We start from the raw sequence: 71,918 nt of genomic DNA, 5'->3' as shown, positions 1-71,918 counted from the left end.
AGGACATCGAGTTCAAGTTTGTTGACACCTGCACTCGTGAGGTAACATGAGCAGCTCGGCCTGAGGATGAAGTGGGACTGACAAACAGCCCCGGTTTAGTTCCTTAAAAGAAAAGAAATCCTATCAAAACACACACACTTAAAGCATATTATGACATTATTTACATTGCACGGTCAAATATGTGTGACAGTCTCTTAATCGAGGACGTCAACAATCTGAAAAGGAAGCACGGTTTTAGGCAGCGAGCCGACCAGCCGTCTTTTGAACGGTACATTTTCGGAAACGATGGCCAAAAAAAATAGCGGACGAGTTGCTCAAAGCGTCTAAAATATGTGTATAATGGCCATCACTACTTGTCACCGTCTAATTTTTCTTGAATACATATTATTTTCGCTAAAATATAGCGAATTATCAGCTTGAGTACACAACTCGCAACTGACTTCCAGTTTGTATTAAGACCAGGAAGGAGCAACGTGATTGGTCAATTGATAACATGTCGTATATACATTTTGAAAGGTGGCATCTGATTGGTTCATAGTTCTGTTATTCATCCTGATGTGTTCAACTGCAGGGGCAGAGGTAGAATTTGGTAGAATTGTCTTTCCAAAATGCTGAGTAACTGTATCTGCAGAATCCACACAGGTGGGACTAAAACAATGGACCTGTGATCGATCTAGTTTTTCATTTGCAAAATGTTGACAATTTTGCATAACTGCACATCATTCATGCTTTTCATTGAAGAATAAAATTTTCTTTGCTGTGAAAATGCTGATTTTGGTTTAAGTATTGGCAATCATGCTTGCTCCATCATCAGTTTATGTTTGACTGTGACATTCTAAAGCTTTAGGACTGAGCTATAGGAGGCCTGCAGATAACAAATAAGCATATAATATTCAATTTAAAACTAATGAGAGGACAATAGGCCCCCGGCCAGCTCAGTTGGTAAAGCATGAGACTCACAATCTCAAGGTAATGGGTTTGTGTCCCACGCCGGGCGCCACCTTCCCGTTGGGCTCACCACCCGGAGGAAAGGTTCTTAATCGGTGCAATGTGATCTGGGTGACGGTGCTCAGACTGCCATCCCCGCCACCCGCAAACGGATAAGCAGGAGAAAATGGATGGATGGATGGAAGAGGACAATATAAACTATTTCAGAGTCAGAGACTACAGGTGCTCAGTTTAGGGGTGCAGATAGAAGCAACATGTCAACTACAGGGAGCCTAAACAAGTACATGTCGTGAGGTGAGTCAGGTACAGGTACAGCTAAAAGTACAAGTGAAAACCATCACCAATGAAACTTTTTAACAAAGCAGGAAAGTATATTAGATGCATCAGCAAAAATGAAGAAAAGAAAATATATTACTGTTAAGAAGCAAAATCTGCATGTCACATTGTAGTATTTAATAGTTCAGAGCAGTGCTGCCACAGTTACCTTTAAAAAGTAGTCCAATTATTGATTACTAGTTAATTCTTTATAAGTAACTTAGTTACTTTACTGATTACTTGTTTTTAAAAGTAACTATGTTAGAGCACAAGTAACTTTTTAGTTACTTTCAGCAGCTGCCACAACACAACACCTCCCCCACGGTCTCAACATAAAAATGACAACTGAGTTTTACCAAAAAACTCGGTGCTGATCACTGCGTGGCCTCGTGCTTATACATATTTTAACCTTTGACCTTCATTCTTTGTTGTATTTTCATATCTGAATTATGGTTTTATTATCAGATTTTTACAATTACTGGTATTTATTTACCCGATGCCGTAGTCGTAGTCTCTTGTTTCACTATATATCTATGTATTTATTTGCACTGCCGGCTCTTTGCGACCTTTTAATTGCCGTGTGGAGGAGAACGAAAGCACGCCCGATTATGTTTAATCATAACAAATTCTTTGTTACTGAAAAAAGTGGTTATATGGGAGTAACAAAAATAAAAATGTTGTGAGTCCAAAATGGTGTAAACCAAAGTTATACCTGTTAGCACGTGAGTGTAGAAAATGAAAAAAAAAAAAAAAGATCAAAGTGTGGAATTGTTGCCATAACTTTTAAATTGAGTAAAATATGGAGTGAAAAAAGAGCGACACAGCTGGCTGATGATTAATGGTACTGCTACTAGAAGTTACATCAGCATATACGAACAAAACTTCTTTCAGACTACATTAGGAATAATGTGAGTACCTGATTTCAACAAATTGCTGCTTCATGCAGTGATAAGGAAGTGCAACGATAAACCAGGACTCTTTGACAGAACATAAATGAGAGACATTCTTTTGGGCATCACTGGTCCAGAATCCATTAGAATGCACCAGGTATGGTCTAGCTCTATTTGTTTGTTTTTTTAAATAGCGACCCCCACCCAACACCATTTTTTTTTTTTTGTCAATCCTAAAGATTTTGGACACCCATATTTTTTGGATGGACACCCAAAACACCGATTTCTGCATCAAACCATGACAGGAAGACACCAAGAAGGTACTGTACACTGAGCCACACATAATGTTTGCGTATGTCCTGACTTTATGCTAAGCTAAGCAGTACAGCTGCTGGCCGTAACTTCATATTCAACGAAAAGATGTTAATATCAATCTTCCCATCAAGAGAGCAGAAGAAGGAGCTTCATGCAAAGCTGTTCAGCAGATGAGCTCTTTGAGCAGATATTAAAGATGTTTCAAAAACAACCATGAAAGACTCCTGTTGTATGGTACTGAGACACGGGGGACATCCCTTCCCTCTTCAAACAACTTCAGTGGCGTGGATTGAGAGACAGGACGCCACTCCTCGTTACCTCTAATTATTTGCTCATCTGCACAGTCAATACGACCTTGGAATGTATTTGCTGAATAGGTAATAGGATTTCAAACTTTTTAGATTTGCAGTAATGCTTGGGGGAATATCGCCTGGCATAAACACAATTATGTGCACGCTTTCTCCCTCCCCAGGGCCATCCCCACCCCCACCCCTCCAAAATGCCTTAAATTGAATTAGAGCTCTAATGAAGAAGTTACTTTCAGTTGGTGGAGCTCTGAAGAAGAAAGAAAACAAAGTCCAGGCATGAGAGAAACATAATTCTCCACTGTCCTCAGCTTCAACTCTTCATTCTCACTTGTTGATTTCCGTGGTCGTTTAGGTATGTGAAAGTTTAAACAGGTGATGATGATGATGATTATAATCAAACAGGAGCTGTGCCTCTTCGTCTGAGAGATGTGCTTACAGTCTGTTTCCTGTGTTGTGGTTCCAATGCCAGCAGCTGTGGGGGAAGTCAGAAGGTGCTTGTGGGTAAGACATTTGTTTGTGTATAGACCATATATATTGAACGTGTGTGCGTGAATGTGGCCTGTTCGTCCACCTCCCAGCTGGATCTACTCTATTTCCTGGTTGCAGGTGCTGCAGTGAGATCACTCCGTCCCCCCGCTGTGTGTGTATCCGTGGGCTCCAGCCATTTCCTGTCCACGGGGAAGAGGAAACTACAGGAAACAGGATGAGCATCCCGGGCTGGGAAGGGTCACAGGGAGCTGGGAGAGGTGGAAGGAGGGGGTGATGACCCTGGAAATAGTGGGAAATAGTGGCGACTGTGCAAACTATCGGGATTTGTTGAGGGTAAATAGTCATGCCCTTTAGAATATTAGGTAATCAATTACCATATTGTATTGTCAGATGACAGTTGAGGGGATATCCAAAAGTGACAATTAAAATTCTGTTATTCCCCTTGATATTGGAGCCAAACAGGGTAGCATTAACGTGCCTAATCATGAGGCAGTTCAAATGCTTGATAAGAAAGCAAGAAATAAAGACGATATTAATATCACGTATTGAAAAAAAAAATCTTCTTTTACAAAAAGTATTGGATTACATTACCAATAACTTCAATGTGCACGTTGCTGTATTATTGTAGTGCTGCTTTGACACATTGGCTGAGCTGTCATCACTGTATGTTTTAGCCTGAGTGGGTCGAGATTACTTCTGCTGTTCAACTGTCATTGCTGAGTGACTTTAGTCTTACTAGTTTTACACTCCAAGGAAAAATGTCAAATAGTTGAAACATTTTAATTTATGTTTGAATTGCAGGCAATAACATTTTCTTTCATTTCTACACTACACAAGGTAATACCTCAGGCTGAAGGTCAGTTTTGTTTGACATTAAAATCTGGTATGTTGAAATGTAAGTGCTGTAGTGTGCAGGCTCACCCAAGGGTGCTATAACTTTGAGCAATTATGCAGAATTTGGCTTAACAACCTGTTCATGAAATGAATGACTCAATGAAATAAGAAAAAGAATAAGAAGCACCTTAATAACAACTGAAATAAAAGTGGGTTTTTAATAGAACTATCAAACAAGTACAATAAATACAGTATATGTTGATGAGCCATAAAAACAGGTTCTAAAAGTTTAGTGTTAGGCTTAAAGCGAAAGCTCAGCATCCCCTTGACTAATAGAATAAAACAAATGTGTTTTTTTTTTTTTGTTTTTTTTAATAAAACTCCAGGTTGGAAGGTTTAAGTTGCTTTCTTGTGTTGTCAGAATGACTAAAGATTGACAAATCCATGTTTCACTTGGTGCAGTTGCATCTTGCTACATTATAGTTCCATTTTAAAGCTTCATATCTCAAAAGTTAGGTATTTTATTCTGAATGAAATCACTTGATCCTGTGTCAAACACTTTAATTAAGACATGATAGATGATGGTGTAATAAAGGCTAAAATATTTGAAGACTTGCCATACGCTATAAAATGTAGTGTATTTTACTTTCCGAAAAACAACTTGCATGCACGATGTTTGGATATAAACAAATTACAATCTGTTTCCAGTTTTGATGCTGGACTAAGCTTACGATGTCTTTAGGTGTACAAACTATAGCCTCAGAGTCCATTTTTCATGGGCCTGCTGCAATTTCTTAAATCACGATATAAAATGGCACAGATAATTAACAGACTACATTAGGAATAATGTGAGTACCTGGTTTTAACAAATTAGACAAGTACCTGGAAAATGCTGTCTAATGCAGTGATAAGGAAGTGCAACGATAAACCAGGACTCTTTGACAGAACATAAATGAGAGACATTCTTTTGGGGCACAGCCCACAGATAACCCCATCAAGATGACTGAAGGTCAAAAGTCATGATGATGATGCAGTGAACCCTCCTGTCTGTTTCCTGTCGAAAACATGCTGTTATATCTTCTCCGACTGACAAGAAATTTCCCTTCCCACCTTGAAACTCACGTGTCATCACACAGAAAGCAAATTCGCAAGACAGATGTATACTCACATGTAGTCACACATACTGTACACTCTGACACACACCAGCCCATTCATTACACAGGTCCGCGGGCCATGCGAAGGGCAAGCCCGGGCAAATAAGTCTCCTTTCTGACATTTCCGCTACACTGCTCACTGTCTGTCTTACTGTTTTTACCTTCTGGAGGAAAAAAAGTTGGGCTTCTGTGGAAAATATTTTATGACATCACCTTTAAAACGGTCTGTTTGTTGGTGTACAAGGTAGCAGGATCACAAGTTTTAGGATCATGCTCCTTCACTACGAGTGGAAGATATTTTTTCCCCTCCCTTTGTGATCTGAACAGCTCTTCAATTATGTTTAAAAGGCCTTTGTGATAGAAATGTTTTATATTGATGATCAACTGGCTCGCTGTTCACTGAAAATACTACTTCACCTCAATGGTCACTTCAAACATTCTGTGAGAAAGTCTGTAAGAGTGGAAGAAGTGAGAGGAATCTGAAGCGCCGCACCGTAGACACATATGATCTGCATCTTTCCAGGAAATGCCTCTGTACTTTACAGCTTCTTCTGAAGATGAAGTGGATCTATCTAAAGTCACAGAATCATCCAATTCCCATTCTAGTAAACCCCTAATACCGCCCACACAGATCCCGAATTAAAGCCAGCTCTCTGGTGAACTCTGACCTTCACATATCCTGTCAGAAGTTGTTGCATTTCAGCTGCTGACACACACAGCTTCTTCTGCTCTGCTCTGGTATGTCAAGATTTATGAATGAACCACTGGGCCAAAGCCTGGCAAAGCTTCCTGACTCGCTGGCGAGTGAGTGTCTATGAAACTTCCTGTCAAAAGATGTGTGATTTCCTGTGCTGAGGCAGCTGGGCTGTGAGGTGCTCTGGGAAAAAAAACCCTGTGCTGAGGGAGAGCTTGGAGAAAATGCTGGAGGCTAAGTATCCCACGCGAGGTTTGAAGGCTTACATTCATGTTCTGAGACATATTGTTTGTGGAACAGAAAAGACCTCCATGTCAATTTTTTTAGAATTATCTAGTTCCTCCCTTCGAATGTTGAGACCCCTGTTTGGATTTTCCACTTTCCTGTCACAGGCCTGGAGGTACGTGAGGAGAGAGAGAGACACGTAGCGTTCTTACAGGCACGTGTCATCGGTCTACTCAAGCATGCCAGGAATGTGAAAGAAGACAGAAAGGGAGAGACACGAGTTGAGGGATGGAGATAGTTTAAACACGTCAGTCCTCGAAACAGCTCAGTCCAAAGCCACAAATGCTTTGTTACACCTTTGTTGAGCCAATATCAATTCCTCAAAAAATGTGTCTGGATTGTTGCCACATGGAAAGGTATGTTGCTTTGGGCTGACGTTAATCTAAGCACTCCTGTGACCTCTCACCTCGTCTTCAAAGTCTTGTCCTCAGGAAATAGTGTGCAGCGCCCACCGGGAGGACCTCACCAGAAACGGACAAAAGAGACTAAACATTCACCTCAGCTGAAAAAATCCAAACCATTCATTTGACGGTGACAAATAGCTGAAGGTGGCGAATGAATTTGAGTTGTTTTTCAATTGCTTACTGACATTCTACAAGTATAGATTATTTTGACTCTAAGGGGCCGTCCGCACGAGAATTTTTGGCCGATCATCCACACAAGGCGGCGTTTCAGGAGCCCGAAAATTATTATTATTTTTTTTTTAAACACGGGTCCCAGAGTGGGGAAATTCTCAAACCCTGGCTCGGCTTTGAGGTGTGGGTGGCAACAACAATCAATAATCAAAAGATGATGTAATCAACTGATAGAACTGTACAATTTCACCTGTGAAATTTCAATAAATAAAATTGGGGGGAAAATAATGGATCTAAAACTTAACATTTAGCAGCTGAAAAAGCTCCAGACAATCGGATAATCGTTTTATATAGTTAAATTGAATCTATGTTAACTATTTCAATTAGTTGTTGGGATCAAACAATTTCTTGTTTTCTGTTTTTCTTTGTAATTTATGATAGCATTTAGCCCCCCGGCTAGCTCAGTTGGTAGAGCATGAGACTCACAATCTCTAGATAGAGGGTTCATGTCCCACGCCGAGCGCCACCTTCCCGTGGGCTCATCACCCACAGAAAAGGTTCTTAATCAGTGCAATGTGATCTGGGTGACAGTGCTCAGACTGCGACCCAGAAACGGATAAGCAGGAGAAAATGGACGGATGGATGGATGGATGGATGATAGCATTTAGTGTTGTGGGGTTTATTTGGAAAAAAAAAATATTTTCATATTTTCTCCCCTCCAGCGGTCACCGGGTTGTATGGGATTTGCTTCCCAAGCAACCAGAGCAGTCACTGAGTTTCCATGTCCTGTGTGGCCACCGCTGGATATCTACCACCCAACTTTCGTACCAGAAAAATAAACTTTAGAAATCACATTCACCCAGTTCTCATTCATGCAAGTGTTACCCAACACTTAAAATCTTTAACATCCGGGACAAAGTCTTTTTATTCCTGTAGTCTTCTTTTATCTTTTGGAGTAAATCGCAATGACTTTTGTGTTCCAGACATCAACAAGGCTGGACTTTTTTTTTGCTTCATTGTTGATGTCATGTTGGACTGAAAAGAACAAGTCAGCTGCCTTTGTCTCGGAAAGAAATAAAGATTTTGCCCCTTTTTGACCTCTCAATAATTCCAAAAAGACAGAAATAGTAGACAGATATCATCAATGAAAAAAATAAATCCTGCAGTTGCCATGGTACCCATTACTGTGACATCATCAGACCATGCAGGTTCACTCATGACATCATCAAATCATCAAATCCCTGCACTTTTTGTGCGGTGGAAACGGGGGTAAAGAGCCATTTGGACTCCGTTTTCCACTGAACAGAAGATCCTTAAATATTATATACTAAAATATTTCATCGGCCATTAACCCTCCCATTATAGTTTACATACGCCGCTTTGCACACGCTGGTTGTTTTGTTGAATGGGTGTATTGAAATGTGGGTGCTCCACAGCACCGCAGTCTTCCGAAGAGGTTCAGACGTTCCTCTCCGCAACAGAGAACGGAAGCTCTGGCTCACCGAGCTCACGGCTTTGGACGGCTGCGGAGCTGCAGGCGCAACTTCCGCTTTCTTTGTGCCACTATCATTGCGTAATGACATTACATACCTGCGTCACTACGTGGCGTTCACAACCCCACCTACATTTTACCACACTCTCTGTGATGGGACCACGCAACACAGTTGGGTCTGGGTGTACCTACTGGGCCGCCCAAGCTCATCCCAGCCCGCCCAGCTCCGGGATGTACTGCAGTGGGACCGAGGCTCAAGGAGCCACAGCAGAGAGAAGAAAGAGCCGCATGTGGTTCCGGAGCTGCGGGTTGCCGACCCCTGATTTAGCAGGACACATTCCCCAAAACCTCCATTCACTATCTTGGGGTATATAAGGTTCGAATTTGTAGGGGTGTATCTTTAGGGGATAGCTAGGATGGGGGCACAGCCATGAAATGGACTCCTTTGATCTCCACTGGGGGCCCGGTTAATGGGGTGGATAACACAAACAGAATTGGACTGGTCAGCCAGTTAACCCTGACAAAGAAATTGCCAGTATATATGAGGTGTCAAACCTGATTGGACGACACAGCCCAGCACTGTAAACACACACACACACACACACACACACACACACACACACACACACACACACACACACACACACACACACACACACACACACACACACACACACACACACACACACACACACACACACAAAATGCAGTTTATCTGTTTGCTTGATGAATCAGCAAAGTCATAAACTGATGAAGAGGGGTGATTCAGGTATTCAATTGTGTTGTTATTTTAAACTGGTCCTCATTGGTCATAAAATAATTTCCTTATTCCTCCCTGGAGCCACTGTTAGAAGCACTGTCCCTCTCAACTCCATATTCTCATCTGTCATATCTACTACTTCAATAACTCCCCTTACCTGGGCGCTCCATTTCTTTTGTCACCCTAAATAAAAGCCCTGTTATAAGTGTTTGGTCTACGGAGTCTCATTTGTTTGTGACTCAACTCCAGTGCCGTCACGATTACCCAGTATCATCCAGTCCAGGCTCTGGCAGATGTTGTAAATTCTTCAAAATTTTATCAGCCTAACACTATCTGTTCATTTCTCTGTCTGTCTCATTCTGACAATCCTTCACCTGTGTGTCATCCCAGCTCGAAAACATGTCAGGGCTCCTCCTTTTCCTGTGGGGATGTGTGGTCCAGCATCCTGCCTGCGGGGTACTGTCAACTTCCTGTACAACCTGAGGGCAGAAGAAGTGGACTAAATTTGGAGGCTCTAAACATTCAAATCTTCATAATGACAATGATGAAGGGATCATTTTGAAAACCCCAAAGAGACTCGGACTGGAATTAATGAGTGTGCAGTGGCTCATTCTTCACATATATGCAAGTCATTAGTGAGTTTCTTTTCTTTCAGGAATGGATCCAAATATTTGTCTCCCATGCTATGGCTGCTATAAAAAACTATTTTAAAACAGAAGGTAAAATGAAAACGCTTCCAGCTGAAGAAAGTACACAGTGAGAAGCAATCAAGTAACGGTGCTATAAAACACCCCATCAAAATGAAAACATTTATGTGGGTTGATATGTAAGATGAAGATGAGTTAATGATTCACAAAGCTAACATTTACAATGGAGGTTCCCAGTATCTATTGCTTCATTTGAACTTGTTGTACTTACTAGATAAGTATGTATGTATAAGTAAGTAAGGGGCTGTGGTCATTCACTGGCCCCGATAAATAGAGCTGTGTGTCATCTGCATATTAATGATTGGCGATGTTGTTATGTTCCATCATCTGAGGCAGAGAGAGCATGTATCTGTTAAATAAAAGAGGCCCAAGGATGGAGCCTTGAGGAACCCCATGAGGAAGTTGTGTTTTCTACTCATTTTGAATGGTGTCGTTCTAGAGTCCACGTGATATCTGTCTCTCAACAGCAACCAGCAACAGAGTTACAGCTTATAATGGTGGCACAGCACATCATTTGAATCAATTAAATATTTCCCTTTGATTGTGAGTGACGTTACACAGAAATATGAGTAGAAGTGAGAATTTATAGGCTGGAAATTGTTTCAGAAGAAACACAGGCCAGACAATAGCTTACCTTTCTATATGGTGAATAAAAGTTACGCTGAGCTGTTATTCAGCTTTATAAGGCTATTGAAGGGTAGCGCTATTGCAACTACTATCTCTGTTTACCCGTGGTCTAAAAAAATTGTTTTTAATTATTTCTATGTTTTGTTTGGTTAATGTTCAAAAAAGCAATAAAAAGTGAATTACAAATACATTGCTGTGTAAACGGGGCCTGGGTTGCATTTGCATGTGTCCCCTGTGTATCTCTCAGTGTTTTCGAAGCACTCCAGTTTCCTCCCCCAGTCCACAATCAAAGGGTGAGGCTAGTGAGTCTAAACTCTCTGCAGTCATGAATGTGTGTGTGGTTGTCCGTCTTTCTGTCTTTGCCATGTGATTAAAAAAAAGTGACCTGTCTACCTGTATCCCGCTTTCACAAAGCATTAGCAAGGAACAGCTCCAGTGCCCTGTGGCTGCAATTCGGATGAAGCAACATAACATATAGATGGACGGCAATGAAAAACCACAGTTCAAACATTATCATGCCTTAAGTGGTGGTTTTTCTTATACAATTCACACCTTTTACAAGCTATGAGGGCTGTTTCTGTTGTTCACTTGGGCCTATTCGAGTGCAAATCCAAAACAAAGAAACAATGCACTTACAGCAGCGCGGTATAATTACTACACAGAGTCAACAAGCATCTTCTCCTCTCTGCTGTGAAAGGAAATCTCCACCTAGCAAGTCAAGATTACAGATTTCCATTCTCAGCGAGGAAGTGCTACAAAAATGACACTTATTCTGACACAAACATGAAAAAGAATGCGGTCAAGCATGCACATGCCCACTGCAAAAATTGGCATCCCAAAAGTCCTGGATTGTTTTTGCTACATTGTTATCTGCGTGTGTATGCGCTGTGGTGTGTTTTTGTGGGTTTTTGCATGCCTGTATAAACAGTACCTAACCCATAGCTTTCATAGCTCAGATTCCTCTGTCCATGTTTGCAAATAGCAGATAGATGTTCCCCTCTATTTGTCTTCCTCCATATTGAGATAAAGCTGAAAGAATGTCTAAGTTTGAGCAGTGGAGTGACTTAACCTGAAGTTCATGTTAGTGGCTTCTGAAGAAAGAAAAAAGCATCAACAACCTTTTTGGTCCAAACAAGTCAGAATCCCCTCCAGGAGTTGCTTTCTTTCTCTTTTGGTTTCATCTCGAACACACTTTCTGATCCCTCTTTATCCTTCACCTCTCCCCAGCTTTGTAGCTGTTTCTTCGTGATTTTTTTCCTCTGTGCACAATGGAGGATGATGATATTTGAGCTGGGGCTCAGGGGAACGCGGATGAAAAACAAGAGAATTCCACAGAAAGCCCATGTATGTGCACATTCCAAGAAATACAGGAGCATTAAATGTGGGAAAAACTGTTCCTTTTAACCATTTGATCTACTCATGTAAGTCTGAGTGAAATGCATAAACATTTTCATATCTAGTACTGAATAGGTCCGAATTTCCAGAACTGATTTATGAAATTTTGATAAATATTCAATTTCTGATTACAATTTCTTACAATGGGAACAGGGAAGGGTGCAACATCAATGAGGGCAAACACAGAAGCCAACATAGCCACTCAGCCATTCACACTGACAATCAATTTGTAGACTGCGATTCACATCATGGACTGTGGGAAGGATGAAAAAAACAGATGCACAGGTAATACATCTAAATTCCTACTCTTCCATGCAGCCTACTAAACCTTTATATTCGTACATAAATAAAGCTCCACTATTAAATTCGCGTGACTCTGCCTGCCCTATCTGTATGCTACGCATGGTAGATGATCCGGAGTTACAGTTGTCAAGTAAATATCAACAAACATGTGACATTTTGAAATGCATTAAGTGGCTCTAATCTCTCACCTTTCTACATAATGACACCTTGTGCTTGCTGTAGTTCTTCAATTCTCTACCCTGAGTAATGTCACACTTGTAGTTCCCATAAGCAGTATTCAGTTTCATCATCTTGAGGATTGCACACTATCCTCCAAACATCTGTCCTACCAGATCTGGTCCCAAGGAATTTGGATGCAGTTGAGTTTGTTCACGTCCCACTGAGTTACATGCAAAGCTTTAAAGTAAATAATAACTGGTTCCATTTTATTTGGAAGTTTTTCTGCAGAGTTGGATTGAACAGCTAATATAAAATTAATGCTCAGTGGTTCCCCTCATGCAGTCACGGTGGATATCTGCGCTATTCTGCAACATTTTGAGTATTAACCTGCAGGATGGCACCAGGAGGTTGCTGGTGTTGGGCTGATAGAGTGCATGTGAAATTCAGAAAGGTTAACATCTGTTTCAGCAGCAGTATCAGCACATCAAGAGCCTTAACCTCAACATGTCTCTTAGTTATTAGCCTCCTATGTTGCAAGCAGTTTGGTTTAAAGCATGCCATGACTGTTTTGCAGCTTTGGAAGGACTGCCATGAGTCATGTTGTGTGTACATTTTGTTGTCAAATTGAAAGTGTTAAAAGCAGGAACATTTCCAGGAGGAAAGAATTGAGTGGGTTTGATATAGGATCATTCGTAATGGCTCTACCACTGAGTCAGAACATCTCCAAACCAACAAATCTTGTGAGTTCAGGGAAAAGTGATCAACAGGCTATAGGGTCATGTTTGTGGTTAAAGGAGTTCTCACTTTGAAACGTAAGGGGACGTAAAAAGTGAGCCGCAATCATCTTGGTGGTTCCAGACACAACATTGCAGCGTCAGAGGTCTCGTGGAGACGTCGTTTTCAGCATTTCTGCCATTTCCGATTAAACGGACATCATTTTCAAAACATTTCAAAACTTCTCTGAAACGAAAATGCAGAAACGATGCATTCTCATTTGCAGCGTTGTCGTGTAAACAAGGCCTATTATGCATGTGGTTATACTGCTGGTTGGTATAAATCCTGAACCCTTTATTTGGCCAGTGACCATATTTGATAACGACCACAATTCTTCTTTTTTCTTCGAAACCAAAAATTGATAAGTTGAATAAACATATGCGTAATATTTGAAATGAGACATAGTTAAGACAAATTATATGGTGAGACAGTGGCTCTTATAATCAATCTTTTACAGAAATCCACTAGAGATGTATCCAATTTGGATGATTTCATGGTGAAATATGGCTAATCATTATTTCTAATGGATTTTTTTCATACTAAAGCAGCACTTTGGATGTCCTCAAATCACACTCTGTGGTTGACATTTTCAATTTCCAAGAATTTATTAAATTTTTTAATGCCCTACAACCACCCTGAGACTGCATGTTGGATACGATTTTAACATACACATTCAATCACAGTCTAAAAAACTTCCCAGTCTTTAAAAAACAATCACGCATTTTTCACAGTTTGAGAAAAATAATTGAGGCCGGGTTTTGTGTCCCTGGTGATCCCAGTGCGAGGTTGAGAAATGAGCCTCCTCCAAGAACAGCGAGGCCAAAACAAGGAAAAGCCTGAAGGGATTTCTTTTGGAGAAAATGGTGGTGGAGCTCCGTGTCACGGATTTTTACCAGCATCATATTCCCTTCTGACAACTACCTCTTCTGGTGGCCATGTGGCCATCAAACACATGGACTAGTTTGAGTCAAGGGAGTTGAGTATTTCCTTCTGAAATGTAAGCTCTTCTGTTCCAGTGCCCTGATATATATCTCCTATCAATGTTTCTCTTCTTGATTCTTACACACATTTCTGTTTCGTTTTGCACTCTTGCTTTACGAGGGTCGTAGATTTTGCACATCGCACATATCCAACTCGCTCTGTCTTTCGTTTTCCATCCACCTCAACTCTATTTTTCTTTCAGACTCACTCCTCATTTGCTTTGAACACGCTCCAAGTTCCTCTCCCACGTCTGCCCGCTCTCTGCTGAGATACAGCATTCCCTCACAGCTCTGACATGACGTAGCCCTGTGCATACTCTTTGCGCTCCAAGACGAGACAGTTGTGGGACAGAGGTGTCAGATCCCTTGACTGTGAACATCTGGAGTATGGTAATGTAATCAACGCAAATCAGATTCCTCCGACGGTTGCTGGCAGGTGTTCGGGACGCGGGAGGGAGCAGATGAGGCCTGGAGAGATGGGACAAGTGAAGAGAGGCGGAGTGCCAGGCAATGAGGTTGCTGGTTTCTGTCCTTGAGAGTCAAGCTTATGTGCTGGTCAAGAGGTTGCATACACCGATCTCTTCTTCACTCATGGTTGTAGCGTGTTGCTCATGCCAGAGCTGAAGCGATTAGAGAGGAAATGGTGTAAAAAAAAGAGGCCCACAAATGAAATTCCAACACGTGAGATGTATGATCCTGTAGCAGGGAAGGCCAGTGGGGTTCAGGGTCACGTATGGCTGTTTGCAAAAGCGAAAGAGGGTGTGTGATTAGTTTGCTTGTTGAATGGTTGAACGTGAGAGTGAGCCATTTGTAATGGTAACCTCTGACCCCCCTGGTTCAAGGCTGTTGTAACTACGTTTCCTCTCCTCTGGGGATGTATGTGTGTGTACCCTTGTGATGAAGGGGCGGAGGGGTTGAACGTACGTCCCTGTTGACAGTAACCTCGAGTTTCAGCACAGTGACTGGCTGGGAAAGTAACGATAATGCGGGAGCAATGAGGTCATGCAGTTGGAAGACCACCACTCTCTCTCTCTCTTTCTCTCTCTCTCTCTCTCTCTCTCTCTCAGCCTCTGTCTGACCCAGATTGCTGTAACGGCCAAAGCAGATTTGGGTCCAATCCCGACGGACAGATCACAGCCCCCACGGGCCTACATGCCTCACACACTCGTCATTCCCCACCCGTGCCTGCTGGCTTTATCATGGTGAAACTGCCGCCACCACGACCCCAATGTCCACAAGCAACCATAACGGCTAATGACATCCACACATGCTGCTGAGCCGTGCTTTTGCTCTCCACATAATCTCAGCCTGTAGGCTCTGGTTTCACCTCATAGTCTTGCTAGTGTTTGTGGGAGTGGCTTGTACAATCGGCGATATGCTCAGAAAAACATAATATGTAGCATATACGGTATATAGCATGTTTATTGTCTTTTGTGCAACCTCCTACCAAAAAAAGAAAGGAAAAAAACTACTGCGAAGGAAGGAAGGCAGACGAAAGAAGAATCAAGCCGAGGGAAGGATGTGAAGGACAGGAAGAGGTAAAAGAAAAGATACTCAGAGGAAAGCCTGTAAAAGGTATTTATACCCTTCTATTGACAAAGTCAGACGGAGAGGCAGACTAACAAGCGTACAGCAGGCAGAGGAATGAAGCCAGGTGGCTGAACCAGACAGTATACAATCAAAAGTGAAGATGGAAAAATTCAAGGGTGAAATTTTTAGATGGCTGAAGACAACTTTGTGATCTCAAGCAAAGCCAGACATCTTGTAACAGATGTTTGCAGAAAAGGGCAGGTAAGGGCTGTCTGATACTGTCCAGAGGGAGGATGTGATAGGTAATGCAGGGAGCTGTTATTCTGAGTTTATGGCACTAATGAGTTTTGGGACTGGAGGGGCCAACAACCCAAGGTCCATTAAATGACTCTGTACTTTTCACATCTTTATCCCACAATTCACTGGTGTTATGTTGAAAAAATATATCCTCACTTAAGGACAAGGCACTACTATTAATGAGCACTTTGAGGGCCAAATACTGACAAGAACCTATAATTACTGACTTGAGTTTTGCTTTTAGTTGGCAGCATGCGTTAGCAAATATGTCCACTTAAAGAGCAGCAGAAGTGGGAAAAAATACTTTTCCTTTTAATGGCACAAAAGGTAACACAATTTACTACGCACACTGTTTCTTACACTACTGTGTTCATACTGGCTGAAATAGTAGTTTCAAGAAAGAATAAATCAGACTCAGACTTTGGTCCTGGAAGGCCACTGTCTGGTATTTTTACATCAGAATTTAATGATTGAGTCATTGTGAAGCTCTGCAGAAAGCCTGATAATGGGCGACGAATTACAATAGGGTGTGGTGGCACATGGAGATTTCAAACACATGCATGGGTGTGGCCTCCAGGGCCAGGTTTGACCATTGAGACTATTTAAAGTGTGGATGCATGAGGTAAAGCCTGTAGTTGTTAAGTGTCAGCGCATCTGTGGTGAAAAACAGACTACTACAACACAGATATAAAAATGCATTGTGATGGACAGGGTGAGCAATACAACATAATCATCCTACCAAATAAATGTTTTAATAAAAAAAAACCTTAAGGTTTGTATTTATCCTTTTTACAGTCTAACGTAATTCCCATTATTGTGTATGTTATGTCTCTAAAGATTTATAGTAACTAATAAAACTGAAGCCAAGTGACATTTTGAAAACATGACAATTCATTCAGGATTACTGATACTGACTGATACTCACAATGTATTTTTCTTTTCTGGTAGCATTGTTATAACATAAAAATATAATAACATTCATGGACCAAACAGGCTATTTATTAACCAGTTGCAGCAATGATTTGTTTTTTGTTTTTCCTCAAGAAAGCTCAAATCTAAATGCATATCCTTTCAGGTCTACTTTGGCCCCATTAACCTTACGTTTCAAGTGAAAATGCGACGAGATTACTTGTTTCTCTTGTTCTCTGATTTTTCAGTGTGATCTCCAACAGGTACCATTCTGTACAATGAAAGATTTCCAATGTTACCTTCACTTGATGATTTGAAAGTACAGAGAATGTTAAGACTAAAGCTCTGATAAGTGTTTTTACTCATCATATGCAATATTTTACATTTGACTATGCTGTTTTTCAAACATGTGGTGCTTCCGGTTTTGTTTTACTACAACAAAAGTTACAGTTTTGGAAGGGAAAACTTTTCCCACAGAGTTTTTTTTTTTTTTTATGATTACCCTCTATCAAGAAGTTTTCTGAGGCTATGTACCTAATGGTGGCAAAGGCCAGTTCAGTATTGATGGAAGCCAAAATGGGGAAGAAAAAGATGCTGTTTCAAATCTATCTCCATTAGAGTGAACACTACTTGAGGAAAGCTCAGAGGGTAGCGAGGGTCAAACTATCACCTTTCTGCCTGTGAGTTCTCCCACAGCTGCCACCTCCATCCCAAACAATTAGTGTCAAAAGCCCCCACTACAGATTGAGCTCTTGCCCTCCCAGGCTCTCTCAGCAGAGTCACACTCACACGAGCACACACACTCACATCAAACACACACCAAGGCCAACAGCAAACCAATCGAGAGAAAGGAGGATGAAGACCTCACATTTGTCCTTTTTCAGCTGCGCCGTAATTTATCCTTTTTACAGTCTAACGTAATTCCCATTATTGTGTATGTTATGTCTCTAAAGATTTATAGTAACTAATAAAACTGAAGCCAAGTGACATTTTGAAAACATGACAATTCATTCAGGATTACTGATACTGACTGATACTCACAATGTATCAGTGAGAAATCCACAGTAACTAACTGGCAGCAATTGACGAGTTACTGTAAAAAAACAAAAAAACAAAACAGTACTGTAACTGTAGAATTAAACACAATAATTATTCTGTACTGTGGTTCATATTACAGTACTTTTGTAACTGTAAGATATAACACAGTAATTATGTGCTGTTTATATTACAGTACTATAGTTGTGACTGTGAAATAAAACACACATTCTATGGCATCATGTTTTACAGTAGTATTTTATAACTGCAAAATATATGAAATATGAAATATATGAAAAATATATCAAATATCAATTAGAAATAATATGTAAAAGTACATTGTACAGGATTTATTTTCTCAAAAAAATTCTGAAATCTCATCAGTGGACGAGTTGTCCTCTGAGAGTGCTGCCCGTGGACGAGTTGTCTGGGATTGCAGTTTTGTGGACGAGTTCTCCGTGGATGAGTTGTCCTACAATCGTGGGGTGGTCTGTGTTGGCATCAGACACTTAACCTACTTCCATGAAAGCATTAAGGCCCAGTTGTGATAAGAGTGTAAGCTAGAGGCCAGCAAAACACTGAGGCGTTTGATTTGATGGCTCCACAAAATGAAATTCAGCACTTCAATCTGTACAATAGCATAATGTCAACACTGTTTTCATACATGAGGATGACGAGGTGCGATAAGACATGACTGATGAGCACAGGCCAGCAGTAATGACCCATAAACTTAGCACAGGGCGTGGTAATCAGCTTAGAAGTTCGTAGGAGTTAGATGGCGGACCGCGCGGTAAAACCACGATGCATTATGAAATAAAGAGCTCAAGGCAGCCCCTAACTCAGTAATGTTATTGAGTTATCCCATAACTGGCTGAGCCAAATCCGCCTGCTGCACTTTGCTTAATATACAACAGCTGGTGGCAGCTGGGGCTCGCGGCAGCCATGATGGATATGATGTCATATCGTAATTCCCGCCCACTCTGACCTCCCATGATTCCTCAGCCGCTGCAGGCTTCAGGAGAGCGGTGAGTGTGGTGGAGTGACTGGTGAGCGCTTGTGGTATGTGGATCATCCACAGCTGTTCATGGAAAAGCTGTTTCTTAAGGGACACAATCTATTCAGCAAAATTATCAAAAAGTTGAAGACAACCAAATTCACTTACGAGGCAATATATAAAATGTTGAAGCAGAAGTGTCGCAAAAACAATATGTTTAAAAAAAAGTTAGGACATCAATGACTGGAAAACTCTCAAAGTGAGGACAAGAAACAGGTTGGAAAAAGAAATAATTAAAACAGTTTATCTGTCTGAAACCGCACAGAACCAATTAATTTTATCACAAATGGTCAATAATGTCATTAAAAGAATGAAAAAAAATAATGATGTAGCCCTATGCAAGGAGCCAAAAAGCCAGTGACGGATGAATATGATTTCCAGCCTCTCAGGCAACATCGCATGATAAACAGATACGACATGGTGGAAATCACTGCCGGGTCTGATAAATATATTATTGTGCAAATCAAAGTCTGTGTACACCTGACTAAGGCCCAGTTTACGCGACAACGTTTCATGTGACAACACCTAATCCGTTTTAAAAGAGTGGTGTGTTTCCACTGCAGCAGCGGACACACAGACGATGTGGTACGCCGGCCAACGGGAGGGCACTGTTGCTTGTTTTTCTAAAGAAACCACACAAGCATGTGTGCAGAGAACAATATGCTGTCAATGTGAACAAAATCAAGAGAACTGGACATCCGTATGGATTCATGATGAATCAGATGCCGTCAGGGGTGAGTCTCAACTGTAACATCACTGATATGGTTTATAAAACCAGCAAAATGGCCCACGAGTCATACTGCTACGGGTCCGCCATGTTCGTTTATGGGCACATGAGCGGAAGTAACTATTTCTAACGAGGGGGTGATGGGGAGGGTGCACATGCGCAGTAACCGCGCTTTTGTCACCTCCGGCAGTCTGTGCAGGAGGGAATGGCGGCCGTGAAAGAATCTTTACACCTTGGGAGCCGGTACAAAAACTTTGCGGATAAAGTGGATCCACACACCGGTGTCGTGTAAACGGACCCCCCTCCCAAAAGTGAAGAAAGTCATGCGGATACACTCATATTTGTCATGTAAATAGGGCCTAATATGAGGAAGACAGCATGCGTGAAGAGGATGCAAGCTTGTAATCATCTTACTTTGTATAAGGATAGAGTCAAATGTCTTTTCCCTGGAAAATGAAGGCTTGATTCTCACTTTATAACCATTTTAAAAGCCAGTATTTATCATGATATAGGGATGCTATACTTGGCAGACATGTGCGTATATGAGAAGACTCTATTGATGCTGAACAATGAATAACAGTTTTGGGAGCAACACATAGTACTGGAACAACTTTTTAAAGGAAGTCAAACAGCTTATGAACAGTTTTGTTAGCTTTACATTTAGAAATACAATTTAATGTCTAAAGTACTTAACCGTTTGGTAGGGTGTCATCCCAGATAGGCGATTCCCAGATTAACGCCTTATTATAATAAGTGAATTATTTGTAACATTTCAGTGACCGAGGACAAATAGTTATGTGTTTTTACACATAAAGACACGTCGTTCCTTTGAAAAAGTAGCTTTTAGGGACCGGCCCATTATTATGTCATACTGGTGGGTTTGAAACACCAACAGCAAAAGTTCAAAGTAAAGCAGAAAGTTAAAAATGGTAACATGCCAATGATTGTTCTCATGGTGTAGTTGAGAGGTGTTGAATTGTGGTCCTAGAGAGCCACAATCTGCATGCGTCTGACATCTTCCTGTTCTAACACACCTGATGCTAATAGGTGGCTTGTTATCTGGCTTCCTGCAGTGCTTGATGATCATTATATCCATTGTGTTGGCACAGTGAGACGCCTCAAACATGGAACACTTTGACCTTCTGCGACCAGGATTTATCAACTCTGGTCTAATTTATCAGATGCTAAGACTCTACGATGCAAACTTTCTACTGGGGGCCCTTTGGGGCTTCACAATGGGCATTTAAAATGCATCTTTGTGTATTGTGTCTGTTCATGGAGAAAAATTCCATGTTAATGGGATTTCTCAAGCGCAGTCTTTGTAGGGTGCCCACAAAAATATATAGGGCGGGGGTGTTCTTATAATGAGGTCCAGATCCCTCAGTCCCCACGTTACAGTATTTCTGCTCATGTGTTTACATTCTGGGTTCGCTTTTTCTTCACCTCCCAGAAGGCTACCAGACGAGAGGTTCTTCAGGTTCAGACTCCCCCATTCATGCAGTCCCCTCGCCGAACAAATTCCATCACTGTCGTCATGGCATTGTCATGGTAACCACTTAGGTCCCTGTCACCAATGCCTTTGCTCGGTGAACAGGGAAAGTGAGAGAAAACAAGACGGCGAGTGAGAATGAGAGTGAAAAAAAACAACAAAGCAGTATGAGGGCAGGAGGGAGTCAAAAGTGGAAAAATGTGAAGTCAGACGTGACGGAAGGAGAATTCAGGCCAATGAAAAGATGAGAGTGAATATTTTATGTGATCTGACCATTAAATATGTCTTTAATAATGAAGAGAAGCTGACATGGGTGTAACTAGTGACTTGAATCTTCACGTAGCTCCAGATTTATTCACGTGAACGTAAACTGTGACTGACCCATCCCATCACGGGCTCCTGCAAGGATAGTGGGCGGAAAAATAAGCTGGGAAGCACAGCAGGTACATGGTTTATTAATGGATATGACTCTATTTTGGGAATCAGTGCAAGGAAGAGTTGCCTGGGAGAGCAACAAATGTACAGATCGCATATTTGATCTTAACATAGCTGAGGGCACGTTGGCTTCATCCCTCTTCTTTTCATCTTTGCCATGAAATGGAAACATAAAAACAATGGATGGCACATTTCTCTGTTAAAGCACTTTCATCTCTTACTTCATTACAGTTTCTTCCTCCCAGCCTACAAACAGCTACCCAAAGTCAAGCGCACACTAAATCTTTCTTAATTTTGTTTTTGAATACTTTTTTGTTTCTTTCTCTTGCATCCTTGCAAATACACACATGCATATTTCACCGTGCCCTGACACAAGTGCACCACTCTATCCTCCCCTCAGACTGGGAGCTACATGAGTAATCCATTTGCACAGCAGCAGGGAAGAGAGGAGCAATCAGAGGGACAAAAACACCGGAAGAAAGAAAAGGGAGCAAAAGTGTGAGATGTTCTTTACGATAGCTTTTATATTCAGACGGTCAAAGCTTATCATGCAGAGCGTCAAACAACAATATGATATATTTAGCACAATTCTTAAGACATTGAAGCTTGTTTGTGTAGGCAAAGACCTGCAGAGCCTCAACTCTTTGATGTATCAGGGGATGATTTGTGACATGTAATGATGCAAGCTGATGAAACAGTGAATGGGAGCTCGGCAAGAGAATGTGGTTCATGCATGCAGGGAGCCCAGTCAGGTTGATGAGAGATGTCTTATTCTATGCAAGTGTGTTTCCCAGCTAATCAGAGGCGGGCAGATAATTGAAGAAAGAAAGAAACAGAAAGAAAAGCATACCGACTGATTTCAATTTCACGGGCATAAGAGAGAGAATTCTCCAGACAGGTGGATGGTTTAACAGAAAATATTAAAAAAAAAACACTTTGTCTGTTTGCATTACACTGTTGGTCAAACTTGTGGTCTGTTTGAAACCCAGCAAACTCTTTGGACTGGATTTCATCAACACTGTGACATTACTGGCTGTGTAATTGCAGTAGAGGCCCTGGCCGAAGCAGAGACAGGTATCTTTCCATTACAGCACCCCCACCCTTCTCTCATCCGTTATCCCCATCTGAAAGGTGCGTCTTGCTATTGATTTCCGCCACCTGCCAAAAGCTTGGTGAACAGCTGCTTGGTTGGACTACCACATTACTCATCCTGGACACTTAGCAGATATCAATAATCAGCCGTTTTCCTCTTCTCTATTTGGAATAACAAGGCCATACATCAGACACAACAGTCACGAGGTTGCTGCCAAATAGCTGGGGGCTCCAAACTCCTTCAGGCCTTATAAGGTGATTCAGCCTCTGGTTGGATGGCAAAGGAGAGAGATGAGTCTATAGGATGGGACATTAGAAACAGAGCCATCGGTGAAAGCTCCTCTTGTTTACATTTGGCCCTGAATGCCGAGGAATTCAGCTCATTAAGCTTTATTTCTGCCCATTTAGTCCTCTGAAATACCTCCTTGTCAGACGGTGACACAGCAAGTTTGGGAACACACGCACATGTGACATGCCCATCGATCAAGCTGAAAGGCGTTGTCCCAGTGCAACCTTGAGCTACGTCTCGGAAGTTTGTGTGTGTGGGTGTGTGGGTGTGTGTGCAGGTGTGTAGCTGCTTCTTTGTATTGACTCGGAGGTCCAAGCAGGAGACTCTAAAGGTTTGAGGTGTTTAATGATAGCAGAAGGCTTGAGATAAGGCTGGTCAAAAAAGCTTTGCGCCGCTCGTTAATTACTCCAGATCGCACTGACCTTGAGGAGACCAGGGTCACTCAGCCCATTAGGAGGAACAACTCGCCTCTATCCAGGCAACTTTACCACGACACCCCCATAAATCTCCCTAAAAGAATCTTCCGGATGCTCTGCGGAGAGCAAAAAAACAGACGGCACAGTTTAATAAAAAGTCCTTTTAAGGAGTTTATTGCCTACCTATCTATGGAGTAACAGCTTGGGAGTGTGAACTTGAATCAAAAGATATTTTCCCCTTTTATATCACTTCCATACTTCTTCACTTGTGCGGTGAATTAGATACCCTGGAATGCTTCAGGGGTAAGCCCCTTTTGGGCAAATTCCTAAGCTTGTGGAAAAGAAGGTGCCAAATAACTAACCACATCCATCAAACACTGTGGGGATGAATTTGTGACACCAAATAGCTCAGATATTTCAACAGTCTTTGCTTTCCAAGGCTGTTCGGCACCAGAAGTCAGGGCACAATGAACAGTGATCAAATTGCCCTGTTGAGCTTCAATCTGGTTTTCTGGTGACACGGGTTATGTGCTTATGTTACACATCTATAAACCTAAATCCCTCGGTGACATCAATAAAGAACTGACAGTCTCATCAAATCATGGGTTTATATCTATATACTGCATCTGAACCATTGTTATTAGGTTCAAGCAGATTATCTCCCACACAGTCCTGAATGGTGCCTGATCGGCTTACATGTTGGGTATTTGAGTATGTTAGCACCTAATGATATGGTGCACAACCTCCTGAGAACTGTGCCTACCAATGCCATTGGCCCCAATATCATATCTGCCATGCCCCCCTTTTCCCTGGCTCCATTGTGATCCTGTAGCAAGGGGTCTCCTAAATGTTCTCCTATTGATCTTCAGTCAGATGTTATCATGGCTCATCAATGACCCATGATAACCTTGTTAGCCAGCCCAAAGAAGACAATGCAACCAAAGATATGGGTCCCTCTGGAACTGACAAATGGCTTTTTGTTTCTCCCCTCTGCTGTTGTTGGAGCAGGTGTCTTTCAAATTGTGGTTGTCTTCAGGAGATATATAAGCCCAGTTTTGTTTTTAATGTCTCTTTCCGTCAGGGCAGTATCTCAGGCTCTGACAAGGAGTGAACGTACGAGAGAATAATATGGGCAGTGACAATAAATCTTTGCCCCAACCTGACTGCACTCATTTCCTGATGAGACAGAAACGTAAATAACCGCTCGCAGTCCACACACTCTTATTTCACTCCACCTCCCTCCCTATCCCCCGTTTTAACCAATCAATCCATGATCAATCACTTGCAATCACTGTCAGGCAGTAGCCAAAGTGTTACGGGCTAACCAGTCCCAGGCTAGCGGGAAGTTAATGCAGAATCAACCAGGCGGGTTAGTCAAGCAAGCATGGATCAATGTTAGCTGTCCCAGCAGATGGGCTGGAATGATGTGAGCGTTCCTAACACAGTTGAGCAGCTGGAGATACATCAAGTCATTGCTAGAAGGGAAGAAAGCATGGTGGGATGATAGAACGCTATGCAAACTTTGATGCCAGTGTGAAGAAAAAGCTGTGGGGACGGTCTAGAGGTCAAACCTAGGAGGCTGGACGAGTGCTTGATGAGCCCTCATCTTTGTAGACTCATAGTCATTAATCTAATGAGGAGACGGAGCCATAAATCGTTACACCCTTCAGGGTGGAGAGCCCTGACCTTATTTGATTGACTGACATCTAAGGTTTGCTGCAGATACCCAAGCCCCAGCTACTGGATTTGAAATTATTAAATTATGCTGGCCAACGATTAAAATTTTTACTTGCTGAAAATCATGTGACTCATGCATTTCAGAATGCATTGAAAAATGCTATGCTGGGAATTGTTATTCAAAAAAGATACAGCAAAATCCACATAACTGTAATACCATTTGGTGTACCAACAATTACAACAAAAGCGGTACCTTTAAACAGCAAACACCTTTACATAGTTCAAGTAAACTTAAGAGTCCATCAGCATACCACTACATTGGAATAGATCTCCAAAAAGGGAGTTCTAAGGTGTGAACAATCAAAAGTGAATTAGTGAGCACAAATGTGTTAAATTGGACTCACGGGAGGACTCAGGATACCAGCCAACATAGTTGGTGGTGCAGAAGCTAATTTTCATTCTTACCAAAGTGCAAAGATCCAAACAATCACAATCCTGAGGTGTAAACAAGACTATTGCTGAAACAGCGGAAAGACCAAACACGTAGAACGCAGACTGATACATTGGAGGGCTGCAAACACAGACCAACCCAAAACACTTCTCTGCAACTTCACTTAACAACAACAATGGTGGACTGCATGCTCCAGATCGTGCTGCAGAAGCTACGGATGCCACTCGGTTTAATAAGGAGAGATTTTGGATTCCTCGAATACAAGGATTTTTGCATACTCTCTTGTATTCTTTTCCATTTTTCGTGTTTTGATTCATTTTCATGGTGAGGTGTGGATGCAGATATTTCCTGCAGGAATGCCGTGTGGAAAGGAGACTTCATAAGAATGATGGGGTGCAAAAGATTATTGCGGCTCATGTGGACAGGTCCGTAGGCTCACCCCAATCCCAATCCAGCATCGCTCAACATCCCACATCCTCTGTACTATGGTTTAGTTCTATATGTGGATTCAGAGCCATTGAGCATGAGGTGTTCAAAAAAACAATACTAATAAAACAGCATTAACTTGCAAGAAAGAAATTGTCTGCTTAAATCAACAAAGTAGTTAAAATACATAATTGATATGTGACTCAGCTTAAAGCACGAGTGAAGCAATGTCCACAATTGTACAAATACAGACATATATTCTGGATTTTATTTTAAAATGTATTCAACACAAGGGTTGCCGATTTATTTCATCAACACAACATGGGGTTCGCAGTCACCAAGACCCAATGAAGTTGGAAAGTGCCATGATGTGGGCAAATTTGAAGAAATGTCATCTAAAAATATAGATGGTCACCTCATTTTTTGGCCACCAATATAAAATCAATATAACTCCAATTAACTGAGTACATCAGAGGCAAATTTGACAGAATCCTCTCAAGGGATTCAGGAGATATTGCACAAGCTGTTGGTCTGAACGGCATCAAAAACATCATGTGACATTTTGTTTCAAATAATCACTTGAAAAGTTCAGATGTGCTCTGGAGCGAATAAAATTTCTTCAAATTGAAATAACATACCACTTAATTTCTTGAATTATTGACGAACACAAAAATCTTCCCGACACTGTGACAGGCCTGGTTCAAATGGGGGCTGTGTTTTTAATGTTACTGTGTTTTGATAAAACGGAAGGACAGTAAAGGGAATTGGGGGCAAGGGGATGGGTTATAAATAGGTCACTCGCAAACCAACGCGATGATACTCCATGACAACCCAGCTGTAATGGCAGATGGATAACATGGAAAACTAGAGCAAAATGACAACTAAATAATGACTCGCGCCAAGGCGGCAGCAGACTGGGTGAGTGGGGAAGCCATTTTTCTGCTGCATTTTTTTTTTGTTTTTGTTTTTTTGGGAGCGCACAGCCTCAATCCCTTCCTCTGTAAACTGACCCTGCACATCAGTGCATGCAAAGGGAGGGTGAGAAATTCTAGCAAAGTATCACCCTGTAATTATTATCATTGTTATTACGTTAACCGCGTTAGAGATCCTGATTACGCAGCGTTGTTAAGAGGGCAGTCAAACAGGGAATGAGGAGTCAACAGAGGAAGTGAGCTGACTGTCTTTTTTCCAGCGCAATAAGAGGTGCAAAGCCAATGAATCCAGCCCACACACGGCTCATTAAAACACAATGGCTGACTATTGACTTCAGACATTTATTTATTTTTGCTGCAGGCCTTTTTTGTCTCTTTACCATCTCTGCCCTCCATTCTGGTGTGTGGGAGAGAGAGAGAGAGAGAGAGAGAGAGAGAGAGAGAGAGAGAGAGAGAGAGAGAGAGTTAGGTGAGGGACATTATCATGAGAGGGCACTCAGTAAATGGTGAAGTTCTGACTCCTTGCCACCGTGCTCCGAGGGAGGCTGGATTACACTCCAACAGCTGGGACCAGCATGGCCTGAAGTTTCAAGCTACGCATGTGGCAGCGACACACCACACACAAACGCTGATAGTGTACATACACTTTGTGGCACACTTGTAGAAAAAAAAACTCGGCACGATTCTTGCACAGCGCGGAGCATCTGAAGACTGCATGTGTGCAAATTACTGAGATTCCACTAATCGCTTCGACTGAGTAAAACACAGCAAACGATGATCACTATTCATTTTCCAGTTAGTTTGACACAGCATTAGTGTATGACGGAGGGAACAACAATGTGACCTCGATGACATTAAGCTCATTATGTCTAGACAGAACAAAACGCTGTCGAACATCCCATTCTCCACCGCTCCGCTCCTGGATGAGCTTACGGTTGCATGAAGATTCGAGGGGCGTGCCTGCCTTCTTATAAGATGATGATGATGATATCTGATGTCTGAGTCATGTATACAGGCCGGGGGAGGGGGGTAACCCTCAAAGCTCTCTCGTTTTCTCTCTCTCTTTTTTCCCTTCCCCCTCTACCCACGCCGGACCGCCCGCTGAGGCACAGCAGGGCTGCCAGGTCATACTTAACACCAACCACAGCCTCTCCACAAAGCTCCCCTCCCCCAGCCTCCAATACTCCCATCCCCCACCCCATCCTTAAAAAAAAAATCTGCATTACAATGAAGATGGGAGAGGAAGAGGAGGAGGTGAAAGGTGCAGAGGGTTGTGGGGCTGCTGGAACAGAAAAAGAGCTGAAGGGGATTTAAAGGCTGAGAGAGAAACAGAGTGGTGATCTCACAGATTGTCCAAAAAATGGCCCAACTCGTAGATAACCCAGAAATGAGCTAATGAGTCTGTCTTTGCATGAGGAGCAGCAGTAGGGGGTAAACACATTTGCATGTGGCCGCACGCAAGTGGTTGTTGTCGTATATGTTTCTTTGTGTACAGCAAACAAACGACTCTCGTGGTGCCAGCTTCTTTGCGGAGCAGCAGGGATGATGATGTCTCTGAGGTCTTATATCACTCAGGCCTTTTTACAATATGCAGGAATGCAAAGCTGTCATGTAATGCAGCCGATTATGTTTTATTGGTCGGCTTTTCGCTGTGTGGAGCATGTCAGCAGATCTTTGCTCTTGCCCCAGGACTAATACACTGAACTCACAAAAGTAGAGGTGATTTATGAGGGGCACAGGACAGCTAAGATGTTCGATTTTTGACAGAAGGAGATATAAATTTGATAGACTTTCAGACATGGAACATGAAACATTGCTGGCCTTGTTGAGCCATTACACTGGATTTCCCACCTCTAAATTGTGCATGAAATATAGCATGCGCTGCGTAAATATACAATAATCGTCTGAGAGGCTGACTATAGGTATGAAGACAAATACTGTTCCTGGTCAAATTTGGTACAGCAAAGACACGAACTATTGTGTCTCTCACGGTCCAGGATGCTGATTCAGCTCTGAGCTGGCATGTTTGATTGCTGCCAGATGAACAGAAAAGCTGGTTTAGCTCATAATTGTCAACTTGTAGATTTATCAGTTCACAGTGAGTTTCAACTTCATATATTGGATGGAAAGATTTCTAGGGGACATAAGTTATAAAAACACATGAGTAGTGGTTAGCACTCTTCTCTCACAATGATATATCCCATCAGTCCAAAGTATTACGAGAATTTTTAATTAGCGGTTGGGATGGTCATCATGAGTACAACCAAAACCAGGAAATGTCACCTTCTTTTAAGTAATGTGGGACTGACAAAGTTAATTGGCAAAACCTAAAAAGTTGATTTGACCTTTTAGGCTAGAACATGTGGGTCACAAATCACTCACTACCATGTTTCTTACTGTTGTTGATGTCAAGGGTGACAAGATATTGTGCAGCTTTTTAACTTAAAAAAACATTATTTAAATTGATTGGTTTTAGAGAGATTGAGTCATGCGTGTGCGCACATGTGCCTTTCCTTGTGCTCCTTGTATGAGGACAGAAGGGACACAACTGCAACAAAACGTGGGAGGGATGAAAAGGGAGAGCAGAGGAGGAAGAGCAGGCTGCGATAATGATGAATGAGATGATGGCACACTGACCTAGTAACGCCGCGGCGCTGTTGCCGTTGGGGATGGGCTACCCTACTACTGTATGCTCCTGTCTGACACAGGCATGCACACACACATCGACTCTCCCTGTGCGCCGCTCATCGTCACTTTCTGCACTTCTTAACCCCTCGCCCTCCTCTGCTCAATCGTTATGTCGTTATCGTTATCCCCCACTGCCATCTTACCTGGCCTGCACTGTGATGGTGCCTGTGATGGCTCGAGCCTCCGCAAAAGAGACAGAAACAAGTACAGCAGGTTGGCAGTGGAAGTGAGTGAGGCGGAATTCATGACTGGGAAGGAAAAGAAGTCAAATGGGGGAAGATGGTGAGGGTAAAGGTGAAAGGGAAACTACGCTCTGTTTCTCTGCAGTTGAGGAGGGGTTGATAGTCTCTGCTGCGTAAAATTGTGGGAGCGCAGACAAATCAACAAACCCAAGATGATAAAGCTAACATGAAAACAACGCTAAAGCCGTATCCTTTTCCATCTTCTTCCTGACCGGGTTCCCACCGAAACCCCGTCTCTCCGTCACATCAGCCGGAGATGGAAGAAGCAGTTGCCATGGTGACCGGCTCCGTGGCATGTCTGCACTCAGGCAGGAAATGTAAGGGGAGGGGGGTGTTCGTGTCGCGTCATGTCTGCCACCTTAGGCGCAGAAAAAGGAGTAGGTGAGATCTACACACATCAACATGACTTCCAAATTAGGCTTTCATCAATGAAGCCAGATGAACATGCAAATCCTGGCCGAGCAGTGGAAGCCCATTTCCCCTCCTCCTCCAAGGAGCCACAGCCATAGACCCACACACTGATATGTCTCCACAAACTCTACCCCCACCCCCACCCCCACCCACCGGCATTCTTGGCCAACATGGCTGCCATGTGCAGCTTTGTGGTTGCCTGCTGGTGAAGGCCTTTTTGCAGTCAATAAGCCAGTTGATCGAATTAATTAGCATTACAAAGAGCTTTCTCTTAAGTTGACGCACCCCTATTCATTCCAGTGAAGAGGGCTGTTTATTTTGCCACTTTCTGACTGTTTGGGCAGCACATACGACACTATGTTCCAGATGTTTGCCTCAAGTATTCTCTGGTTTTTATTGTCTTGATAATCTACGTTAGATATTAAGTTATCAGGGCTATTTGTTGAGCATTTTTAACCCTCAACTGAGACAACACAGACATGAAAACAGCCTGTGCTGCTGTTAATGCGATTGTGTATGCATGAACCGCTGGCAAACAGAGGAACCTTGGGAAATTACATATTCATCACGCCGATGTGCTCAAGTAATCTGCTCAAGGTGACTGTTGCAAAGATACCTTTTCTCCTTCCCGAAGCAAAGAGAACCCCAGAGACAGCGTTTCTGACTCTTCCATCTCGCTCTTTCGCTCTCTTTCCACTTGTAATGCTCATCAGTTGGCTGGCGGAGAAAGGAAGGGGACAATGGAGGCTTTTTTAGTGGCGGATTTTAGAGCTCATCCTGTGTCGGGGGCATGAAAAATGGGCAGTGGCACAAACGGGGGCATTGACCGGCTCGGAGGAGGAGAAAGAGAAGGGTGAGTGTGTGAAGAGGAGAAGAAGCAGCATGTAAAATGTGAGCGAAATAAGCAGACCGGTCGAGGGGGCCAGAGGAAGTGCTCCAGTCGCAGTCTCATTTTTCTCAAGGGAATCAGGAAATCAGGACTTGTCATCATCACAGTGTGTGTGTGTGTGTGTGTGTGTGTGTGTGTGTGTGTGTGTGTGTGTGTGTGTGTGTGTGTGTGTGTGTGTGTGTGTGTGTGTGTGTGTGTGTGTGTGTGTGTGTGTGTGTGTGTGTGTGTGTGTGTGTGTGTGTGTGTTTGTGTGTGTGTACGTGAATGGGTGAGTGAATTGGATACTGAATCAAAAGAGACTTTCACTCAAAACATTGAGACAACTCTAAAGTCCGGTCTATAGTTCTTTTGCACATGCGCAAGTAGATCCAGAGTGTCACTACTCCCAGGCTATATTCTCCTGGGACTTGGTAATTTTATAGTTGTGAGTCACCTGGAATAACAATCCAACTTTGTCGTCCGTCCATACGAATGTCCATGTACTCGCTTTTGTAATGTCTATAGCGTTGTGCTCTCTCCGCACATGTGTGTGGTTTCATTAGCAGCAAAGCAGCAACTCGTGGCCTGTCATAACTAACTACATTTTTTTCAGAATTTCTGCCATTTCTGTGTAAATAGACACTGCTTACAAAGCATAGCTGTGCAAACGAGAAACCTTTCTGAAATGAAAATGCAAAAACGAAGCGTTGTCACTCGAAACGTCGTTTAAACGGGGCCTTTGCATCTACATGCATACCTTTTCTGTAACAAAAAAATAAACACAATATTGTCTCTATCGGATCTTTTTCTTGAAAATATTGCCTTGAAAAGCTAACACTGTGATCACTGTCTTACGCCTCAGTTTAAACCACAGTGTAGAAATAAAGGTTCAAAGAGGGAAATTGCACCCAAATTTTTTTTTATTTCATTTCAGTTGTCAGAATTCTGCAAAGAGTTTCCGAAAGAGTGCTTTTTCTTAAAGTTTTTCAAATTCCCGACATATCAATCATTTCATGATACATCAGTTACAACTTGTGTCGAAGGATTTGAATCATGCGTGTTCCTCAAAACAGAAGCCGCCAAATCAAAACTTTTATGTAAAGAATTTCATCATGGAAGCGGTCCGACTGCCATGTTAGAAAGGAACAAGGAATTTCCAAGCCGTGAAAGAGATACGCATACACTGGATCGAGAGATTGGGGTTTAAAAAAAAAAAAAGAACATCATGTGGTTCTCTTTCTTGACTCAGTTTGGGAGAATGTGGGGAGTAATGGTGGTGGCGGATAGGAGGGGTCGGGGGCGTAGATATTGAGCCCCTGAGGGTGTATTCCACTCTGGGAAACTCAGCCCACTGAAAGGCTGGAGATCATTCTCGGGGTGGCGTATACATGCCTCGCATACCACGGCTGTGACATGTTTGTGTGAGTGTGCGAGTGTATGTATGGTGTGTGTGTGTGTGTGTGTGTGTGTGTGTGTGTGTGTGTGTGTGTGTGTGTGTGTGTGTGTGTGTGTGTGTGTGTGTGTGTGTGTGTGTGTGTGTGTGTGTGTGTGTGTGTGTGTGTGTGTGCGTGTGTGTGTGCGTGTGTGTGTGTGTAAGAAAGAAAGAACGAAAGAAAGAAAGAAAGAAAGAAAGAAAAAGAAAGAAAGAAAGAGGAAATCATAAATTCCACTTAATGAATTTCTGTGTAGATGACAAGCAGACAGAGCACCATTTTGTTAACACGGGTTCATCTTGGGGATAAACAAGGGCCTCGTTGATGGGAACGAGGGGATAATTTGGTTAGAGCTGCCAGAATTATGTGGAACGGCTTTAAAAGAGGCAGCTGGCATATAAAAATGTGCGTTTCCAAACAAAGAAAGACATCCACTGGCTCTCATAGCTCAGCCTAATACGTATGGCCTCTGACCTTGCTGGATCGCGATACAAACCCGTCAGCATTGGGCTCCCACAATGTTATAGAAAAAAAATGCAGAGTCACAGTTTCTGTGATCGTGGGATTAACTGTTTTGGCCAAAGAGAAGTCATTGCCAAGTGACATCCTGATTCACTGTCTCCATGTGTCAGTGACAAAGCAGCACCAGTCCCACATCAGAAGTCTCAGCAGGGCGCAGCACGTTACGCAACCAGTTTACTCTTGGAAAGCCGGCGCTGTCACTCAAGATCCAGAGGAGGCCATTTAAAATTCCTCATGGCTCCAGTGATGCGCTGCTCCTCTCAGAAAGTGCCATGGCGAACATTGTCTGAGGCCCTTAACACAAGAATCGCTGAGAGAGGCAAACAAAGTTGCCTTCAAGTTGAAAAGAGGCAGATCCAACAAACGGCATGTTTGACCTTTTTGACCCATAATGTGAACCCACCTCCGGCATTGCTCCGATTTAGGACGTTTATTACGACCATTATTAAAGCTTTATGTTGGTTAATTTCTAGCAGGTTAGGTGTGATTGAAGTGAACTCTGGAACACTGAATGGTGCGAGGGGAGTGGTAGTGTGTTTTGATGGTCAGCACACGCCCCTCACGGTGACGATATTTCAGAAAGGTTGTGCTTACCCGGTTTACACAAAGATGGAGTCAGAGCATCAAAAAGTTGCTTTTTCAGTGCTCCAGGCTAACAGACGCCCAAAACAAAAGTTTGGAATGCGATAAGGAGAACATGGAGAATGGAGATACAAGAACAATGTGGAATCCTACCACAGTAAAAGCCTGCAGGTTCAAACCAGAACTTTTTGCTGTGAGGTACCACGGTTTCATACATTCTCAGGCTTGTAGCCGGTCTAAGTATTAGGAGTTACCACAGCAATTTGCAATGACTTACCCTAAACTTTGCTATTTTTTGTTTTGGATGAACTTTCTGCTGCTATTTAAACCAGGATTCCTCACCCTCCGGGAGTCTAGGTCCAGACAACTGTATGCACAACCCGGGATAAGTTGCAGTTGGTAAAAGTGCAACCATAAGACCACAAAAGAATACACCCAATGAAGTAAAATTGTAGGGGAGGTCAGTGAGGATTTGTGGAATAATATATTTAACATAGAAGTCTGATATGACACCTGTTTAAATCATTTGATCTGATGTTAAACCATCATTATAAACAGAAAAACTATTGAACTAAAGTGTGCTTTTCTGCCTTGTTCAGGACCTATTTACAAGTTTTAATTATCCATTTATGGGAAGAAAATGTTCTTCTTATCAATATATTTGACATTTATAATAATAAAAAAAAAGCATCCTTTTAAAGTTGTCGAACAAAGTTTAAAAGTGTCCATAGTCTTGCAGACCTCTGAAAGAGTGGAAAAAGTCTTGCTGATGGTTTGTGGCTGACTGGGGCAGATTGAGGCGCTCAGAAGAAGGCCCATCCCCCCTCGGCTGCAGATTGGACCAGGCGCGGCCGTCACGCCCAGGGGAGGAGACTCTGGTCGATTTTGAGGCGCGGTTGAAATACTCACAGTCTTCTCCCTGACATCCTTTAATTTGAGCTCAGCCGCCGTGGGGTTCACACAGAGACAAAAAAAGGGGGGTCTTCTCAAACCTCAAGCTTAAAGGGAGCAGGACATCCACACGGATTTTTTCCCCCCCCATCTCTTTTTTTGAGGGGCTTGACTCTCATCCATCCCAGAGCTGGATTTTTAAATCTCCAATACCTTAACAACTCCTGGAGGTTTTTTTTCCCTTTTCTTTTTCTTATTTTTTTGTTCACATCACCTGAAAGGAAAGAGAAAATGGGAGCCCAGTTGTCCAAGGGTGGAGTAGCTGTTGAGGGGAAAGCCGCCGCCGACCCTGCAGCCGCCAAAGCCAATGGCCAGGTGAGTTCGAAATAAAGAAAGAAATATATAACGGGCCTGGTCAGCGGGGAGCCACATGGCACCCAACGCCCACTGCCAAGCATGGTGCCATGGGGGGGCATGAGCGCCGTTCAGGAGAGAGCTCGAAAAAACTTTGATTGAAACTGATTTTAGAAATAAAAAGTACATGAATGTAAAACACGTGAATTGATCCAGAGACCTCCAGCAGCGGCCATCGTCCCCGCTCCCTGCGCGCCCCAGACCTGCCTTTGTTAAATCCGTGTGCTGGCCCCTCGGGGGCAATTTATCCCCGCGTTTATCCGCTTCTAAACCGCATTTTGGGGTAGAAATGTGCGATTGGATGGCGTTTTCTCTCATGAGTTGGACGCGGTTGTGCGGACGGAGGCGCTCGCGTCGAACAAAAGATGCGAGCGGTGCGAAGGATGCAAATGCGCTCCGCTGGAGGCGCATTCTGCGGAGCTGCAAACAAAAGCGCTCTCAGGCGCCAGCTCAGAACCCCGATTCTCCCCGGCACTTCCACACCACACACACTTTACTGTCTCACATTCAAGCTATTTTGACAATCTAGGTTCGTAGAAATGGTTGATAGGCAGATTCCCCCCCCCCATTATAGTCCCCCTAATTTGGGAGAGAAATCGAGTCCAGATTACAATCCGTGTGAAGCCCGTTCAGACGTGACGATGAACTTCTGTTTTAAAACTTTTCGTTGGTGTATATGGCTGGATGTGGCTTTTAGACGTGTGTGTCTGCGTCTGGTACGTGCTGTCTGCGCCAGGCTCAGCAGACAGTGTTAGATGGGAGCTGCAGCGCCCTGGATGGGAGCAGAAAGCAGGTTTCACGGGGATTCCTTTGTTCCTCCACTGGCTGGCCGTGTTCATGTTTTGACGCAGCAATACTGCCCCCCTGTGTCGGCTCGGAGTCACGCAGCCAGCTGTTGAATTCCTTCCTATGAACCGCTGTCAGGGCAAACAGCTTCCCTGAAATCTGACACAGATTACTAAAGATGTTACGGCGGGTGCATACTGCAGCTTTGTTTCTGTGATTGAGTGCGTCAATCAGGTTTCACTGTTATGATTATGATTCAGTATGATTATCATTAATGTGGCATCTCTTCTGCAGGAGAACGGCCACGTCAAAACCAATGGCGATGTCTCAGCCAAGCCTGACGGAGAAGTAGCCGCCGCTGATGGGAACGGGACAGCCGAACCCGCCAAGGAGGGTGAGACCAGCACCGGGGACGCCATCGAGCCAGCCCCGGCCGCCGAGGGCGAGGCCGCAAAGGCAGAGGGCGAGGCTGCCAAGGATGGCAAGAAGAAGAAGAAGTTCTCCCTGAAGAACTCCTTCAAGTTCAAGGGCATCTCGCTGAAGAAGAGTAAGAAGAGCGGCGAGGAGGGTAAGGAGGAGGCCACGTCCCCCACGACCGAGGACAAGCCGAAGGAGAATGGCCACGCGGCCAAAGAAACCAAAGAAGAGGAGACACCGGCCACCGAGGCCAAAGAAGGCGAGGAGGCCGCTGCCGCCCCCGCTCCTGCACCTGAAGGCGAGACCAAGGCAGCGGAAGAGGCCCCAGCAACAGAGGCCGCCCCAGCCGAGGAGCCTGCTGCTGCTGCTGCTGCTGCTGAGGGCACGACACCCGCAGCCTCTGAAGGCGAGGCCAAGGCAGAGTGACTGCACCCCGCCGCGGCACCTGAACTGATTTTCCAAGATTAAAATATATAAATATATATATGAGAGACTTGTGCCACGTTCTTAAAGTTATAAACAAAACTACAAAAGAAGACAAAGGATATATCACGTTTGCTGATTCAACCACCAGTTCACTGCCTTTTATTAGTTCTTCGACAGACGGAATCTCACCGGGCCCTCTTATGATGAAAGCGTCGGCGTGTCTCGCCCCCTTCCCCCTCATGGTACACACAGGGACTGGCGTGTGGCGAAGGTAATGGATTGGATGTGGAGCGAATCAGGAATACTGACTTATTTTCCCAATTCATGGAGAAGCATCCTTTTTGAAACAGCGTGGCAGCCCTATAACATCTTCTTCTTTTATTTTTCTTTGTCATCTCTTTTGGGATCTAAAAATTTGTCAGCGTTGCAGAGCGGGATGGACCAACTCCTTCACTCGAACTGACTGTTATACGGACACATAAATCTTTCAAATGATCTTATTAATTTTTAGAATTCTACATTCCTATGTTTTACCCCCAAATTTTAAGTATTTTGTCATGTATAGAAAAGAGAAAAGAAAACAGGAGGGGAGGTGGAAAAGGAGCTATGTCTTTGTTCGTGCATTTTGATTCTTTCTCTGGCTAAAACCACATTCGAGCTTCTTGAGTATTGCAGTGTTCACATTTCAGAGTTTATGACGCGACAGGGGTTGGGATTATGTACAAAATGTGAGCTTTTTCAATCTGCAAACTTGTCTCTGTAAATATGTTTTGGCCAATAATTTTTGGTTCTCTTTATTTTGCTATCGTTTGAAGATGTTAATGGTTTTATTGTAACTTTTAATAAGGGTAAATAAATGTTCGATCCCCTCTTTCTTGTCTTTTGCCTTGTGATTGACATCAGCAAACACACCACACTCATGCCACACCACACTGCTTTGGTCTATAGTGAACTCAAAACTGGAAACAACACATAGCTACAAGGTGAAACATCCAAATGAACCCACATGGCAGTAGCTCCTTCACTTAGTTAGATTACTGTGTCAGAAGAAATAAAATCCTAGAAAAGATTGAGTTAGGCAGTTAAATGAGGAAGCAACAGCTCTTAGTGCAACTAAACAATCAGGGTATCAACATAACACAATTCTTTAGTCGAGGGTTGATTTGCCAGTGTTTTGTCTAGTTTTCATTTGTTGGTCTTTAGCGCCATCTGGTGGACACAAGTGAATACTGCATGTTATATGTTTGGCTTTTTGAGGTTCGTAAAGACGTAAAAGTACTTAATCAAACCAAGTTGGTGCTTGATGGTGAATTGGTGTTTTGTTCTGTTCACCTACAAACTTGTAGAAATCGAGGCAAAGCTAATGGGAACTGAGCTCAGGCAGTGAAAGCAGCGCAGACCGTCTCTGTGATGACTCACCGAACAAGTGGAAGCTTGTCCAGTGCCACAAAACGTGTCGATAAAACTTTAATGATTATGGAGTCAAACATTCATCCTCAATTAGGCTCCATAGATTTCTTTTCTCTTTTTTTTTTGGGCCCTGTGACCAACTGAAAATTAGGAAGTGACCACTTTCGGGTCCCAACCCTCAAGCTGACAACCACTGGTCTATTGGTTAAATGCTCTGTAGACGTGGGTTCGAATCCCATCCTCATTGGAAAGTTAGTTATTCGAGGTATCCCTAGGGGTATTCGCTCATTTGGGGTGGGCATTCCTGATTCTCAAGTGCTGCGGTCCGATATGTTTTCAATGTTCCCGTGTTCCAACACACCTGAATGTAATGAATGTATCATGATGAAGCTCTGCAGAAAGCCTGATAATGAGCCAATCATTACAATCAAGACAGGCTGTCGTAAAAACACATTGAAAACATGCAGGAATGCAGCCCTTGAGGGCCATGGACTGATGATTTGTCTAGGACTAGGTGTACCTTGTCCTTGCCCATAGTTAGCTGGGATTGGATCCAGCAGATAGTTGGATGAACTCTCTGTCACGTCTACCCTCCTCCCTTTACCCTTTTCTCATCAGATACATCTAATAGCTTTGGGCGAGGGGGCTAATCAAGGTTTTTTTTATTAAATGCCCCATATAAATGATCAGTCATCAGGGAGGAGGGCACAGGAGGAAAAAGAATTTCAGTTCGGACGGCATCAAGATGAAGGCTGTTATATTACTGACACTATGATATGGAAAGAAAATATTGAATTGATCAGTGAGCGCATTGATTCCTTCCTCTGTTGGCAAAAATGAGTTCCCTTTTTGAAAAAAAGATATTTGTATATGACTTCTTCATTTAATAGTGTTAAGGTACTCAGGTGACATGAGCTGATGTATTGAGTTCTTCCATTTTAAAGGCAAATGGTCAGCATGACCTCGAACAGTCCAATGTGATATAATAACAACAACAACAACAAAAACAACACACAACTCACCCTGTAATGATGCCATCCTGGTGATATTGCCAGGTGTGAGGAATGACTCATATCCTCCATGATTCCTTTTTCCTGTTGTCGCACTTTAACCTATGATCAAACAAATCACCCAGTGACTTTGGAGAACAAAAACAGCTAAATTAACCCCCCAAATCAGGTAATGAAAGTTTCAAATTTGGAGGGCTGGAAGTGTTTGGAAATAAGTAGATTTGCCAGAAGACTGGAAAGTTACTGCAAATGTGAAGGCAAAAACTAAAAAGATTCTTAGTGTATTTTCAAAAAAGAAGGACAAGGAGACTTTGGGTGGGATGAGGAATTGCAGGTGGGCAGTGAAGAATGGGGCAAAACGAAAGTGGCTATAGGCAGAAAGGTGTGGAAATAAGAATGTGCGAGAGAGTGTTTACATCATTAGACTTCTATCTCAAATAGAACGCCTCACTCCATTTTCAGTACACAAAGGGACGATGCACCACATATTGTATTCAGAGGAACTTCTGTTTCGAGTCACCCTCGAATACAAGGTGAGCGAACTCAAGGAAAATGTTGACTGGGAGTCGTGCCGGACTAAATATGCCGACATAACGGAGGCATTTCAGGCACATTACCAGAGGGAGCAGACAAAGGAGTTCCCCCCACGACCCCATGGAAATAACAAAAACGGAGGCTGTTGGAGTTGACCGAGGAGGCGACGAAACGAAGCAAGGAGACGACGAAGCTGCTTCACAAGGAAATGGCCAACGTGATGAAGACCGTTCAGGATGGCTTTTCCCTCATCAGAGAGATGATGCATCGACCTCAGGTTGCACAAAGCCATGTCGACAAGCAAGCATTTAAGCAAACGCCACGTCGCACCACGCCGGCCTACTACACACAAAGACAATACACACCGACACGATCACATGGCACACCGGAGGAAGAAGCTGGATCTTCATTCAGACGGGCACTGCAGGACTACCAGTGACTTCACTGTGTTAACTTTGGAATGTGTGTTTTCAAAATAAAAAAGATTTCTGGAAATGGGTTCTGTCATTTGTTTTTTTTTCACCTCACACACTTTACACGTCGAATACATTTGATGTAAATGTTGTGAAACAGAAAATGACTTAAACTGCTATTGCTATGGATTATCATATTAACACAACATGTAAGAAACGGACTTGACCCTTGTGGTATAGCACTATGTATGCAGTTGGGTATATTGGAGGTTCTTATGACACCACAGTAAGACAAACCCATACATGCTGCAAAACTATAGTTTTTGCCATTTTTAAGTACTGGATAAAGTGATTCCTTTCACATGAAACTTTCCACAAGAAATGTTAATTCAGTGAAACAATGAACAGCATACACTATACCTTCATAGGTACTTAATAGAGGCCATATAGGATTTGTTTCATAGGCACTTCACAGGCTTGTTATAGGCCCTTTATAAGCATTTGCATAGTCTCTTTAAAGGTTGCTTCTTGATCCTATTACATGCTCTTTAAAAGTGCTTTATAAGTCATTCATAGACAATTCACAGGCTCTTGATAGGCACTTTATTGACTCTTCATAGGCCCTTTATAGACATTTAATAGGCTTCTTTTAGGCACATAATAGGGACATTACAGGCTTTTTATAGCCTAATTTTGGGCATTTTGTAAGCTCTTTATAGATACTTTATGGGGTCTTTGAAAGTGCTTCATAAGCACTTTATTGGGGCTTATTGGAACTTTATATTGGCTTAACAAGCTTTTTGTGAGCTCTCTATAGGCTCCTTTTAATGCATTTTAGACACTTTATATTCCCGTCATTGGCACTTCATAGCAGCAGTCCGTCACTATGGGACATTTAGAGCCACCACTGACCTTGAGAAAAGCCCCATGTGCACAGGTTGAACATGCAAACTGCACACATAAAGGCCTGGCTGGGACTCCTACTGATGCCCTTCTTGCTATGGGGTGAGTGTTAAGTTATAGTGTGTATCATGTACCATAGACCTCCAAAAGACAAGGAAAATGTCCAGATGGTAAATTGCAGCTTCATTTAAAACACACAGTACTATCAATACTGAAATCTATTAGTGAACCTTTCCTAAGACTGATGCTGCTTCATAAGTTAGCACATAAAATCACAGCCATTTTATTGCTTCACATCTTTATTCAAACCCAGAATGACTTTATTTCTCACTCTTTGTCCTCAGTTGTGAATACCTGATGGAATATTTCAAAGAGATGGTTGGTTCAGAGTTTCCTCTCCTCTTGTTTCCGGCAGGCTGCTGTAGGTTTCGGTCCAATAGTCCACATAGAAAGATCTCAGGTTGTAGCTGCAGAGGCAAATCAGTCAAAAATGTTTATTCATGGCTCGGTTGGTAGAGTGGTCATCTTCCATTTGGAAGGTTGCAGGTCACATTCACATCTCTGCCTGCCTACATGTTGAAGTGTCCTTGGGCAAGACACTGAACCCCAAACTGCCTGGGTGAATGCAGTGTGAGAGTGAGTGGTTGGTGGTGGTCTGAGGGGTCGATGGCGCAGTTTGGCAGCCTCGTTTCCGTCAGTCTGCCCCAGGGCAGCTGTGACTACATACGTAGTTTCCCACCATCGAGTGGGGAGTGAATGAATAATACAATGGAAAGCGTCTTTGAGTGTCCTGAAAAGCGCAATATAAATCCCATGCATTATTATCATCTCCACCGTGTGTGTGTGTGTGTGTGTGTGTGTGTGTGTGTGTGTGTGTGTGTGTGTGTGTGTGTGTGTGTGTGTGTGTGTGTGTGTGTGTGTGTGTGTGTGTGTGTGTGTGTGTGTGTGTGTGTGTGTGTCTGTGTCTGTGTCTGTGTCTGTGTGTATGTATGTCTGCATGTTGCACACCTTGTCAAACTGTAAAATGACTGTTGAGTTACGATTGATTCAGAGGAGAGATGCTCAGAGCAGGAAACATCAGTGGAGTCAGAGTTGAGACCAGTACAATACCTGACAGACGACTTGCTCATCTTGTGGTTGATGTTCATGTAGGGCTGGTGATATTTGGTGAGGGGGGGCCAAGTGACCGGTACTCTATTGTTACCATTGTTAGGATCACTGGAGAGGGAAAGAGGGCACATTTATACCAAACACAGCAGTGTAATTACTGTATATCAATCCAGTTCTATTTCATCTGTTTTTACTATCTAATATTACTACAAAACTATTGAATAATAAATAATCAGTTTTTTTCCCCCACATAACAAATGTTGAGTGCAAGGTCTGAGTGTACCTTTCTATTTTTCTAGCTTGTTTCCAAACTGGTTCTAACTCATTTAAACCAGTTCAGATCAGACCTGACATTACTTCATAACCTGTCTCAGTAGTAACCTTGTTTGTCCAATCGAGAGCTTTGTATAAAGGCTTGGTCTGTCTCAAGTGGACCTTATTGGTTGGGTGTGGAGTGCATGCTGGGAGTTTACCCGGTCCGGGCGAAGTTTGTCCAGTAGGCGATCATGTACTGGGCCAGATCACGGTGTCGGGGAAAGTAGACCAGCGGGGTGGAGAATGGCTTTCCAAACAGGTACTGCAGGTCTTCGGCGTGCTCTGCTTCCACCCAGCGAGGGAATCCTGGGATACGAGTCTTCATGTTGAACAAATACGAGTAGGTACGGGCAACACTGAGGGACACACAGCACACAGGAGGGCTCAGGTTTGAGTCAGGCACCATAACCAGCCGCAACAGAGGAATTAATTAGTCCGTCCTTCAATCCATCCATAAATCCATTAGGTCGTCCAAATTGTAAGAAAAAATGTATTTTACAGATTGGATATAAGTTGCATACTTCAAAATGTGTCTCGAGGAGATAAAGAACACGTTTCACACTGGTGTGAACGATGGACAATTAATAAACTTCAGCCAGAACCATCTCAGAATTTTTGTCCTGTTATCTTAACTCTCTCTTAGCTTTGGTAACTTCAATGATCCTCTCAATGAGTGTTGTAATGGCCACCTGGAGGAACAATCAGATTGAGCAGAGTTCAGACTAACCCAGATTCAATTAAATGTTATGAGCTTGGTTCCCTCTTAATTACTGGGCTCACTGCAGTGAGATCCTTCATCATACTTGACAGACGGGTAAATCTGACCAATCAGAGCTGACCTGGCATTTTTGGCATGCAGCTGGAGGGCCATCTGAGTCGGGACCAGAAAGAGGAAGTCTGTCTCGATGTCGGCCACTGTCTTCTTCACCACGTCCTGTTCTGGAGCGGAGCCCCAGTGGGAAGTGTAGGCGCTGAAGGCCGAGGCGGCGGCAGCGGCTCCTTTATCTTTGGTCAGACCGTTCAGGAGACCCTTCACCTGCTCTCTGAGAACCAAACACAACATCACGACCTTACAAAGAGCTCAGTTCCACTGTGGTTTCTCATGTAATTTGAACATGTTTTTATTCCACTTGACTGAGTCACTTATTAAATTCATATAAAGGTTGAAAGAAATATTGGGAAGAAGGTGCTCTAAAATCTGGATTCGTGGACTAATGACATCGAGGAGCAGCAACAAAACAGCAGATTAACTATCAACATGCAAACAGCACTTATAGGGAAGCTAACTGCCATTTAAGCAAGTTAAAGTTACTGTGGATACAGGCTAATAACATTACTTAAATTAATACTGACAGAGGACACACTTCATGTTGCTTGCAGGAAGACTGCGTATTCAGGATTAATGAGACATTTCTCCATGAAATATGAGTTTAGTCAAATACTAACAGAGCCGCTCTGCAGCAACAGCCTCGGATAATGGGATAATAGAAAAGGAAAACAAAGGCTCATCAGGTGATGAGGCTAGTTGAAAGGCAGTGGTGTCCTGACTCTAATTGGTTTACTTGATGTTGTGCCGGAGAACTGCTATTGGATAATTAATAAAATGCAATCAGAAAGGTATTTGTATACTAGTTGGTAAATTAGTAAAAGTAATTATTATCATCAGACATGCACCAGACTGGAGCTTCTTACTACAGGACAAAAGGCCAAAAAACCAGAGGGCCCAGGATCAAGCTGTGTGGAACTCCAAGCAGCCAGCAGGGCAGAATGTAAATATGTTATTTCAGGACTTACATAGAGGTGGCGTTCCTCATGTTAATGGACGGAACGTCAACTCCGGCAAAGATGTGCCCGTCCATGCTGTTGACCCCAGCAAGGTAATCGAACTGAGCAGCATTGTGGAACAGGCGACTGGGCTCATCCGGGACAAAATCTCCATCAATGACCGGAGCAAGCTCCAACAGATCCATAACCACACCTGCAAATAGACGAGACCCGTTTAATGGTCTAATTAAAATCTTCACTGATGTTTTCTAATATTTTTGTTGTATTAAATGTCATTGTCATCAAATAATGTATTGAATTGTTCCCCCTCGAGTGGTTTTCACCTTTTCCTAGGAGGAGCAGCACGTCGATTTTTCCTGCCATGGTTAGACCGACTGGGTCACTCATCTTCAGACAAGCAATCATGTCGTCCTCATTGGTTCTCCAGCAGCCCACTTTACGTGCAATCTGCAGAAACACCAGAGAGAAGAAACTGTATCACTCTCAGGTTGTTGTTGTTTTTTTCTTTTTTTTAAGCTGAAAGGATCAGAGGAGATGATTTAAGTTTAAGGACCTTTTTGGTCAGAGCCATGGGATTCTTCTGCAGAGCCCAGGGACTGAGGGCCACGCCACACTGAGTGATCGCTCTGCGAAATAATCCTTTACTGTATGGAGACAACATCTAGGGGACAGATAAGAATATAACATGGTTAGGTCATCAAGATGTTTTGATACCTACCGGCACCAAAACTAGTCTGTCATCGAGACAACCAACAACTAATAAAAACCTTCACAGTTGAACTTTCAGTAAATCTATTTTCCAAGTAAAAGCAGCTGTTGAAATTTACAACAAACTGTGATAGTGAACTGTCAACAGAGATAGACCAAATTAATGATAATTCAATATCATAGATAAAAATGATACTTAAACTCACTAACCCTAACCCACCTGGAGTGGAAATGAGTTTCTGTTCATCGGCTCAGTAAATGCTTAAAAATCTCCTAATATGAACAAATCATTTCCATTTATCTCATCTCATCTCTACTATATTTGAGTGGGTCATTTTAATAAAAATCTTCTTGTAATTGGAAACTTTTTCATCTGGTGGATCTGTAAAGATCAGAGGCCTTTTTCTTTTTTTTTTTTTAAACAAAAAATCTAGAATGAGAGATCAATGAGACTTTCCCAGAGGTTAACTTTCCAAGTTCTCTGCTGCTGAGACACACATTTTAATATGTATTGTGTGGGAGTTGTCTCAGATTGGTGGGACTGCTTGTGCATATCAAAAGGTGGATTGATAATCTGTGAGAAGTTAATATGGTAAACAGTTCCTATGTGCTTTCAGAACGGCCTCCGACCTGGTAGCTGACACTGGCGGCCCCAGCTGACTGGCCGAAGATGGTGATGTTGTAAGGGCTCCCTCCGAACGCCTCAATGTTCCTCCGGACCCAGGAGATGGCAGCGTGTTGGTCCCACAGACCGTAGTTACCTGAGATGGACAGCAGGTCACCTGGTTACCGAGTCACAAGCTGCACACGCGCTGCTCAACGTTGTTGTCATTTAAAGAGGTGGTGAGGCTGTTAGTGGTAATGTCCATACTCAGTGCCGTCAGTGTACGTCATAGTACTAATTGTTGTTCTATAAACACAAATAACTGCAATGGTAGTTTTTGTTGTTCATATTGTGTAAACAACAGTGCTATTATTCCATAAACTATCAGCGTGGTAGTAGCAGTACTAGTGGCAGTAGTAGTATAAATAGTAGTAGTACTTGTTAGTGGTACTTGTAATAGTCATAGTAATTTTGTGTTGTGTCATCATTGCTGGTTGTTGTTTTTGCCATTGTCATTGTATAAACAGCATTTGGTGTTGCTGTTTTCATGTTGTTATTGTCATTGCTCAAACCTGGCATTCGGGCGTCTCCAGTGCTCAGGAAGCCCATAGTGCCGACTCGGTAGTTGACAGTAACCACAATGACTTTGCCCCTGTCGGCCATCTCTTTGCCATCGTACAGCGAGTCCCCGAGTATCGCCACATCGTTGGACGCCCCGAGCAGGAATGCGCCACCAAACAGGTACACCATCACTGGGAGGCCTGAGGACACTGGAGATGGACAGAGAAGATGAAGATATGTCTGCAGTACCTGCACCATCCACCAGATGCTGCTCTGATAACACTCCCACTTTCCCACCTTAAAATACAGCAAGCGGCACTAATTGTAAGTGTTTGCATGTGTGTGTGTGTGTGTGTGTGTGTGTGTGTGTGTGTGTGCGTGTGTGTGTGCGTGCGTGCGTGCGTGCGTGCGTGCTATCTACCTGAGCTTCCCTGTGGAACAAAGACGTTCAGGTAGAGACAGTCTTCGCTGCCCTGGGTTTTTGTCTGCAGTAGGGTCACCTGTAGGCAGCGATCTCTGTACTTTGTCGCCTGCAGGATTCCTGAAACAAACCACAATTTATTACTTCACCAAAAACACTCTATTGAATAGTAAGTTACACTTTTCTGTTGGTTCAGTGGGTTTTCATATTTGAAACCACCCCAACTCAGTGACGTCAGTTTCCTGGGATGCCTTTGTACGTCATCAGATCAACTCACCGCTCCATCCGGGGTGAGGTTTAGGTTTCTCCCACTTTCCCGGCACGTCAGCAAAGGGGATGCCTTTGAAGACTTCCACGGTCCTGAATAAACCCATCCGGTAACTCTTCCCCTCCACCTTCCCGCCCTCCGTCTGCACCACACCCAGCTACACACAGACACAAAAACAACAAATTTGTAATGAATCATATACACCGGCTATACACTCTACACTTTCAGGTTGAGGTTTTATAGTTTTCATATCAAGGTTGCTGCTCTCTCCATCTTTGAGAATCTTTACCATGGTTAGACTTTTTGACTTTGCCTCAGTCCATCTTCAACATGCCCAGAGGCAGCACTAGTTCTGGATCTGTGGTCACTGACAATGGTTTACATTTAGTGTTCACAGACAATGGTTTGTTGATGCTTTTCATTAGTGTTCAAAGAGAGTGATTGTCAAAAGTTATTTCCACAACAGGATCCTGCCGGTTTTGAATGCAGTGCTCCACGAGGACCTGAAGATCAGCACAATCCTGTCTTGGTTTTCAGTCGTGTCCTGTGCTTACAAAATGTTCTCCAGATTCCCGGTCCATTGGGTTTCTTGTAGTTTCTATGTAGCAGGAAGCTGTTGACTTCACGCTCTAAACTCTACATTTGGATTTTGATGAATAAAACTGCTCATTCTCTCTCCTCTTTTCTGTGTTTTGTTGGAGTTTGTTCTTTGCTCTTCAAGAAAAAAATCTACTTAACATGAAACAGTAAGGAACAAAATCAAACTCACCTTCGCTGCATTGGTAAAATTCAGGCAGAAGCCCAACAGAACCATGAACAGCACCATGCTCATATTGTGTCTGCTGATGTGTCTGTCTTCTGCTGTACCACCCCCTGTATTTTATCTGCACACCTTATCCAAAACCTTATCGCCACCACCTTCTGCTGACAACCTTTAAAGGGGCACTGCAGTGTGTGAAAAACACACAAAAGGGGAAATGCTACAGCCTGTGAAAGATAGCCTGTTCCTACCTGCTGGTCCTATGTTTATCTCTCCTATATAAATACACCGTTTCCACTGTCCTGATGTTCTTTTCTTCCACTTCAGGCTGCATTGTCATTTAAAAAAAGGAACCCACACATTGAGAAAGTCATTGGTGACCCCTGGCTCAGTGGGCCGAAGCACCGAAATACCAATTCTTAGTTCAACTAAGTGCAAGTTATCATACTGTGGTGAAGGTTTGGGGACATCAGCAACGTGTGAATGTACACAGCTGCTGTTCACGTAAACACACAGTGAGGAATTAGGACACACAGAGGAAACACTACCTTCTTCATTATTTCAGTCTTGCAGGAGGAAAATAGGGATTGTCTCATTCATTTCCCATAATATAAGGGGTAGTGGGGCACTAGAGTCAGTCCCAGGTAAAAACAGGCTACAAACTGGTAGAATTTTAACCAGGGAATTTCAAATTCACACTTACTGGAAAACTGTTGGACGGTGGGGGAAAAACGGAGTACCCAGAGAAAAACCACACAGGAAGAAAATGAAAACTTCACAGAGAAAGAAACAGATCAGATTCAAAGCCATGACCCTTTTGCTGTGAGGCAGGAAACTGACTAAAATTGTTTATCATTAGAGTCCGTCCTCTCATGGACATGAAAGTATTAGGTGTGACATATACTGTATTGTAATCTTTATTAAGGTGCCAAACTTATTATCTATTATTATCTATTCTGATACGAGGGAGCTGTTTCTATTCAACAAATCTGACAAATTAAATATACCCCCAAAAAGCAGAAGAAACTCATCAGATCTGCATAAACTGCCAAAAGATGACAGATTCAATTTTACAGAAGAGTGCCAGACTTCTCCAGAACAACTGACTTTAGAGGAGAGAGGCTCATGAACCAGTTTTGTAACTGTGGATATGGAGAAAACCATCAGGATTGTCCCTCTCTGTTTCCAATTACTGAGTTTCATTCAAACATGAAAATATACTATGTTTGTATTGACTTTCGTTTAAATGCAGCGAGTCAGCCGGGAGTGGTGATGTGAGTGAAAGTGCACCGCATCCCAGAGTTAATTCTGTCAGCAAGTTTTCTTACGTTCTCTTTTATTTTTGACTCGTTTGGTTCAAATTAGTTCTTCATCTTCCACAGAGAAACAGGTCAAGAGAGACACTTCTCAGACAACCAACAATTCGAACACAAGACAATTCTGATTTGAATAGACACGAACCATGAGACACCAATTTGTATTCACACTGAGGGACTTTAGAGGAGAGAGGCTCATGTCCAGGTTTCCTAACTGTGGAAATGAAGTAAACCTTTGGGTTATGGCTCTATGGCTCAAAACAGTGAATTTTAATGACTTTAAACCTGAAAGAATCTTATGTGTGTATTGACTTTTGTTTAAAGGAAACGAGCCAGCCAGGAGTCGAACCTAGAATCTTCTGATCCGTAGTCAGACGCGTTATCCATTGCGCCACTGGCCCATTGATGAGTGTGAAAATACACCTCATTGCAGAGATTTTCTAGGTCGGCAGGTTTTCTTCCATTCTCTTTTATTTGAGACTCGTTTGGGTTTAAAGAAAATTCTTTCTCATCTAAGCTTCAACAGAGTCCAGAGCACAGAGAGACACTTCAAGAGAGACACAGACAACCAACAATTCAAACACCCATAATTTGGATTTGAATAGATATGACATTATAGCTTTTCTGATATCACCACATGGAGGCGCTGTTTCTATCAGTGAAATAGGATGAGGTGGCCGAGTGGTTAAGGCGATGGACTGCTAATCCATTGTGCTCAGCACGCGTGGGTTCGAATCCCATCCTCGTCGATTCATATTATTACAACTGAAACGTACCTCCAGAACTCCTACAACAAATGACAGAAAACACTGATAAGATTTCACTGGCACGATCTGGATCGCACTGGACAAAGTTTCATCACAGATTTCAAGCGACCAGCTCCTTGGATCTACATGGGGGAACCGGGATACTGCCAGGACTGTTCCTAAACCAAAACTCTTCCAGCTTCTTCTTCTTCTTCTGCACAATGCAGCACAGCCAGAATCAGAGACGTGAACTGCAAAACCAAGGCACCACCAGCTTCCTCCAGCCTGAACAACAAATCAACTCCTTCTTCAGACACTCAGGAAACATGGTAACTACTGTGCATTTGATAGTTAAACAAGTTGGCTATGCACAGAACTGTTTAACTTTGATGAAGATGTGTTGATTCAGTCACTTGTGATTGAGTTCATACCTTCAGCACTCGACTCACAGCCAACCCCCACTGTGCATCACTTCAGTCCTACTCCTCCACCCACCCCCAGCAGAACATAGCCTCCTGCTCTGACTTGTGCCTATTAACTATCAAGGTGAGGAACCAACTGAGTGGGATTAAAGCCAGGAAGGGTGTGGATCCAGATGGCATCAGCTCCAGGCTCCAAGAGTCCAGCACAGATCAGCTGTATAGGGTCGTGGGGCACCTCTTCAACTTGAGCTGGAGCTGGAGAGGGTGCCACAGCTAAGGAAGACACCCTGTTTGGTACCTGTCCCCAAGGGTTCGGGTGAATAATGTGAATAATGTGAGATATGAGTGACCAGGCCTGAATTTGACAGGACTTCATTGATTTATATGAAATATTTAAAATGGCTTTCTAAGACTTGAGTCGACATGAGATTATATCTGTTCAGTTATCAGCACATGCGGGAGCTGTTTCAAATCCCATCCTCGTCAACTCCTTGTTATTATATTCAACAAATCAAACAAATGAAATATACCTCATAAAAACATAAGAAACTCATCAGGGATGATTACATCGATATGTGAGCGCATGACAGAACAAATGACAGAAAACTACATCTATGTGAACTGCCAATTGATGATGAGCTCAACTTTACAACAATGCGCCTGACTTCTCCAGAACAACTCATTTGTATTCACACTGATGGACTTTAGAGGAGAGAGGCTCATGTCCAGGTTTCCTAACTGTGGAAATGAAGTAAACCTTTGGGTTATGGCTCGATGGTTCCAAACAGTGGATTTTATTGACTTTAAACATAACAGAATGTTATGTTTATATTGACTTTTGTTTAAAGGATACGAGCCAGCCAGGAGTTGAACCTAGAATCTTCTGATCCGTAGTCAGACGCGTTATCCATTGCGCCACTGGCCCGTTGATGAGTGTGAAAATACACCTCATTCCAGAGATTTTCTCAGTAAGCAGATTTTTTTCCCATTCTCTTTAATTGGAGATTCGTTTGGGTTTAAAGAATATTCTTCCTCAACCAAGCTTTAACAGAGCCCAGAGCACTTCCATGCGTGTTCCATAACGTAACGTAACGTAACGTAACGTAGCGTAACCCAAAAACATAAGAAACTCATCAGGGATGATTACATCAATATATGAGAGTATGACAGAACAAATGACAGAAAACTACATCTACCTGAACTGCCAAATGATGATGAGCTCAACTTTACAGCAAAACGCCAGACTTCTCCAGAACAACTGACTTGTATTCACACTGAGGGACTTTAAAGGAGAGAGGCTCATGTACAGGTTTCCTAACTGTGGAAATGAAGTAAACCTGTGTGTTTTGGCTCTCTGGTTCCAAAGAGTGCATTTAATGGATGTTAAACCTGAAAGGTGAGCAGGTTTTCTTCCGTTCCCTTTTATTTGAGACTCATTTGGGTGTAAAAAAAAAATCTTTCCTCATCTAAGCTTCAACAGAGCCCAGAGAGAAAGAATCTCATGTTTGTATTGACTTTTGTTTAAAGGAAACGAGCCAGCCAGGAGTCGAACCTAGAATCTTCTGATCCGTAGTCAGACGCGTTATCCATTGCGCCACTGGCCCGTTGATGAGTGTGAAAATACACCTCATTGCAGAGATTTTCTAGGTCGGCAGGTTTTCTTCCGTTCTCTTTTATTTGAGACTCGTTTGGGTTTAAAGAAAATTCTTTCTCATCTAAGCTTCAACAGAGTCCAGAGCACAGAGAGACACTTCAAGAGAGACACAGACAACCAACAATTCAAACACCCATCATTTGGATTTGAATAGATATGAGATCATATCTTTTCTGATATCACCACATGGAGGCGCTGTTTCTATCAGTGAAAAAGGACGAGGTGGCCGAGTGGTTAAGGCGATGGACTGCTAATCCATTGTGCTCTGCACGCGTGGGTTCGAATCCCATCCTTGTCGATTCATATTATTACAACTGAAACGTACCTCCAGAACTCCCACAACAAATGACAGAAAACACTGATAAGATTTCACTGGCACGATCTGGATTGCACTGGACAAAGTTTCATCACAGATTTCAAGCGACCAGCTCCTTGGATCTACATGGGGGAACCGGGATACTGCCAGGACTGTTCCTAAACCAAAACTCTTCCAGCTTCTTCTTCTTCTTCTTCTGCACAATGCAGCACAGCCAGAATCAGAGACGTGAACTGCAAAACCAAGGCACCACCAGCTTCCTCCAGCCTGGACAACAAATCAACTCCTTCTTCAGATACTCAGGAAACATGGTAACTACTGTGCATTTGATAGTTAAACAAGTTGGCTATGCACAGAACTGTTTAACTTTGATGAAGATGTGTTGATTCAGTCACTTGTGATTGAGTTCATACCTTCAGCACTCGACTCACAGCCAATCCCCACTGTGCATCACTTCAGTCCTACTCCTCCACCCACCCCCAGCAGAACATAGCCTCCTGCTCTGACTTGTGCCTATTAACTATCAAGGTGAGGAACCAACTGAGGGGGATTAAAGCCAGGAAGGGTGTGGATCCAGATGGCATCAGCTCCAGGCTCCAAGAATCCAGCACAGATCAGCTGTATAGGGTCGTGGGGCACCTCTTCAACTTGAGCTGGAGCTGGAGAGGGTGCCACAGCTAAAGAAGACACCCTGTTTGGTACCTGTCCCCAAGGGTTCGGGTGAATAATGTGAATAATGTGAGATATGAGTGACCAGGCCTGAACTTGACAGGACTTCATTGATTTATATGAAATATTTAAAATGGCTTTCTAAGACTTGAGTCGACATGAGATTATATCTGTTCAGTTATCAGCACATGCGGGAGCTGCTTCAAATCCCATCCTCGTCAACTCCTTGTTATTATATTCAACAAATCAAACAAATGAAATACACCTCATAAAAACATAAGAAACTCATCAGGGATGATTACATCGATATGTGAGCGCAAGACAGAACAAATGACAGAAAACTACATCTATGTGAACTGCCAATTGATGATGAGCTCAACTTTACAGCAATGCGCCTGACTTCTCCAGAACAACTCATTTGTATTCACATTGATGGACTTTAGAGGAGAGAGGCTCACGTCCAGGTTTCCTAACTGTGGAAATGAAGTAAACCTTTGGGTTATGGCTCGATGGTTCCAAACAGTGGATTTTATTGACTTTAAACATAACAGAATGTTATGTTTGAATTGACTTTTGTTTAAAGGAAACGAGCCAGCCAGGAGTCGAACCTAGAATCTTCTGATCCGTAGTCAGACGCGTTATCCATTGCGCCACTGGCCCGTTGATGAGTGTGAAAATACACCTCATTGCAGAGATTTTCTAGGTCGGCAGGTTTTCTTCCATTCTCTTTTATTTGAGACTCGTTTGGGTTTAAAGAAAATTCTTTCTCATCTAAGCTTCAACAGAGTCCAGAGCACAGAGAGACACTTCAAGAGAGACACAGACAACCAACAATTCAAACACCCATCATTTGGATTTGAATAGATATGAGATCATATCTTTTCTGATATCACCACATGGAGGCGCTGTTTCTATCAGTGAAATAGGATGAGGTGGCCGAGTGGTTAAGGCGATGGACTGCTAATCCTTTGTGCTCTGCACGCGTGGGTTCTAATCCCATCCTCGTGGATTCATATTATTACAACTGAAACATAGCTCAACTCCTTCTTCAGACACTCAGGAAACATGGTAACTACTGTGCATTTGATAGTTAAACAAGTTGGCTTTGTACAGAACTGTATAACTTTGATGAAGATGTGTGGATTTACTTACTTGTGATTGAGTTTGCAGAACCCTTAACTCATTGGCTGCCATTGACGAGTTTGACGAGTATAATGTATAGCAACGCTCACTGCCATTGACGACTTTGACGAGTTTTTCATTTTTTTACACAGCGGGCTGTAGAAATGTCTGGCGCACCTTATGAATGAGCCTTTATACTGAGACATTACCTGTAATGATTAATCGATGCCACCAGAATGCAGTATTGCGCGATCGGTGGGGTCAAAAGTCTGCCGAGAGGCGGAAGTGTGTGGAGTGTTTGGAGAAAGTGGTGTGAGCAGGTAGCGGAGTGGCGGGAGTTAGCATTGGCGAGAGATAGCGGTTTAGAGAGAGACAGGATAGCAAGAGACATGGCGAAGAAGGGCGGTTATAAACAGTTAACACTGTGGGAGAGTTTGACCCGCGGATCGGGGAGTGAGGTTGAGAGGGGAGATAGCGGAGATCCAGGTGAGGGTCCATCTGGGGAGCCAGCGTTGCGGGGAGGAAGACCGCGGCGCCGGGAGACACCTGGTGCCTCACGGAGCGTATCACCGGCTGGCTCGAGTGACGCGGGCTCTTACAGCGAACCAGATCCGGATTCCTCAGATGAGTGGTTGCCATCTGGATGGCATCCACCTGATGGCCACCAGCAAGAAGGAGAGACCGACGAGAAGATGTCGGGTAGGGGGTAGGGGTCTTCACAAGGAGACCAACAAGTGGTGCGCAGCGTGTCGTGTTCCCTTGCACACAGGAGACTGTTTCACCTTCTACCACACAAAGCCGAACTACTGGGCCTGGGAGGATTGAAAAAGCACACACTCACACACGCGCACACACACACACACACGCGCACACACACACACTCTCACACGCACACTCACACACACAAACTCAATCACACACACTTCACAAACTCACTCTCACACACTCACTTTTTTTCTAGTTCATACATTTCTAGTTCTATTATCTATTTTTCTGTTGTTGTTGTTGTTTCAAAATTTGTGTACTTTTTGAGATGGTTTAAAAAAGTTGCATTTTCTGTTTTGTGAATAAATTTCCAAAAATTTGCCATCAAAAGTATTTTTTCTGAGTCATGTTTTTATAATGTATATATTGGAAAAGGTGTTAAGATGTTTGAGGAGTCACTAAAGCAACAAAAATGCATATAAAAGTCACTTTTCTGCTTGATAAGTTACTGTTTACAAAAAGCTTGTTTTCTCTGTTTTTTGGTCAGAAGCAGGTGTTTTGGGTGAAACTTTGCTATGTTCTACGGCAGATTGCTCATGAACGGTAAAAGGTAGAAACAAACAGTTTTTTCCAGATGAAAGCAGAGATCCTAATCTTTACTTTAGTGCCCTTGGTTTTACATAGTCTAACAAAATGCAAATTCTGTGGCCCTTCAAAGTTGGGTCAAATCCCCTGAAAACGCTGGCAGAACGCACTTCCCAAAGCTGAAAATGCCTGGCAGTCAATGAGTTAAAGAAGCAATGGGCCAATACATTTGGAAAAACATTTTTATCACCTATAAAACGAGGGATTGTGGCCACATGCTGAGTTGGTCTACTATAAAAGAAGAAATTAAACCGACGAAAAGGTCATTGTGTCAACACGTGACATTTTTAATTAATTTAATCCAGTTGCTGCGTTTTACTGTCTATTTCTTTGTCTTTGTCACCATCTGCTGGACAAATGTAAATACTGCATCTTTTATGTTTGTTTTTGAGGTTTGTAAAGGCCCCTCCGTGCTTTCTGCATTGCGTGTCTGCATTGCGTGTCTGCATTGCGTGTCTGCATTGCGTGTCTGCATTGCGTGTCTGCATTGCGTGTCTGCATTGCGTGTCTGCATTGCGTGTCTGCATTGCGTGTCTGCATTGCGTGTCTGCATTGCGTGTCTGCATTGCGTGTCTGCATTGCGTGCTTTGTCCACCTTTCCTCAAGTACTTTATCTTTCACTTCAGGAGACCTGAGCAGTCTGTCTATCTTTATTTGCTTTTAAATTGTGATTGTTCAGATGGTTAACAGTAGCTGATCTCGACAGTGAAAGCAGTGCAGAACATCCGTGATGACTCACTGAACAAGCGAAGCCTTGTGCATTGCCAAGAAACATATATTCTACAGTGTGAAAAGGCTGCTGTGGATACACATTAGCAATGGATGTCACAACGTTGACTTTCATCATAAAATCGACCTGTGACTCACTCATATCAAAGATGCGACCACTTTGGGGTCGTGACCGTCAGTTTGAGAACCATGGGCATTCAGTGAAAAGGGACGAGGTGGCCGAGTGGTTAAGGCGATGGACTGCTAATCCATTGTGCTCTGCACGCGTGGGTTCGAATCCCATCCTCGTCGATTCTTTATTACCAAAGACATGACCAAATAATCTATCAGAATCAGATTAAACATGCGGCGGCGTACGCCCAGCAAAGACGATCATCCGTGGACAAAAGATGACGTAATCGCCCCCCACCGCGGTCCACAACGTCACCTAATAACCACAACAATCAACAAGGTCTACAAGCTCCGGTCGAGCAGCAGAAGCTAGAAGCAGGCAGAGCGGGGCCATAGACCTATAAAACTAGAGTTATATATAGTGGTTTATGTGCAGAAGTCTACTTCTAAATTTGTATGTGGTCTGTCTTCTTCTGCGTTTTTGTTGTGTTTGGTGAGTCACAGCGCCTCTAAAGGCAACTGGGAATTGGGTTCTTCTGATTGGTTTTACTGAAAACTGTTTATGTTGTAGTTTTTTATAGTTTATATGTTAGTCAAACTGATTCACCGGGTTTCATTTTAAAAAAAATTATTTGCCACGAAATCCAGGTGAAGTTGTTTAGGTTAACATAAATAAGAGATACAAGACTGCAGAGTGTAAGTGTTTTTTTTTTTTGTTGTTATGACTGAATAAAGTTTAAATAAGTTCTTAAGTCATTCTGAGAAGATTTTTGATTCAATATGTGAGTTTTACAATAATTTCTAGCTAAACAAAACTTCTGCCAATAGTGCTTTTAGCTTCAGACATCTTAGTTGCTCCAAAAACAGACTATTGAGTATATTTGCAGTAACAATGTAAGTATCGGATCGGTATCGGTATCGGCCGATACTCAATTCCGAAAAATCGGATCGGTATCGGGGGCAGAAAAGTGTGATCGGGACATGCCTAATTATTGTTAACTCTTTTATTAAACTTAATATTATGTTTGATATCAATTTTGTCGTTCAGTTATGATGTGGTTCAACATTACTGAAATTGATGATACTGAAGTGAAATCAGCACCCGACAGTCACAAATACAGTCCTAACATTTCCTTTGAGTGTTTGGGAATCCCAAATACCTTCATGCATAACAGTCAGTTGAGTCCACAGTGAACAGTGGACCGGGAAGCTGGAAGGTTTCTCCGCCTGTCGCCCTCAGCTGTCAAAGTTTCAGTCCCTGCTGGTTGGTCCATCATTTTCTTGATTTTGATACTGTCTGTTTAAAAAAAAAAGAAAAAGATAATCGGGCTACACTTCAATTATAGGACAAATTACAAAGGACATCATTGTGAATCAAAGCCATGCCTTCTCCTCGAATGTGGCGTGGACAGACACAGACACAGCCTCAACTCAGTAGAGCTCACTCGAGAAACTTTTAGAATGGCTGAAATTCAGGACCAAGGCTGGATTTAGGGCAATACACCTCGAATACGATGATGTTGGACCTCCGACTCCTTTGTGAAATTGTTGAAAAACTGTAATATGGGACCTTTAAGTCTGTGTGAATATCACATCTGAGAAAGCATGAGGTTTTGCCATTTTTCCCAACAAGATCTACAACATCAGGCTCACCTGAGGCCGTGACCAACGTCTCACAGATGATGTGGAGAAGTAATTATGACAAGAGGATCAAATGCTCTGTAATTATTGAGGTTAAAAGCTACGAGCCAGCCAGGAGTCGAACCTAGAATCTTCTGATCCGTAGTCAGACGCGTTATCCATTGCGCCACTGGCCCTGTGCTGATGTGGACCTATTCCTAGTGTTTTGTCTGCCAGGTGACTTTCTTTCCTGCTGGGTAGTATTTGGAGGAAACATTTTTACACATCAACTCAGCTTCAACAGAGCCTAGAACAACATGCATATTTTCCCAGAAAGCAGTTGTTAAAAGAATACAAATCTTTCCTTAACAATAGTTATATAGAGTTTATGATTATTTTTTTTAAGGTCTTTGTTGATTTTAGACGGGTTTTCCCACATTGTGTGTTTGAAAATATTTTGCTTGCATCGTTTAAATTATATTACTTTTAAAATTTTGTTTGATTAAGCATGTGGTTTTAATACTTCTGTGATTCAACTGTGTTTTACTTTCCCTTTAATACCTACTGTTAACTGTGAGGCCTTGTCGCGCAAGGGTGTTTCATCTTTCAACATAATCTTGACCTTTGAAGCTCACCATCATTTAATGGAAAATACAAGTTCAGGCCATTTTATTTATGACCATGTGGGGGCGCCAGACCATTAACGTTGTGGACGAGGTGGCCGAGTGGTTAAGGCGATGGACTGCTAATCCATTGTGCTCTGCACGCGTGGGTTCGAATCCCATCCTCGTCGACACAATTTATTGCATTTCAGGTTTAAATTCAAGAGACTGGAGATTAATTTATTTCCACATTTTAAAGGAACGCGAAGTACTAAGGTGAAAATAACTACAAAATTGATATTGTTGAACACAATTTGATAACCAAACTTTCAACAAAAACACAAAACAAAAGATGGCATAGTGGCAAAAGAATAAATAAAATACAGCAGAAAATGGCAGCCAACATATAACACAACCACATATGTATTACAAGTTAAAACGACAGATCCAAAAAGTGACTCACTTGAAGAAGAGGCGCGAGATGACCACGAAGCGACACAAAAGGACCCCAACAAGTTTGAAAAATGAGCAAAAAGAAACACGACAGAAGCTAAATAAGAAAGAATAAATAAATAAAAATCAGACGCAGCTGCTGTAATTAGAGCAACACGCGCAGGTCACACTAACACGTGTGTGTAGACGTGATGTAGATATTACTGTCCCATTTTTCCGATGGTCCGTGAAAGCACCAAGTCATGTTGCACACACGTGACCGACGTCAATAACAGTGCTCCCTTAATTACAAATTAAATGTTTGTTTTTTTTTTTTTTTTGCTCATTTTAACTTAAAGACCAACGGACTGATTTTGTGTTGATTTTTTACAGTTGAATTGTGAATCGAAATGAAAAAAAAATTATATTTTTCCTGCTGCTATGTCCTCACGAGACGCACATTGTCAATCAATTTTCTATAATTTATGAGACCTATTTGTAATTTACCACATTAACCCATATTTTAGCTCATTTTTACAAAAATGTCAACAAAATTCCATCTCTTTATTAAGAGCAAAAAGACCGATTTGAAGTTTTATAACCAAAAGCATTAAAGGGCACATATTTTCGAGTAAAGCACATTTAAATTATCTTTAAAGCACCATCATGTTCCTAATATGAAAGGTTATCGCATTAACGCCAACAACTTCCTCTAAAACCCTTTTTTTTTTTTTTTATACACGAAATACAATCTTTTCATGACATTTCTATATTTGACAGCAAAAAGAACTTAATTTGAAATTTTAACACCTATTCTAATTAAAATGCCAACTTACTTACAATTGCCCCAAAAATACCACAGAAATATAATATATTCATCTTCCTTATAAATATAAGATGAAGTTCTTTAACATTTTAGGTAAAAGGTTGGTAGTATTTTTCTTTAAATGTACCCAAGGCAGCAGATGTGAATGAGGGTGTTCATAAAGCAGTAATAAGAGCCACTTAAAAACCAAGAGTCTCTTTATTAAAATGCTCCAAAAGTCAAACAAATGAAGCTGGCATTATGTGGTGAAAAAACAAAAAACAACACACTTCAGCAGGAGTGAAAACAAAACTTAAAACACTGATGAAACCGCCGATACCCTCCGGGTGCAAACACCACAAAAGAAAAGTGACGATCTGCACATGAAAACCTGCTCATGGTTTCAACCTCGACATGATCAATGACCGACTCAATTCCTCGATCTCAAATCCGGAAGGAGCGAAGTGCAGGCGATCAGGCGGATCGTTTCCCCTCGTGAAAAGTTACGTGAAAGTGTGAGACACGGAGGCCTGAGAAATAAATCAGCCTGCAACTGGAGACTGAAGGATTTTTTTTTTTTTTTCAAAAAACGAGCATGCAGAACATGACTGAGTAAAAGCAACAACAACAACAACAAAAACTTTTTTCTTTTACAGTACATGCTTTCATGTGCAAATCAGAAATTCAAATCGAGATGCAACAAATGACTTCTTCACAACAGAAAGTAAGTGTACAAAAGTAAGAAAAAAAAAAAAAAGATCAAGACATATTAGAATAAAAAGACAGCTTAGCTTTGATTGAGCTTGGGCTTTACATCAAACTCCATGAATCAAAAACAACAACACACATCATCTCAAAGGAAGATCCAGGTCCTCATGAAGTTACTTTCCAGCTACATTTCGTTCAACATGAAACATCCATGTTCACGTCCTGGTAATTCTCTCATTTATATTCAAACTAAAAACCTGCTTTTTGCTCAAAAAGCTTGTTTTAGTTGCGTACGCGCCTCACGGACGGGCGACAAACGTCTGAAACTGGTTCGTCATTCCAGCACTGCAACACACACGGTTATATTAATACTGAGTCAGTTGTCGAAAGCGTCAAGTTGTGCTCCTCTCATCAGATTTACTGCCACTGAGCTTCACACTACAACCCTGAGACACGGTGCACACAGTGAACTTGTGTTAGAAAAACAAACACCCGTGATAAATTATATATATATATATATATATATATATATATATATATATATATAGTGAGTGATGTTTAAGGGGAGTTGTGTGTATGTGTGTGTTTCCTTAAACCTGACCTGCAGGGTTCCATGAGGTCCGACACAGAGGGGGAACGAAACAAAGCTCCCTGTTCACCAAACCACAATCTGATGTCTTCACTGAATACATTCATCTTTATACTTGCTACATACAGATTTATCTATGGGAAGAGAATAATGTATAATGTGCCGTTTAGCTGGTGGGTCGACTCATTTCCTGTCTTGACTAACGTGCATCCGTCACACGTGAAGAATAGAAAAAAATATATAAAAAAAAAAGGACGGATCATCTCTGGTACTGCCGACACCACCCGAAACCCCAAAAGGTGCTCCGTTTCAACGGGGAGCGAAAGATGCTGGTGAACAACAAACCGACACCAACACATGGCACAGCGGCTCGGTCAGTCTCCCGGTGAAGTCTCGGAGCTACAGTAATATGGCCACTCTGGGTATCAGGGTAAAAGTAGAAGCAGTACAGAAACATTCACAAGGTGTTCAAAAGAACCTCGTGAACATCTACTCAAGTGTATCTTCAAGTTAAGGCTCGACCCTTACCGCCAACGTAGCACAGTACGGACTTTTTGGTATCAAAAATAAAATATTTTTCACATCAAAACACCGGATTATTTACACATGGGTAAAAACTTCAGTACTCTGGTAGAATTCAATCCGTTAGACCTCAATGTGCTTCTCCACAGTCCTGATTGGAGAGTCAGCCGAGGTGGAAATAGGTCATTTAGGAGATTTTAGGACTTTGTTACTTAATTTGGGGGTAAATTAAGGAGCCAATCGTCTGATCTGTGAGGTTTAGTTGGAGGGGAAAAAAATAAGTATATCTGGAAATCCACCATTAGATCACAGTGCATCTAAAACTATTTATATCAAATTGCATGTGCAAATTAACTTGCTGGTGCATCGATCAAAAACATGTGCTTAGTCCACATTTCCACTGCAATCTGAAACTTTATATAGAATACAGTCTTAACAAGTCTATTATTTTATATTGTCAACCTCTTAATTTAATGGACAGTTATTAAAAACTTTTAAATATTGACTATTTGATATTTAAAAAATAACATTTTGTGCTTCAGACTAAATAAAACAGCCTGGATCACATTCTCTCTTTCAAAATAAAATGCTGGGAGGGTGAAACTACACAATCTGTTAACTAATGATGGACGCTAGTTTACCAGAAGTGGCACAAATCATCAAGATCTTGCCTGAACAAGGAAAAAAAAAAAAAAAAAGAAAAGCCATTTCTTTGAACAAAAGTAATACAGGCGAGGTGTTGATATAATCATAGAAACTTACTCTCTAACTCGCGCTATAAGTTAATTAAAGCCATTTAGCTGATGTTGGATTGACGCCCTGTAAACAAAGTTTAAGGGAGTGTGTAACCAGTTACGCTGCCGTTTACTATCATTACATAAAAGTGCTTTTCACTCTTCTCGAGTTTCTTGTTGTGGAAACGCCGCGCACACACTAAATCTGTACGGCCTCGGAGTGAAAGTATCAAAAACCTTTGAATCCTTGTGTGTTCTGTCTGATACACCATAGTGGTTACAAACGCTGCGATCTGTGATAATAACCAACAGTTTAAAAAGAACAACCCGGAGATTTCTTTTTGAGGCCTGGAGAGACTGCCGTCTGTAAACAGTGGAGGAACAATACACACGTTTGAGTTCTTATGGTCTCAGGAAATGTCCAGAAGACGACAGCAGAGTTCATGCTACCGGTTTGAGGACCGAACGTAAACACCTGCCCTCCTTCGTGAGCTCTCTGGTGAAGCACATGCAGGGCAGGGGGATGGCTTCCTCCCGGCGGGCGATCGTGTTGAACTTGCACTTCTTGAGGTGGTCGGCCATGCTGGCGATGTTCGCAAACTTCCACTCGTTCACCGTACCGAAGGCCGTGCTGAACCGCCACACCTGAGGAGTCAAAGCAGAGGAGAGCGGTGAACGGAAAAGTACCAGAACATTTTTCCCCGTGTGAAACAAAACTAATCCTTCGTGAAGTTGACATCTTTCCCATCTACATGTTCATTCCGTACGTGGTTGAAGCATGTCGGAAGAATATGTGTCACATGACGGCACTGCTGTGGTTTCCTTTCTTGCGGACCTCTTCAGGAGTTAATTTGTTGTTGTGGTACGAAATGCTGTATTCTTAATTCTCTCTGGACTTGCAGCGGCCCAGAAGGAATTTCTGAATGGCACAATAAAGTGTATTGTGTTGTTCTAATTATGGACGCAAGCGATTTGCCAAGTAAATGATTACACCTCCTGGCTGGTCAGCACTTGAGATATTTGTTAAACCAATGAGTGTTTTATTCAGACAGCAGTGCTGGAGCAGGTTTAAACCAGAACAGTGGGAAAATTAAAGGATATTGTTTGGTGAATAATCATCGCGGTTTGACAATTATTTCCCATGTAGAAGATGACGACAAGTTAACATGTCGGTAGTGTCAGAACAAAACAATAACTGCAATGCACAACCACCTTCCACTGGAGCATTTGGACTTTGGCCGATAGAAATCGGTGGAGAATCTCCAGCTTTATCCAGCACAATGAGGCTCACCTTGTCTGTGATCTGCCATGACGGAGAGCCGTCAGCACGCCGCCTCTTCTCCCACAGCAGGACCACCATACCACGCATCTGCAGCAGGCTGGCGCACACGTCTCTCATGGTGCGCGACACTCTGGAGAGCTGGCACAGGCTGAAGCTGTCCAGAAAACTCGCTATGTGCTGCAACACTTCAAAAGGAAGACTGCTTAACTGATCGCACTGAGAGCCGAAGTGGCAGGTCTTTCTCGGGAGGCTGTCGCCTGTTTTTAGAGGCAAACCCGGCTGCACCCCGAAAGAACCCAGGTGCCTGTCGTGGATGATCCGGAAGCCCTGCACGGACGGGCAGAACCGTCGTTGGGAGTAGGTGCAGCCGTAGTAGGCCAAAGGGCAGCGCTGCTCCATCCAACCGTTGAGTCCGGCATGGATATCCCCGTGAACATTTTTGAAATGAGACGAGAACTCATCTCGCCGGAACAGCTGCCCGCACACAAAGGTGAACATGGAGCGCTGCTTGGTTTGGTATCGGGCCACACACTCGAGAACCAGGTCCAGCCTGAGTGTGTGGAAGGGGCTGGGGTTGGAGAGCTGAGGGCTGGCGTGGTCGCAGGCTGAAGCCGAGGCGATGTCCCCCACCATGGTGTTGGTGGCCAGAATGGCTGAGGGGAAGGAGAATGTCTGCGTACCGAAGTCGATGTGGAAGCCGTCGACAAACCTGCTGTCTGAGATTCCTCTGCCCCCCGGGGAATCCCCGAGGCAGAAGAGCAGCGCTGCAGTGATGAGATCGATACCGTGGAGCCCCATGGGGTCGTCTGCCACCTCCAGGTCGGACGTGTCCACTGCCTTGTCCTCCATCTTCGCCCGAAACGGGAAGGGGTCCGACAGCAGCATTGCACTGAGCACTTTTACATTCTGCAGCTTCCGCTCCCAACACCTGTACCTGAGTTCAGGAGGTAAGTGCTGCAAGAAGTTGTTTCTCACATGATCGGAGAGCAGGAATGGTATTGGACGTGGGAGAAGTGCTTGTTGAGGTACGGGCGGCTCCAACGCTACAACTGGCAAATAATTCTGAGGCACCTCCGGCCACACGGGGTTGGAATCATTGATTGCTTCGTCCACTGCGTTTTCCTTCTCTTCAAACAACAACTCGACAAAATCGTTGTCTTCTGCCCAGTTGTTACCGTCTTCCTCTGCGTCTGTACCCACGGCACAGTCCACTCCGCCGACCGCTCCCAGCTCGGACTCTGATTCAGAGTCACTCTCCCGCATATCTACATTCTTCCCGCCATCCGCACCATACACACTATGACTATCGCCATTTTCTCCATTATGGAGCGCTCCGTTCTTGTCAATCTTTTCACCGTTTAAATTTACAACAATTACATCAATGTCCTTGGAATTAGTGAGGATGTCCAAGGCAGCAGCTAAACTTCTTCTCGTCTCCGCTGAAGCTCTGCACAGCTCGTTATACGTCTCTTCCTCCATCTCCACTGTCCCATTACCCATTAATACCGTCTCTGTTAAACCCGACGCTGTGGCCATTTTCTCACTTTCATCTGCCTCTTTATCGCCGTTCTTTGACACAGTGGTCGTGACCTTCAGGGACTCCAGCAACATCCTCTGATCCTGCAGAGCCAAGGCCATGTCAAGCTGCTCCACCTCATCAAAGTCTTTGCTCAAGTTTTCGTAGGACTTGTAGTCGGCGTAGGTCACTGGCCAGCGGTTCCACTCCATGGTGCAACATACTATACTGGCGGGGCACGTCTCGAGGTGCTGCGCCATCTTGATCCTTGGGATCGTGAAGGGGCAGCCGAAGCCGCTGTTGAGGCAGGGAAGCCGCTCGTATGGACACAGCAGCCGGTGCTCCTCGAGCTTGCACGAGTGAAAAACTGCCCCGCACACAAGAGGGCAGCCGATGAGGTCGCAGGAAACACCCGTCTCTGGTCTGACCATGCATCTTCGATTGATGCATTTAAGGCAGTGCGGGTGCAGGTTCTCCATGTTTGCTGCGTTGCTCTTTGGCCAAGTGGGTGTCACCGGGGAGAGGAGGGGGTGGTGAGGTGTGCAACCCTGAAATAAAAATCAGGAGATAAACAGTTTTAATAACACACATACAGTAAATACTTTTAAATATCAAATCTCTTTGATAAGAAACCAAAACATTGTGCAGTTATAATTCGAAGTATCACATCCAGTTGGTTATATGGTTTGTTTTAGACGATTCTCCACTGATCCAAAGGTGCAGAATGTGCAAAACATGGCTGTGCAGAATTATTTAAGGAGCTCAGCAGTTCTACAGTTTGTGGTGCCTTCAGTTACCTGCTGTGTAATCACTCCTAATCTGCCATTTGCTTTATTCATTTAGTTAAGAAAGTCATGAAAGGATTTCCGATTATCTGCTCCAAGAAATCCTGCGGGTGGGGGCTGGGGGGCAGGAGGCATCTCGCCTGTTGCTTTGACAAGGATGAGGATCTGGGCTTTAGATGAGGCTGTACCTTAGTGTGGACTTTGTATTTCAGATAGAGCGTTACTGGAGATATACAACAAAGTACAGGACAGGCCAACAAGGATACTTGTCTTTTAGTTCAAGGTGACAAAACAACAATTAAAAAAGACACTTTATCACCAAATAAGCGCCTAAGGATATGTAATTGATATTGACTTTCTGACCTCAGCCATTTGTAAGCCAAGCCTGGATAAATGTAAAGACCAAAAAAAAGGGTTGAATTCAATGTGCTGTGTTGTCTTCATTTAGATGTTTAAACAAGTTTTTGAGGCTACAAGCTTGACTTGGTGGAGAAATGGGCTCTAGTGATTATAAATGTTGCAAACCCACGCCCTATACAGTACCTAACACCGGCCTGGCATAGGGTCCACTGCAGTTTAGCAAAATCCAAAAACTTAAGAAGAAAACAAGTAATCTTCAAATACATTTAGCTGTAATTCCCAATTTGTCCACTGGGCGTCACACTGATTAATATTAGGAGATATAACACAAGCCGGAGACCCAGGAGTGAACCTGCAGCCACATCAAGCAGCTTTGTTGCTACTGAAATAACACAAGCATGAAAACCAGACAGTGAGGGTGAATTAGTGAAAAGATGCATGCCCCATGGCTGGAGAAACTGTGTAGCCACTCAACATTTCCTTAATGTCCTCAGACACTACAGTTGATAGATCAAACCAATTATTACTGAAGCATGTCAGCTGCAATAAGACAAAATGTTTTTAAAAGAGGTTCATTTCATGGCACAGAGGGAGTATAAAGTTAGCCTTTATTGTCATCTTCTAACCCAAGAACAGGAACACTGAACAAGAGTAAAAGGTTTTCTAAAAATAAATTGAGGCAAATTTGGATTTTAAGAGCAAGGAACCCGGGTTAAAATAATAAATGTGTGTGAAGAGCATCCAGCATTGAAAGTAGCCAAGTAAACAGTGCAAATTACAAGTAATTATTGTAAAAAGAGAGCAGCCAAATAGAGTAGAATAATTACCGATAATTATATATTTGGATTTGTGTGGTTATTCCATAATCTTACGTCTTGCAAAGGCCTCGATAAGATACTTCAACCCTTTGAGTGTGAAGGATTCACAGCCATCCAGGTCACGTCAGATCTGATTATATCTTGAAGGGCTGACTGGTTGGCTTGTTAAAGAGTTCAGACCTTTGGATAATACACCAGGACAGTTCTTCACTCACTTCTTCTGAATGTGTCCACAGTCTGTTGGTATCTGTCTTATCTCTGGTGGAGGATTCGTGTCCTCTAATATTTGCATTGTACAAATATGCTCTTCTTCTTACTTGATGTGACGTTGCATCTATGCCACAGTAGATTTCTTCTTGGAGAGCACTGTGGAAGCTGACACTGTGGTGTGAAACATGTGATACTAAAGTTGCACAGTTAGCCAAGTAATGAATTATGAAATCATTGAGTCTGTAGAAGCCTTTGGGTATCTGATAATTATTGTTTTGGAGCAGTGTTGGTGTCTCTATTGAAATCCTGCTGTATTACTATTGGTTGTTGGGTTGAGCCAGCGGTCATCTCAGGCTGTTTGTGGTCGAACACCTGCGACATCAGCGGTCCGTGAACCTCTCGCCCTTTCCAACAGAAGACCAGCTTCTGAGCCTCGATCAAAGATGTTACCACGATTGCTCACCTTTTGTCCAAAACAGGTGAACTGGACCTATGTGGAGATGAGACGCTCCTCTGTGCCATCACACAAGTTGAATTACTCACACAAGTGCACACAAGCCACTGGCATCTAGACAGGAAACACACGAGGTGCGTTGCCTTGAAGACAGACTGTACCAAGCTCCCTGTGGGTGTTACTACACTTGCAGTGGCATTTCACAACTGCTCTCCTGGATTTTTGCTGAGACACCAGTCCCGACACCACAAACCTGAACCCTCACACTTAGTATCTGGGAGATACCTTCATTCATTAGGTTTGGTACCAAGATTTCCACTGTTAATAAAAACAGTTTGTTTGTTTGCAGCCATGAGGTGAATATCTGTGATTATTCACGTCAGGGGAAATAATCGGTAGGGTTAATTGTGTGACAGGATTATGGAGCATGAAAACTGGCCAAACTAAGATTGAAAAAACCACAATAATGCCACATAAGGGGACTATTGTTCGAGTATTTTCTGCTTTAGTTAAAGTTTGCTGAATTACGCAAGCAGAGGCATGTTATCGATCAGATAAAAACACAAACAGCAGCACCGGCGCAAACACCGCAAAACTCCAGTCAAATCTCAGCCTGGGAACAAGGTGCCATAGTGTTTGCAGCCGTGGACGGCTGGTTTAGTGGTTGCAGTGCGGCGGCAAAAAGCGACGTGACGGGTCACGAAACTTTTACAGTTGTAAAGTTGAGCTAAACAAAAGAGCATCAACAACATGGCCAGCGCGTTAGCAATAGCGGCTACACTTCGTTAGCCGACTTAGTTAGCCCGCTGGACGCGTCTGGAAACGGCTTACCCGAGTTGAGGGGCTCTCCGGGGGTGTTTGGCGGAGCTTTTCCTGCTCAGACCGACTCTGTAGACACCAGCAGGCGTAGAAAAGGAAACTGCACAAGCACCCGACGGCACTAAAGTGAACGTTGGTCTGATACGAGCAGGTTGCGGCTGGTTCTTCGGTTCTCCGGCTCCGGTTGGGTGTTTTGGTGAATTCTGCGTGCCAGCAGATAGTGACATCTCTTTCGCGGGAGCGCGCACACAACGACCGCGGGTTCCCCCCCACCCCCCTTTGCGCGCGAGAGAGAAAATGAATCAATCAAAGCAAATTAGACTTAAACTATGTTAAATTGAAAACAAAATAAGTTTAAGAGCAGCAGAAAATCACTGGGCAGGTGACAAGTCCCATTTCAACCTACCATTACAAGTAAACTCCTATTATCATAGAAGGTTAAAAGTGAACGTACGTTTTCTTACAAATATTGAACAAAGTAACTAATTATTCCTTTTAAATACACAACTATCATCATTGTTGCATACTTTCAACAATGCCCTCTAGTACAAAAATACAATGAATTGTCCAAAAAAAACTGCTTGAATTTGAAACACTCACTGGTCATTTCAACTCAGGTCTCGATGCTATTTCTTTCTGCTGTCATTACTGAAACGATGTGTTTTCAGATTAATAAATTAGTAAAGTCCAGCTGATGCTTCAAAATTCTGGTGTTTAATAAACCACATTAAAGAATAAACTTTCAACCGCAGTATTTAGTATCTATTTTCTAAGCAATTTATTTTTTTTAATGGCTTGATTTTTGCCGATTAAAAAACACAGAATAAAGTTTTAAATTGCTCATTAATCGCCTTAAAAATCACTCTATTTCGCTGTTTCCAGTCAAAATGAGGCATCACCTGGCCCGCGGGCAGAACTCAGCGTAACATCGGGTTATGTTGATCCCGGTTTGGGGCGCCGCACGCCGTGACGTCATGACGCAAAGTGACCAGTCACATTTATGGAGGCAGAGCCTGAGAGAAAGAGGGCGACCTGAAATAGACAGAGTGGGGAAATACCCCGAAGACTGTTTTACTCCTAATCACTCACAACATGTCTCTCATGTTGTTTTTGGACTTTGATGGTCACAGGCTCGAATTGCACTATCCAAAAAGTATTATCCGGCTATAGTGATCATGTTTGGTAGCTCCCTAATTCCATTTAAAATGATGATAAGTCACGTAATAAATATATTATTGTGTATATCAATAATCCACTTGTTTCTTAAAAGTTTTAAAAACGATTAAGTTTGGTTTTCTTCCATATTATTGTCTAATAATGATGTGGATGGTGTGCAAGTGAAATGTATATATTTTTTAAATTCCTTGTATTATTAAATTGTATTGTGTGTGTGTATATTTGCTGCTATCAAAGAAACTGAAGTCGTGTTAGCACATTGCCTAGATTTTGATGTGTTCTAATATCTGACAATGAGTCGAACAACTTGTGTACCTAATAGTAACCAAAGTTAAAAAAAAAAAAAAATTATTAAAAATTGAACAATTCTAGAAAAAATGGTCTACTTTCATGGAAAAATTAAAGGTCTATGATGATTTTTTTTTTTTAAGTGAGAAATATAAACATGATGGAAACAAATGTACTGCATGTAGCTGTTACAAGTATAGGTAATTATTGTAATGAATGATAACTCGAGTTGTTAAAAGTAATTATACCCACTGATGGATGTTACAGTCTGTTTTTGTTTTTTCAACAGTCGGTCGATGTTATTCACAAACAACTTAAAGTAGCAGAAACATTAAAATATGTGAAAGGAAGAAAGTGAAAGATGTCCAAATGTTACTTTTAATCTAATGGAAAGAAGATGAGACGAACTTCAGAAGAATTTTTATTTAGTTTTTGTCTTACAAATCAAGGATTGCATCATAATAGTAGAAAATAAGCAACACTTCCATCGTTGGCGTGTTTGTTTCTGTGTCTGTCGGTCAGCTGGATGAGATCCGTGATTCACGAGGCCACCTCGGAGATGTGCTGTATGTTGGACAGGGTGAGCTGTGCCTCGCGTGCCGGGTAGAAACGCCTGGAGCGAAGCCACAGTCTCCCAAACACTGCGGTGACCAGCAGCAGGACCACCAGCAGCCCCCCGAGGACAAAGGTCTCCACAGACAAGACTCCGGCTGCAGCTGCAGAAAGGAAGACACATGCATATGACCTCGATAAGGTTGGAATGCCAAAATAAGAGGGCAAAACGTTTAAGATCAGTGTGAGGTACATACTCAGATTAGGTTTCTCATTGCTGCTTAATACTCGTCTGATTGGTCCGTAAGACACCGTATGTGACAGAGGGACGTCTCTCCTCGATCTCATTGATCCGTCTTCACCAGAGCAGTTCTGTTTGGGAAACAAAGTTCATTTTTCCCACTTAAATTCAATTGAACTGTGAAACATTCTTATATTTTGGTTTTATTACACATATACTGCAATATTTCAATAATTTTTTGTTGTTTTTAACAATAGTTGTAGTTCATAAGTAATTAAACTCAAATACAATATAAGATTTATACAAATGATGAAATAAAGGCCATCACTTATACAACATGTTTTCTCTGCTTTGTAATGTGCTCAACCTCAAACTGTGTTAAGTCTTTATATGAAGTATGTAACTGTATTTTTTTTTTCAAATCTTGATGGCTGATATATAATGTGTCTGTGGTAAGTCTTCATATTAAGTCTACAATTGCGCCTGTTACGCTAATGGTTTTGCAGTATTCTTTCTTATGTGACGTATCTTGATAATTAAATAATAAGGTGTCGTTTGATGTAAACGAGGTCTATCATGTCATAAATTGAATAAATAATATAAAATAAATGTTAATGTGTTGAAAACCGGTTCATTGAAGTGGAGCGAAAAGATTTTGTGATTATGGATATTTTATTGACTGGGTAATTTGACTTAAAGAAGGAGAGACAATGCAAAAAATAAATAAAAATAAACCTCCATTACCAAACATTTTATGGCCTTTCGATCAGCGTTTGTCTGATTGGAAGATTGAGTTCTGAAGAATGCATTATTAATGATTGAATGAAACGTTTTTGCTTCTAGTTGAAGTAATGGCTTAACAACCAGCTCATGTCCAGACTGATGGGTCTATATTAAGGATGTAAGCCTCGCATATAGCAGCCGGCTTGTCAGAACGGGCTTCTGACTACCAGTTGGAGGAATGGCCGCTGCGTGAGCTGACTCACAGGCTGGCACAGTCCCGGGCCGTTGTGGCAGATCTGAACGTTGCAGTGGAGGAAGACGTCGGTGTACGAGCTGCCCACAAACTTGAACATTTGTATCCTGAACGCGGCCTCGGGACCCTGACCGTTCCTCATCACACTCAGGGTCTGTTGGTTTGACAGCACGGGGCAGCTAGAGAGGGACACAGAAAGGTCAGAGGGGTCGAGGGGGTCAGGGAGGGCAGCTGATACAGAGCTTTCTAAAATTAAATGACAAAGTTTGAAAGTAGAGATAGAAATTCAGCTTGTGCGATGATTTATTTTTTATTTTTTTCTAAAGTTGGGATAACATGTAAACACAGTCAGAGGGGATTCAACACAGATTAGTTGAAGTATTCCTGCGTTCCCTCTGCGAAATCGCTGTGTGCCTCAACGCCCCGCCGTTGCTAACGGGACCAAATACTGCCCGGTTGTCAGGGGTATGCACAGCTGTTGAAATGAAACGCATGTGGCCTCTCAGACTGGAGTCACATGACCAGCCGCTGAAAGTTGTTGTCTGGTCCGGCTCTCGAAGCAACAAACTCTCTTATTTCAGATTTCAACAGCGTTCCCATAAGAGGACTTGTGGTTGTTTGGAATTGTGACGAAACAAGAGGAGCCCAGTGGAGAAAACAAAACAAACAATAACCCAGTTTGAGTACATGAAGATCACGAGTTATTAAAGCTCACGATCAGCGTAAGACAGTGAGGGTCTCTGGACAAA

The 71,918-nt window shown here is 42.7% G+C and overlaps 4 protein-coding genes across 5 annotated transcripts in view; 1 reads left to right on the top strand and 3 right to left on the bottom strand.

The window, feature by feature from the left end:
• The first annotated feature begins 34,443 nt into the window (after positions 1-34,443).
• On the top strand, positions 34,444-37,309 carry marcksl1a (MARCKS-like 1a). The gene is made up of 2 exons (XM_080479416.1): positions 34,444-34,775; positions 35,895-37,309. The coding sequence occupies exons 1-2, from the start codon at positions 34,692-34,694 to the stop codon at positions 36,441-36,443; spliced, it is 633 nt and encodes a 210-aa protein (XP_080335542.1). The 5' UTR covers positions 34,444-34,691; the 3' UTR covers positions 36,444-37,309.
• Positions 37,310-40,997: 3,688 nt separating this feature from the next.
• Positions 40,998-58,570, bottom strand: LOC308120322 (bile salt-activated lipase-like). 2 transcript variants are annotated; one of them, XM_080480859.1, is made up of 13 exons: positions 58,366-58,570; positions 56,841-56,977; positions 46,495-46,642; positions 46,218-46,337; positions 45,808-46,005; positions 45,262-45,392; positions 44,477-44,584; positions 44,247-44,370; positions 43,933-44,116; positions 42,978-43,181; positions 42,297-42,494; positions 41,824-41,931; positions 40,998-41,180 (listed from the first exon to the last, which is right to left on the bottom strand). In XM_080480859.1, exons 2-13 carry the CDS (start codon positions 56,844-56,846, stop codon positions 41,081-41,083), a joined length of 1,629 nt encoding a protein of 542 aa, XP_080336985.1. In that variant the 5' UTR covers positions 56,847-56,977; positions 58,366-58,570; the 3' UTR covers positions 40,998-41,080. The 2 variants fall into 2 exon arrangements, with proteins under 2 accessions (XP_080336985.1, XP_080336984.1); XM_080480858.1 differs by lacking the exons at positions 56,841-56,977; positions 58,366-58,570 and adding an exon at positions 47,255-47,334.
• Positions 58,571-61,672: 3,102 nt separating this feature from the next.
• Positions 61,673-64,969, bottom strand: fbxo30a (F-box protein 30a; the record flags this gene model as incomplete). The annotated part of the gene is made up of 2 exons (XM_080479289.1): positions 61,673-62,337; positions 62,984-64,969. 2 exons carry the CDS (start codon positions 64,967-64,969, stop codon positions 62,134-62,136), a joined length of 2,190 nt encoding a protein of 729 aa, XP_080335415.1. The 3' UTR covers positions 61,673-62,133.
• A 4,841-nt stretch (positions 64,970-69,810) lies between these two features.
• The window catches only part of LOC308120328 (alpha-tectorin), a 7,932-nt gene continuing 5,824 nt past the window's right edge, over positions 69,811-71,918 (bottom strand). The window contains exons 7-9 of the mRNA XM_080480866.1: positions 71,180-71,348; positions 70,210-70,324; positions 69,811-70,116 (exon numbers count right to left, since the gene is read on the bottom strand). Coding sequence (XP_080336992.1) covers positions 69,941-70,116; positions 70,210-70,324; positions 71,180-71,348 — 460 coding nt within the window. The 3' untranslated portion in view covers positions 69,811-69,940. The remainder of the gene's footprint in view (positions 70,117-70,209; positions 70,325-71,179; positions 71,349-71,918) is intronic.

The sequence above is a fragment of the Lipophrys pholis genome (genome assembly GCF_963383615.2).
Source record: "Lipophrys pholis genome assembly, chromosome: 14".
Lineage (NCBI taxonomy): Eukaryota > Metazoa > Chordata > Actinopteri > Blenniiformes > Blenniidae > Lipophrys > Lipophrys pholis.
The sequence above is the reverse complement of the archived record's forward strand: the minus strand, read 5'-3'. Positions and strand labels throughout refer to the sequence as shown.

Excerpts from the sequence above, each read along its gene's own strand:
- marcksl1a (XM_080479416.1), top strand. The coding sequence starts at position 34,692 with ATGGGAGCCCAGTTGTCCAAGGGTGGAGTAGCTGTTGAGGGGAAAGCC. Across the intron at positions 34,776-35,894 it reads CCGCCAAAGCCAATGGCCAG|GAGAACGGCCACGTCAAAAC; the intron begins GTGAGTTCGAAA and ends TCTCTTCTGCAG.
- LOC308120322 (XM_080480858.1), bottom strand. The coding sequence starts at position 47,317 with ATGAGCATGGTGCTGTTCATGGTTCTGTTGGGCTTCTGCCTGAATTTT. Across the intron at positions 46,006-46,217 it reads TGTTCCACAGGGAAGCTCAG|TGTCCTCAGGCCTCCCAGTG; the intron begins GTAGATAGCACG and ends GTCCATCTCCAG. Across the intron at positions 43,182-43,932 it reads ATGAGGAACGCCACCTCTAT|AGAGCAGGTGAAGGGTCTCC; the intron begins GTAAGTCCTGAA and ends TTTGGTTCTCAG.